This window comes from Uranotaenia lowii, chromosome 1 (genome assembly GCF_029784155.1).
Source record: "Uranotaenia lowii strain MFRU-FL chromosome 1, ASM2978415v1, whole genome shotgun sequence".
NCBI classification, from domain to species: domain Eukaryota; kingdom Metazoa; phylum Arthropoda; class Insecta; order Diptera; family Culicidae; genus Uranotaenia; species Uranotaenia lowii.
The window spans coordinates 113366359-113437888 of record NC_073691.1 but is presented as its reverse complement, the minus strand read 5'-3'; the positions used below and the strand labels follow the sequence as shown (position 1 = coordinate 113437888).

The window sequence follows — 71530 nt, the reverse complement described above, 5'->3', positions numbered from 1 at the left end:
ATATTTGTTGAAACCACAAGTGCTCGAATATTTTGATTCAAAAACACCTCTAATACTGGTGACCGATGCTTGCAGCTATGGACTTGGAGGAGTGCTAGCTCATGAAGTAGAAGGTCAAGAAAAACCAATTTATTTTACATCTTTCAGCCTAAGTGATTCCCAAAAGAAATACCCGATTTTACATCTTGAAGCGCTTGCAGTTGTAAGTTGCATAAAAAAATTTCATCGCTACCTGTATGGTAAGAAATTCGTCATTTACACTGATCACAAGCCTTTATTAGGAGTGTTTGGGAAAGAAGGAAAGAATCCAATAATAGTTACACGTTTGCAAAGATATTTGATGGAACTATCAATTTATGACTATGAAATTCGTTACAGGCCTTCAAGTAAAATGGGGAACGCCGATTTCTGCTCCCGATTTCCTCTTCCTCATGAAGTTCCAAGACAACTTGACAAAGTTTTCATAAATAGTTTAAATTTTACGAATGAGGTCCCTATTGATTTTAATGTGATGGCATCTGAAACAGCGAAAGATCCCTTCTTAACACAAATCATTACCCAAGCAACCAGAATTCCCTTAAAAAGGTTCCATAGAAGCTTAATCAGCTCTCGTTTGTGTCTGAAGAGAATGCTAATCAGCCCAAAATTTAAGTTCTTAAAGCTACTTTCAAGTTCGTTTAGGTGGCTGTAGAGAACGCTATTCAGCTTCTAAGAGAATGTCAAGAAATTTCTACGCGCCGAAAAAAAAAATCCGATTGACAGATCGCTCTGACAACCACATTTCAGATTGCTAGGTTGCCGGTCTATCATGGTCTATCTCATTGATTTCAATTATATTGTTTTGATTACAAAAGCTGCTTACACGCCTAGAGAATTGAACCGCTGCTCTCTAGGTTGCAATGAAACTCACCAGCCTCTCGACCAATCCAGCAATAGTTAATTGCTACTGTAATGATTAGTATTTAAACTTAATGTCATTTGAGATGATTGAGTGGGTTGGTCAATAGAAGGTACCTTATTTCGTTCAAAGGACTTTCAGTACACAATATGAATCATAACAAAAATTCGCATCATCAGAAATTTATTCGAATATCTTAACATTTATAAGAAAAATTCGAAAAAATCTTGAATTCCATTTGTAAATATCAGTATAGATATAAACAAAACAAATACCATGACGAGAAATTGACAGACATTTTTGACATGTCGCTTAGAATTCCCATATAGGTTCTTTAAAACACCTTCAAGTATCTTAATGGTGCGCTTTAAAATGTTACGCGAACGTTATCGACCTTCTTGAAAAACATTTTTGACATGTCGCTTAGAATTCCCTTATAGGTTCTTTAAAACACCTTCAAGTTTCTTAATGGTGCGCTTTAGGATGTTACGCGAACGTTATCGACCTTCTTGAAAAACATTTTTGTCATGTCGCTTAGATTTCCCGTATAGGTTCTTTAAAACACCTTCAAGTATCTTAATGGTGCGTTTTGGAATGTTACGGGAACTTTATCGACCTTCTTGAAAGAAGTTCCATTAAAAGCGCTTAGAAGTTCCGTTATCGATAGTATTAACCTTTCAAAGGGCGATGGAAGTTCCTGAGTAACTTTTACGCGACAAGAGTCACCTGAAGTTCCCGTAAAACATTTTTTCAGCCAAATGTGAACTTCGGAGCTCCATCTTTAAGTAAAGACGCGACTTTTGGTTGCTTGGGTAGTTATCTTCAGAATGGTTGGCCAGATCGTTTGGAGAAAAAGTTTCAAGATGTATAAGAGCCGAAGGTCTGGCTGCCTCATTTTCCGAAACAGAATAGTTGTTCCAAAATCGTTACAATTCAAGACCTTGCAGTTGCTTCATGTAAATCACTCAGGAATAGTGAAAATAAAGCAACTTGCCCGTAGAACAGTTTTCTGGTTCGGCATCAACGCTGACATAGAACAACACGTGAAGAGCTGCAATGTGTGTAGCCAAACATTAGTTGTTCCAAAGAAACATTTGACGACGTCATGGATTCCTACTACTCGTCCATTTAGTCGCATTCACGCAGACTTTTTTCACTTTAGCGAAAAAGTTTTCTTACTTATTCAGGGATGCCAGGTGTTGAGGATAAAAAATCTGGGCAATTTTGAAAAAAAAGTCTGGGAGGAAGATCACAAATTTGACACTAAACAAGAAATTTGGTTATGCGTGTGAGCGGAGAGGGGGAGGTGTTTTGCTGTGCGTTATTTTCAAGTTGAGAACTATACAACAAACACTGTTTCCTACCACGTACCATGCCGATCTTATTTTTAAAAAATGTGTTTAATGATAATTGGTCAAATACCAATGGATACAAGCGAGATTTCAATCTAATCTGGCACTTACGGATCAAATTCGATACACGAATTGATTTCATCACTCAATTTTGAAAGTCTGTAAAATCTGGGCACTCTCAGCAAAAATCTGGGCAAAATCTGTGTCTGACCAATATCTGGAAGAAGGGTCAAAAGTCTTGGTTTTACAGACAAATCTGGGCACCTGGCAACCCAGTACTTATTGTAGACAGCTATTCGAAATGGGTAGAGCTCGATTATATGAAATATGGCACTGATACAAAAAAAGTTATTAAAAAGTTCACAAATGTTTTTGCTCGATTTGGTTTACCAGACGTATTGGTGACGGATGGTGGGCCTCCATTCAATTCGACTGAATTCGTTTCGTTTATGTCAAAGCAGGGCATTCTTGTTCTAAAAAGCCCTCCATATCACCCTGAGAGCAACGGACAGGCGGAGAGAACGGTTCGTACGGTCAAAGAAGTTTTTAAAAAATTTCTGCTAGACTCTCATACGAAGAGTCTGGATTTGGATGACCGGATAAACTACTTTTTAATGAACTACCGCAACAGTTGTTTAACGAAGAGTGGAACTTTTCCCTCTGAGCATGTATTCAAATACAAACCGAAGATGCTATTGGACTTGATAAACCCTAGTAGTCATTATAAATGCAATTTGGCTTCCCCGAAGAGAAAAACAGATGTTGAAACAAGATCTGTTAAACGCACTGTTGATGGGTTTGATAGTTTAATATCAGGTGATCTTATGTGGTATCGTAATCATAAGAAAGAAGCTGAAAGATGGTTGGAGGCGGTTTTTGTGAGACGGTGTTCGCTGAACATTTTTCAAATTTCCGTGAAAGGCCATGTTTTGTCGGCACATCGCAACCAACTTAGAATACGCACTAACGTGAGATATCAACGCAATTCTTTGACAAAGGTCGTAAATTTGAAAAGACGTTATGAGGAAGAAGAAGAAGAACCTGATTTTCTGGGGTTTCCTGAAGAAACCAATTCCGACGCCCCATTTTCAGGAGTATATCAATCCCAACCTAATTCTTTCATTGTAGGCGTTAGAAGGTCCGAGCGCATAAAAAGGAGACGACAGCTCAACGATCTCGGAAGCAATGTTGAAGAGCGTCAAGGACATCGATAATCAACATCAAGTGTGAAAACAAAAACTTAAACAAACAAAAAGTATTACAAATGAAGTGTTAACCTTGAGAAAAAATATTTGAATTGTCAATGATTTTATTTTGAACTCGAAGGATGAAGAACTATAGTGTTTGATAAACTCGTTGAACGAGTGTCGACAGCATAACGTGTTCGGGCACCGCGACGTCGATTAAGATATGAATTTTGAAAATAAAGCCAGTCAACGTTAGACTGTGTACCACAGAGAACTGTGTACTAAGCAACATCGATTCTTTTATCTCCCTTTAAATCCAAATCCCCAAACATAAAACAAACTTGGTACGGGAATTTTTATTTTCTTCAGCCCCTTGGGTGCAACCACCAATCTAAATTTCGTTCCATCTACCACCACCAGATAACACTGTCGTATAGATATTTCTCAAATTTAATAACCGAGATATTTCTCGACGAGAAATATTTCAGTTATTACACGCCGAGAAATAACTCAGTGAGTGGGCACGGTAAAGCGTGAAAATACATGAAAAATAATAATTTTATATTTTTTTTCATTTCTGAATGCAGGTTAAGGATAATATATTTTTATTTTATTATTTTATATTACATCTTTTAGATCCTTTGCTCAAATTGCATTTTCAAGCTAATGGAAACTTATAAACTAAAAACGGCTTTTGTGATAAGTAGAGCTCATTTTCGGCTACTTGGGTTTTGTTTATTTTATCTTTAATACCCTTTTCACATGTTGGTGCTGAATTGATTGTGGGATGGAGACAAAAATTATCAGTAATAGGTAGGTACTTTGTTCTCTTAATCCGTTCAATTATCTATAGACTATTGATGTGTATATATAGGGCATTGTTCAGTATTGAGATTCGAGTATAACTGTTCGCGATGGTCCAAAAACACTACGTAGCTGGTTTCGAAGGATTCCTTAATTTCATCAAAGATTTCCTGCCCGATGGCCAGGTGATTAATGTTTTGTTCACCGGCGCTAAAATGAATAACGGTGTTAGCTGGTGTAGCGATTGTGTGGAAGGTTTGTAGAATCAAATATTGAACTTAACCTAACAATTTACATATATGGCTTCCTTCATAGCTGCGCCATTCATTGAGGAAGCTGTAGATCGTTCAGCCCCGGCTGGCTCACATTTGGTGTATGTGGACGTTGGCGACCGGCCGACCTGGAAAGATATGAATAATCCGTTTCGAAAACATACTGAAACACATTTAAGCGTTATTCCGACATTGATTCGTTGGAAAAATCCTCAGCGTCTGGAAGGAGAACAGTGCGCAAAACCGGACCTGCTAGATATGTTTTTCGGGGAAGATGAATAGTTCGGGGATTAAAAAAACATTCACTCAATTGTAAGCATTTAATAAATCTTGATTTAAAAATGGCAGTTAATAATGAATTTTTCGATGTTTCAGCAAAGTCAACTGCGTAATCTTGTGTCACGTGAACAGTTTCTAAAGCTAAGCTTGAATATGTATTTTTTTTCGTCCAAATTACTTTGGATTGATTTCAAATGTTGTTAAGGTCGGATCAATGAATTGGCACTAGATGATCGTCTAGGAGCTTGATTAACCATGTTGGCCAGTAATCGTGGCGATTCTCGTTTGTAGGTTCGAGGGCTTTTATCTGCGTTGTTGCTTCTGTTAGATAACTCAGCTGTCAATGCCAGTTTTGAAAGTGGGGTTGCTTTAAGCGGCGTTTGTTTGCGTGGTCTATTTTCTCGACCATGTGGACTAGCGCCTGAAATCAGTCTCCTCGGTGAATTTCGAATCATTTGCTTTTTGAACTGTGGTGTTTTGTTGTCCAGGTCAAACATATTAAGCGAGAAACCGGTGACCATTTCACGATCGGTCGCATTCATGTTCTTCAATATGTTGGGATCATTTTGCAAGGAACGTATGATTTTAGGCGTGCTTTGCAGGATCTTGGAAGCAGATGGGGATTTTGCAGCAAGTCGTAATATTTCCCTGCGATTAATTCCTCCATGAGGAGATTTCGTAATAGCTCGTTTCCGGGGAGTGTTCAATCGACGAGGGCTTTTGGCGTTATCGTTGGACGAAATGCTTCTAACTTTTTTAACTTGACGCAGTTGAATATTTTCTGGAACTTGCATCACTGGGTTAAGTATTTGGCTTCCATCAGCGCTAGTTTTCACTGTGAATTTATTACTTTGTCGCCTGTTTAACTGGGGGTTATGTTTAGAAGGTTGATTTACATTTGAAACCATTCCATCAAACAGTTTTGCTTTAGCCATTACCATTCCGGCGTTTTGACTTCGTAGACGTGCAATTGAAGCTCGACCAGATTGGGCATCTTGTAGTGGAGTTAAATGAGTTTTAAGCACTACCGAATCTATTCGGCCAGGCGTTCTTGGGGGAAACATTGGTGTTTTTGCTGACGTTTTCCGTGGTGGTATTACTGGTGGCAGCATTGGCGTTTTGATACCTCCTACTTCAATTTTAGTCACATAATGAGGAGTGTTTTTCTTGGAACTATTCAGCGACCGAAGAGAGGTTCTTCTAGGAGTAATTGTTACTTCGGGCGTTTTGAAAATTTCATCCGTTGGTTCTGATGGTTTTGACGGAGATCCCATTAATTCATCAAAAAAGCTTTGCGCACAAGTCCACTTTTCGTCTTGCTTTTTTTGTTCGTCGGTTATGTTCTGGTCAAATGTTGTGACACTTTCATCTTCCTTTGGCTTGCTAGGACTTAAATCAGGTTGTTTTAAACCACTTTGGACCGTATTTGGTCGTCCACGCTTTAAATTAGTCTTGGGATAGAATGAATGGTCTGAAACAATTGGCAGCCATGGTTTAGTACTTGTTGCACTAGTAGTCGCTACATGCCAAGATTGATTTCTAGACAGTCGAACATTTTCACGCGATCTCCTTCTAATTGTTCCAATTTTTCGTGCACTTGGTGAACGCATAACTTTATGCTCAGAACTTCGCCGTATTTTCAATTCTCGACTTAATCTTTTCGCTAGTTGATCTGTGGTGGAACAGCTGGCCTCAATAGGCTCCGTTTGTTCTAGGACTTGTTGATATTTGTTCTCAACTCGATCCAAACTGATTACCTCACAGTTGGAATTTGTTGCATTCCCACAAGCAACAATTGAACCGAACTCCTGAGAAATCCTTGTTTCAATGGCTGATACTCTTTCTTTGATGGCTTCGTATTCGCTTTTGGAAATTCGTACGTATTCCTCGTTATCATGCTCATCTTTCCGCTCGGAATCCTCATCTTGGAATAATGCTTTCCCCTTAAGCACTGGCTGATCATTTTGCTGATCGAATAAATTTACTTCTTTCTGTAATCCCGGAGTAGATAGATTTGGAAGCGAAACTACTGGCGACAGTTCGGACAATATTTTGGCCGCCTCCCCGTCATCTTCGTGTCCAGTTTTGTTTCCGAAACCAAACTCGCTACTTCCGGAACCGCATGCACTTTTATCATTTTTCTTAGCGGTCGTTTTGTTTCGATTGTGTGGCTTTTTCCTAGCCCATGGAGCTCCGACTACACTCCACCGCCGTTCCATAGGTTTATCATCAACTAAAGATGTTATGGGCAGAGCTGCGTTTTTTCCACTTACTGATTTGTGTTTGTTACCACCACCCAAGCTAAGCCGAGATTTCTTGGCTTCCCTAGAACATAAGAATAAGATAGTAAAAAGCCATATTTAGCTCTAAAAGTTAGAAACAGCTGAAGGGCTACTCACTTCATGATGGCAATCGGCGTATATGGCAGTATTTCTTGATTATCAGGAAGTGATGAAACTACCTCTTTCCTATGTTGAAAGATAACAAAAGTAAATTGGGCATAAGTCGATGAAAGATGGAAACTCAAATAAGGTAAACGACTTAGTCAGTCATATTTTTGAACATCAAAACGAATGATTTCTTCTACTGTACAAATCATTCTTTTTGATTTTCAAAAATATGATGAACTAAGCCGACCATTAAAAATTCAAAATAAGAATCATCCAGTCGCAAATCAATATCTTATATTAGGTAATTTAGCTTATAATCATTTGAAGTTCTTAATAATTTACCCACTTTTTCTTAGCACTAAATGGCATTCCATCGGTAACTTTCCGCTTTTTGGAGGATTTGTTCAGACATGGAGTAGTACCACTCGTTGTACTTTCTTTGTCAAGAAAGTCATCCGTTTTATCCAAACTTTCTGACGATCCAATAGCGCCGACAATTTTTCGAAGACCATGAAACATTCGCGTCAGAGATCCGCTGCGTCGTTTTTTCTTCTTTTTATCGGTGGTGTTAACTGTGGTACTGCCAGTATCAACCGATTGTATCCGCATCATAGTGTAGTTGGATTCGTTAAGCTTCTCTAGAATGGTATCTGGTACAACGCCAATTTCGTGGGAGTTTTCAATGAGCAGCTGCACGATTTTTACATGAGTTGTCAATCGTTGCTGAACCATTTCGGCAATCGGCATAAGATTTGGCGTTAGAATGATGGCGAGATTTTCGATAGTCATTTTATTAGCACTACAGTGCAATGAAACGGTGTGTAGAAACTGCATGAAAAACGCCATTGTATTAAGTGTGATTGGCGGAAGCAGCAGACACGTTATCATGAGATCGTACACCTTATGCTCACCCGACAAAAGACAGCGGATCAGAGCTTCCTGAATATTTCCTGTCGGTAGGAGAGGTTCGGGCAGATCTCTGAAGAAAGATTTAAGTAAGTTGGCCACATCTATGACGTGATGTGATTTTCCGAGTGGAATTCCAGTTTCTAGGCTTGCCTGCATTAACAAGAGTTCAAAGAGAGAAAATAATGTTTTAGTTAGAACAGATAACGATACTGAATTAAAAACAATGAAATGCATATGATCAGAAATGAGACATCTACCAAAAAAAATCGATGCATCACCAAACAAATCAATTTACGAACACGCCATTAAATCGATTATCAACTTTGTGAAGCAAGTCTATGATTTGAATTTTTTTTATCAGTAATAAGCGGTAATAACCATTATTAAGTTCTGAGCAATTCACATAGGGGAGATGAGGGCATAATGGCCACCTTAAGGAAAACGCTTATTTAAACATAGAAAATAGCTATAATATGGAGGTTACATTATTGTTTCGTGTTCAGACACTTAAAAAGCCTATTCCCTAACGGGCTGAAACGTGAAAAACTAGATGAAAACGTTAAAAATGCATTTTAAAAAATTTTGCCAAAAGCTGAAAACCAGCCACTGTAGGGGCATAATGAGAACCCCCCCTGAGGCAGTATGAGCACCATTAATCAGGGCAAGATGTGCGTTTTCTGCCGGGGAATCTAGCAGCGAATTCAACTCGATGAAGTCAGGTGAGTCGTAGATTCATCAAACAAAGCAATAACAAAATAATCTAGGTCTGTTTGTAGAATACAAACAATTCACGCACGCTCATACAGGAGGATGATGCAAACAGCCGTATAATGTAACAATAAAAAAAATCGATCATGAATTGTAAATGGAAAAAATTACCTCGAACAGAAATCGAACTCTAGTCTTTCGATTACCTTACCAATAGGCTACATAGTCGGATGAAAACTAGCCAAGGTGTGGCTCTATAAATCAATTTTAATTCGCTGCTTGATTCTACGGCAGAAAATGCTCATTATGCCTCAATAATAGGGACATCCCTAGTCAACAAATTTAAGTAAAAACGTGTTTTAAAATTGATAAAAATGAAAAATAAAATTTTATGATGGTAAAAATTGAGAAACAATGTGTACATCATGTTGCAGTGCGTACATTATAGATCAAGGTGATTTTAAGATGATAAGAGCTTATTTCGTGATGCTCAAAAATTATAATATTATCGTTACTTGAGAACATAGCCGTTTTTTTTAAATATCTTTGTAAAGATGATAAGGATATTCCTGTTTTTGTGAAAAATTAATGCTATAGGAAGTGCGAAACAAATCCTCATGAAAATTTATTAAAGAAAATACGTACTTTCGTAGAAAAGAGAAGTGCTTACTATGCCCTGGGTGCTCGTTATGCCCTCATCTTCCCTATGTTTATTTTTTGATCGAAACTAATTGATGTAACACTAGGTTTTCATATGGACATAAGATAACTGGAAATAATAACTCAACAGGATCACATCGTACCTTACGTTTAAGTTTGGGAGTTTGGGAGAGATTGAAAAACTCAGATGGAATCGTTTTTATGCAAAAAATGTCATGTCAATGTCGTTATATTTTTAAATGTTAGTTTAACACGTTCGTCGCCATGGTACCCAAGATAGCCGCTTAGTTTCGCGGTTCATCACGCGTTGTATATCTGGAGCTCTCTCGCTTTACTTTCACACTCCGAATTTTTTTTTTGGCGACGAACGTTGCTAATATTCATAACATAATTTAGGTAATTTAATTTTTGTTCCATATCTCTTGGAATACCAAATAAAATGAATGTTTTCTAGTGTTTTCGATTTATTCTGTTACCTAAGTTATTTGCTCTTTCTCTTCACATAGTCAAATGAACGGAGTTCTACTGTATTTTAGGCCATTAAACTTCTGAAACTGATTTTTTGGGTGATGCATCGATTTTTTTAGTAGATGCCAAAACACCTTCTAGTGCTTTCAATGCTCCGCCAGCATCGATAGACAAAATTACTTCGATAGAAAAAAAAATTACGCTGTAAATAATATTAAGTTTCCAAGGCAATTTGCATTATTTTTTTATCATTAAAAAAAAGATCGAACAAACCTTAATCTCTTGCTGTCGCTTTGATGATCCTGCTTTTCGGAACAAACCCTCCGTGTTTACTTGTTCCAGAATTCGTTGGCATGCGTCGGAAACGAACAGGGGAACCTGTGCAACCCTTCCGTTGGCAAGGATCACATCAGTCAGCTCCAGTGTGTGCAAAGGAGCGTTGAATATTCTTTTACAGCGTCCTTTGTCCTGAAATGCATTCATGTTGACGTTAAATCCATCTTTTATTTATATGATTAATTCAACTTTACAAACCTGACCAGATTTTGTTCGTTTATCTTTGCGATATTTGATACCATGGCCGCGCAATTCACTAACAATCAAATCGAACAGTTCGTCCTTATTTTTAACATCACTGATTAATGTGTGCGACTTTATTTTATCCATGTTGCTGTCTAAGCATCTTATGTGTAAAAAACTTTATTTTTTCCGCGTTTTACAATGAGAGAATGGCCCAAATTTTAAATTAAGTTAAGATTCTTCATAAAATTATAAACAAACTTTCGCCAACGGTCACTTAATTAATGCGGCGAAACAAAATTGATCGCGATATATTTCGCCGTACATTGAAATATTCTTTTGAAACATTTCCTTGCCAAATCTCGGCTACACCAAGGTGCTTAGAAACACAAGGTTGACATTTCATTTTGGGGATACCTTTACAGCTGTTTGCACGTTTAGAGTTGAAGCCCCAATTTATGGCTTTGAACGCAACCCTACGCGCGAAATAGTTCGCTCAAGGTTTAAAAAAAACCTGCGGGTTCCGTTTGAGCCCAAGGAATATTTAAATAAGGTAGTGTCCATGATGCCTCTAGTATGGTGATCTTATATGCCAAATCGCCATTCCGCCATATTGAAAAAAGTTTTGACAGCTGGCTGTAGTGTATCCCATCATTCAAAAGTGCCAAAAACTTCATCTGATTTTCCCAAATGCTACCCATCAGATCCGGATTACTCGATTGGATCTTCTGGAGCAGCGATGGCAACAGACGGGGGTCCTCCTGAAGCAGCTTTTTCATCTCGATGAAGATCGGATGTTCCTGCAGGAGGGCGCTTCTCGGACGATGGAATAACGCCTCGCCATGTTACCATCCGATTCGATGACTTTCTGCTACTTCTAGATAGCTCTTGAAAGAAAAAAGTGTTGAATAAGCATAAATTTGTCATAAGTAATGCAAAATTAATGTTACTCACCGCTACCGACAAAGCTGGCACCGTCGTTTATAGGTCCAACTTCTTCCAGCTTTGCTTACCAGCCCGGAGCTCAGCCGGAAGATTTTGTTTCGATTCTATGAATTATATTTGCAAAAATCAAGGCGAAATCTTTGTCTAAGCAATATCTTGGTGATTGGCAAAACTTCGTGTTTTACAAAAAATCAGAGCACCTGGCATCCCAGCCAGCCAGCAGCCAGCCGAACAGCCAGCTGTCAAATTTCGGCTCCTCCTCCGCATCCAACCCTCGTCTACTTTTTGCCAAAGTGAGGCCATATCTAGAGGCGTCATGGTGAAATCTACATTTGGAGAGAGCCAAGTTTCGCATAAGGCGAACACATCACAATTCAAATTGTGTATTGTGCGTTTAGATAAAAATTTTATAAACGTCGTTGGTGAACTGGCATCATGGCTGACTTCCGACGGGATACCTTTACAGCTGTTTGCACGTTTAGAGTTGAAGCCCCAATTTATGGCTTTGAACGCAACCCTACGCGCGAAATAGTTCGCTCAAGGTTTTAAAAAAACCTGCGGGTTCCGTTTGAGCCCAAGGAATATTTAAATAAGGTAGTGTCCATGATGCCTCTAGTATGGTGATCTTATATGCCAAATCGCCATTCCGCCATATTGAAAAAAGTTTTGACAGCTGGCTGTAGTGTATCCCATCATTCAAAAGTGCCAAAAACTTCATCTGATTTTCCCAAATGCTACCCATCAGATCCGGATTACTCGATTGGATCTTCTGGAGCAGCGATGGCAACAGACGGGGGTCCTCCTGAAGCAGCTTTTTCATCTCGATGAAGATCGGATGTTCCTGCAGGAGGGCGCTTCTCGGACGATGGAATAACGCTTCGCCATGTTACCATCCGATTCGATGACTTTCTGCTACTTCTAGATAGCTCTTGAAAGAAAAAAGTGTTGAATAAGCATAAATTTGTCATAAGTAATGCAAAATTAATGTTACTCACCGCTACCGACAAAGCTGGCACCGTCGTTTATAGGTCCAACTTCTTCCAGCTTTGCTTACCAGCCCGGAGCTCAGCCGGAAGATTTTGTTTCGATTCTATGAATTATATTTGCAAAAATCAAGGCGAAATCTTTGTCTAAGCAATATCTTGGTGATTGGCAAAACTTCGTGTTTTACAAAAAATCAGAGCACGGCATCCCAGCCAGCCAGCAGCCAGCCGAACAGCCAGCTGTCAAATTTCGGCTCCTCCTCCGCATCCAACCCTCGTCTACTTTTTGCCAAAGTGAGGCCATATCTAGAGGCATCATGGTGAAATCTACATTTGGAGAGAGCCAAGTTTCGCATAAGGCGAACACATCACAATTCAAATTGTGTATTGTGCGTTTAGATAAAAATTTTATAAACGTCGTTGGTGAACTGGCATCATGGCTGACTTCCGACGAAAACATATTGAGTCGTTTTATTTAAGCGTGCGCCAAGAAATTTTCTGTTTTCAAATTCACATAACCCAAGCAACCAGAATTCCCTTAAAAAGGTTCCATAGAAGCTTAATCAGCTCTCGTTTGTGTCTGAAGAGAATGCTCATCAGCCCAAAATTTAAGTTCTTAAAGCTACTTTCAAGTTCGTTTAGGTGGCTGTAGAGAACGCTATTCAGCTTCTAAGAGAATGTCAAGAAACTTCTACGCGCCGAAAAAAAAATCCAATTGACAGATTGCTCTGACAACCACATGTCAGATTGCTAGGTTGCCGGTCTATCATAATCTATCTCATTGATCTTAATTATATTGTTTTGATTACAAAAGCTGCTTACACGCCTAGAGAATTGAACCGCTGCTCTCTAGGTTGCAATGAAACTCACCAGCCTCTCGACCAATCCAGCAATAGCTAATTGCCACTGTAATGATTAGTATTTAAACTTAATGTCATTTGAGATGATTGAGTGGGTTGGTCAATAGAAGGTACCTTATTTCGTTCAAAGGACTTTCAGTACACAATATGAATCATAACAAAAATTCGCATCATCAAAAATTTTTTCGAATATCTTATTTAACATTTATAAGAAAAATTCGAAAAAATATTGAATCCCATTTGTAAATATTAGTACAGATATAAACAAAACAAATACCATGACAAGAAATTGACAGACATTTTTGACATGTCGCTTAGAATTCCCATATAGGTTCTTTAAAACACCTTCAAGTATCTAAATGGTGCGCTTTAGAATGTTACGCGAACGTTATCGACCTTCTTGAAAAATATTTTTGACATGTCGCTTAGATTTCCCATATAGGTTCTTTAAAACTCCAAAACTCAATTTTTCTGCAACCTACTGATAAAACCGAAGTCAATTCTGTCATTATTACCCTTAAAAACAAAAAAAGCTGTGGGCCCGACAGTTTTCCCGTAAGTGTGTTAAAAAATAATAGTACTATATTTTCTCACATTTTGAAAAAGTTTTTCAATTTAATAATTGAATCTGGAACGCACCCAGATTGCCTTAAAATTGCAAGAGTGACTCCTATATTCAAATCGGGTGATCCAGAGCATGTTAATAACTATAGACCAATTTCAAGTCTCAGCGTTTTTAGTAAAGTCTTTGAAAAACTACTGGTAAATAGAACAACAAATTTTCTTAATTGCAACCATGTTCTGTACAGTATGCAATATGGATTCAGAGCAGGATCAAACACTCTTATCGCAATCTCTGAACTCGTGGATTCCATAATTAAGGACATCGACTCCAAAAATATAGTTGGTGCTTTATTCCTGGACCTAAAGAAAGCATTTGATACGCTCAATCACGGCATTCTTCTGGAAAAACTAAACAAATATGGTATCAGGGGTATTGCAAATGATTTAATTCGGAGTTATCTTTCGGATAGGAAGCAATATGTAGTGATGCAAGGAACAGAGAGTGATATGAGAAACATTAGCGTAGGCGTTCCACAAGGCAGCAATATAGGGCCTCTGCTCTTTCTTTTGTATATAAATGATTTATGTAAACTCCCACTTATTGGTACAGCAAGGCTATTCGCTGATGACACAGCACTATTCTATACAGGGAAATCTCCGAATACTATAATTGATAACCTGGAACATGACTTACAATTACTATCTGTATATTTCAACAGCAACTTACTATCTTTAAACTACACAAAAACCAAATATATGATATTTCGCTCGTCCAGGAAAGTTTTACCACCACATAGAGATCCAAATATGAACCAGTTTGTTATAGAAGAAGTAAAAACCTTCAAATACTTAGGTATTCATCTGGATAATACTCTCTCGTGGAATTGTCACATACGAAATCTTGAAAAACGAATTTCCCCGCTTTGTGGTGTTCTTTGGAGGTTACGAAATTTTGTGCCTAAACATGTCTTATTGAAATTCTATTATGCTTTCATCCACTCAGTCTTACATTATCTTATCTCAGTCTGGGGTCGAGCGTCTCAATCACATCTACAAAAGCTTCAATCATTGCAAAACAGATGTTTAAAGAATATTTACAACCTCCCTATGCTATACTCAACAAAACTTATTTATTCATCCAATTCTCATAACATTTTACCAATAGCTGATCTTTGCGATTTCCAAACCATTATGTACGTCTTTGACAACATACACTCATCAAATACCATCCAGAACATTAATTTTACAACAGCTATAAGAACACATAATACCCGTTTTTTTAATTATCTACAACCCTGTCGGTCGTTTACAACTTTAGGGCAGAAACGAATTTCTTTCATCGGACCAACCAAATATAACATCTTACCCAATGATCTTAAAGAAATAAATAGTAGATCCATATTCAAAAACAAACTGCTTCAAATATTTAAGGAAAAAATTAGTCGTTAAATAAATCGAACAAAGCAAGCTTTTATGATATTTTTAATTATGTAGCTTAAATTTAGTGTAACCTTAATTTTAAAATGTAAAATATCTTGTAACTTCTAGTATAATCTATTTTGTTTAAATTTTGTTTGTCTCAAACATGAATCTCTTCAAAGGAAATCTTTTTCCATTGAGATTCATAGTGTAAATTAGTTTAATAGTATTCGTCACATTTCCTCGCAATTAATTAAAATTTTGAGTTCTCAGCATGAGTAAAATTTGCTCGCGTATTGTATTTTTATTCTCTTTTCGTTTGCTGCCAGACGTGCTGAGAACAGTAGCGTCCATTACCAGGGGGCTCATACGAGCTTTTTGGTGTGGGGGAGTGTGGTGGGCCGCTACAAAAAAATTAAAAAAAAAAAAAAAAAAAAAACACCTTCAAGTATCTTAATGGTGCGTTTTGGAATGTTACGCGAACGTTATCGACCTTCTTGAAAGAAGTTCCATTAAAAGCGCTTAGAAGTTCCGTTATCGATAGTTTAACCTTTCAAAGGGCGATGGAAGTTCCTGAGTAACTTTTACGCGACAAGAGTCACCTAAAGTTCCCGTAATACATTTTTTCAGCCAAATGTGAACTTCGGAGTTCGGAGTTAAGTAAAAACGCGACTTTTGGTTGCTTGGGAATGTTGTGTAGTCTGTGGCCCGCTTAATGTATGTAGAGATAATCTGGTGGATACAAATTTAAGTGTGGCAACGTTGCATATAATACACTGTTTTTTTTTTAAACACAACTGTCAAAAGTTCGGAAGTAAGTTCGGGATCGGAAGTCCGGACTTCCGAAGTAAAATTTAGTGCTGGCGCTATAATACCATTATTTTAAATGGGTCTAATTTTGGTAAAATACTTCTGCAGTTCCATTGCAATACAGAAATAATTTCTCTCCCCTCATTGGATGAATTATCCATCGAAAGAAATTGCTTCTGCGATGAGGGTCATAGTGAGAGCTTTCTTTTTCAAGAATTCTCTCAAAAGGGGTACACACATATTTATCATAGTCCTCCATCCTGCTGGTACACTGAAAAAGTCCAGGATGAACGCAACAATTTCCGAGAATTTCATCTTACAATCAGCCGAAAAGCTGGGAAAACCATTTGACGATGGATCAGATGCAGTTTCTCTGGGAATTGTTGCATTCCTGTTAGCTACTGATGGGCCTGAATTCTGAAGGAAAGCCTGGGGTTTTGACTTCCCAGAAAGTGGAGGAAAGTCCTTCGGGGACGGATTAAAACCCGGAGGACTTTGAATAGGAGGGTTAGAATTACTATTTCCACTCTGAGGATTTCTTTTAGTATTAAGTTTGCTGGCAGCTACTCTGGTTTGGGTTTTAGTGATGCGTTTCCTTTTTGGAGACTGTGAAACATTATTTTTTGAAAATGGCCCAGTTGATGTTCCTTCACATGGATCCTCCCCTTCGGACTCATGGTCACTTAGAAGGTTAAACTGATTCTCTGAGACGATTGGCAAAGACTTCAGAACCAATTATCTCTATAGGACATTTTTACACGATTTTTCAAAGAAGTCTTGATTTTTTCCCGGCGCGATATGTACTTCGGACACGCCGAGAGAGCATGAGAGGCTTCACCAGTGCAATACAAGCACCTGCTTGATGCTTGTATTGTACATGAAGCCTCCGCATGCTTCTCCCCGCACTTAGAGCAGCGTGCCTGATTGCAGCAGAAGGCGGCCGTATGATCCAACTGCTTGCAATTCTGGCAGAACATGACCGAAGGCACATAAAGTCTCACAGGTAGACGAACCTTCCCGATCGCAACGTAATCAGGAAGTGCAGTGCCGGAGAAGGTAACCCGAAAAGAGTTCGACAGGGAAAACGTCCGTTCTTTCCCCTCGCCAGATGCTGATTTTAATTGTCGTGCGTCCAACACCTTGACCGTTGGATGAGCAGGATCCTTGAATCGGCCAACCCCTGATTCCATTAGGTCATCGACGGTCAAACCCTCTTCGGTTACCACTCCGTCGATTTCCACGTCACGAGCGGGAACGTAAACGCGATACTCGATCGTAAATCTCTCGTCACAAGCAATGGCGTTTGCTTCCTTCAAGCTACCAACAACAACGCGCATTTTGTTCCGACTCATCGGCTGGTAGCTGACTACGGAAGAGTACGATCGGTCGAGGTCTCGGGAAATCGAAATGGTATTTAGAGGCTTTGATTTGGACCGGAAATAGACTACCCAGGATCCCGTCGATTCATTTTGGTAAACCCGACGGCGAGGGGCAGATTTCGGCAACATTGAATCATTTTCTAAGGGGGCCTGGTTTGATTTTTGGGGAAGAGTTTCAGACGTTGAGAGGGAATTGCCGAATCTAAAGGGTTGTTGAATTGGATTGGGAGCGGGGGAGGGGGAATCTTCCGTGACGATAGGTACATCCGTTGAATGGGGGTATTTTTTCAGACGCTTCGGAAGGGATTTCTTTCCGATATGGAGGGTGCTCATCGTCCTCGCCGTCGTCATCCGATAGTCGGTTGCTTTCCGACATACCGGGCTAACGTGGAGAACGATACCTTGGTAATGTTGAATAAAATAGTTAAAAAAAAAACTCAAACAAAAGAAGATGTATATAGATTTATATGTATATAGATACAGTCCCCCCACAATCATTAGTCACTTAACGTATCATTTCACCACAAAATGTTCGTTCATTCGGGTGTTAGTGGACCAAACATCAAGCGTTGCATGAATTTCGGTCATTAAATATTCCCTCTTTGATTTCAAACATCATTTTGTTTCCAATTTTGTTGATAAATAAAATAATTTACCGAAACAATCAACGTTTTTCAAAACCACAATTATGGGTCAAAATTGAAGCTTGTAACAATTATTAGTCATATTGCCCACAATTATTAGTCACATAGAAGTCCATGGCAACACCCGAATATCAACATGAAAATCAACAAGTTTCTGGCAAACATTCAGGGGCATTCTTCGCTAGTATACGTTCAAGGGGCAATTGGGTTGAGCTAGCAACCCCGAAATGTTTTGTTTTGCTTGCGAAAAAGTGACCCATGATTGTGTGGAACTTGGTGGATTCTGTAACAATTATGGGTCACTTTTATTTTGCTAAATATTATTGAATTTTCGCATTTCATTTGCTCAGTTTTATTTGGAAAATGTTGTAACAAGTGCTCGGTTAGTAGTGTCAGTGGTAGTTGATCTCTTGTTCGCGATAAAGTTAAATGTGCCAAGAAGACGTTTTATTTGTGGAGAAGCCGCCCTGCGTCGAAGTTCGCCCCAGTACCCCTACGCACCAACCTGCACGTCAACGCTGAATAACAGGAGTTGGGAACTTCACTACCAGATGGCAGTGGAGTAATGCGGCGAAACGGGCGAAGCGAATAAAGTATCGGGATGGGGCGAAAGAACGGTGATGTCAAACTTTACGCGGCTACGGGGTCAACGAACTGCCGAAAATCGGCCATTTCACTAGTAATAGCCAAACGGAGCACAACATAGAAAACGTGTCCAAAAGTAAAGTGCCATTAGTGAAAGTATTGGAATCCGCAAGTACCGAATTCCCCGGATATCCAGGTAATCCTAAAACCCATACCCCGTAGCAGCAGTGACCACCGTTCTCAGCGCGATTCTAAACCCTATCCCGATTTCCTAACAGGACCCCGAGGTTTTACCTTAGCTGAAGGTTTGTCTTCGTGCAGAACCGTGGACTAGAATCCGCCATTGAAGCAGATCCCGCTGTTGAACGAAGCAGCTGCACTTACCGAGGCCTGAGCCCGCTTCAGACGAGCCATCATAGTGTCGTTCCGTCAACCCACCGAGCTTCGTTGGTTTAATCCGTCGTGAAGCCCAGCAGATCGTGTGAGCTTTCCAGACCTACACACTATAAGCTGCCGATTCACCACCACCACACCAAGGTTGCATTGGCGAGCCCACATTCCACAGCCCTGATAGTGCTGTGCCTTGGAACTCACCCGAGACCTGCAGCAGTTGCCAAGCGGAGTCGTTTACGCAGGACTATTCCGGAGTAGAAGGTACGGCCTGACGAAGGAGTTACCCGCTGGGACACTAGGTGGTGCGATACAACAAAACCGAGGTAGGAGGTAGCATAAGGGGTGGGGCGAAGTCCCTAGTGTACACATAACCCAAGACCAATCAAGCTAACTTAATAAACGTGGGAGGTTTTCAAAGCAGATAAGGTGTTTTCTTGGCTAGCCGAATCGTCTATTAGCTTAAGCCGACCCTGAGGCATATAGGGGAGTTTCAGCACCGCTGAACCCGCTAGCCGACCATTTGTTATACTTGGCGCCCATAACGTAAAAGTTGCTTTTGCGATTTGGATACGCTCGGCAGACACTTTTTTCTGAAGCCACTTCTGCTTGGGTCTCTGGGAAAACGCCCAGAACCTCTTGGAAATTTGCCTTAACACACTACACCTAATGGGAAACAACCAGTTTGAATTCGATTTGTTTCCGATTCGAGGGGTCTTGGACATCCAAAGAAATTTCGAACAGTAACCAACTAGTTGAAAACGTTTTGAAAAACATTTTAGGTCGAAGATAAAATTTTCTCGGAAATCCGGAAAATTTTCTTTCTCGGTGGGGGGTGGAAAAGAGAATTCAAACAAGAACCCAATCCCAATCAATTTTATTCCCCTCATCTTATTACTAGTCAACTTTTGCTATTCGATTTTGATTGTCGTTTTTTTTAAACTGTTTTGTCTGTGCTTACGTTTCTTAAACTTAATAGTCAAATTTGAAAATTTTAATTTATTATAGTTTTGTAACCCACTACCCAAACGTTTTATTCTAGTCGCATTGTACTGTATCGTTTGTGATTGGATAAATTTTTGTTAAAGCTTATTTTTGTACTTTTTAGTTTAGATTTTAAAAATTGTGGAGCGTAATTAGGAAAATTAGTAAATTCAAAGTAAATTTTATTCACCTGTGATATTAAAACTATGGAGATGTCACACCTTCTCTCGCAGTACCACGCGTTGAACCCAGCTCATCTCACCATCGATGAACTCGAGCATGAGCTTAACATCCGGAAAATTCCGTTCGATCCGAGCATGACGCGTAGCCAGTGCGAGCGGTTGTTGCGTATCGACCTGAAAAGCGAAAAAAATAAATTTAATGTGGTTCATGAATTCGTTAGTGATTCGGTTGAGGAAGAACTAGCGGTGTGCCAGGATAAGCTCTATTCTATTTCCGGCTTTCTGGAGGGCAGGAGAGCGAAAAAAACACCTGAGCAGAGCTTCAAGACTAGGATTCTTCATATCCTTTTTCGAATGGAGCGGTTGAAAAACCAAACTACTTCGGAAAAGGATTTGGAATCTCTGGCCTCGATTGCTGGCGAATGTCTTAGACTGTTCAGAGTGTTCTTTTCGTTCACCTCTCACCTTCCAGAAGTCCGGGAGGCAGAGTTAGCTTATATAAATGGTAGCATAAATCAAGCTCGTGAACAGATCGCGCAAAATAGTGATCGCGAAACACAAAATGAGGTCGTTAACGTGGACGAACCGGATAAAAGGGTTGAGCATGAGAACGACGGAGATGATGAAGCGACTGGTAATGATGGCTCGGACGACTCCGATGACGAGTCAGATCTGGCTGCCGAATGCAAACAGATGTTGACGGTTATGTCCCAGATGATGAAGCGTGTTCAGGCTTTAGAAACAAAAATTAACAATAAAAAGAAGAACTCAAAGAAGCCTTCGAACAGCACTCTCAGGGACGATAACCAGAACCGGAAGAAGAATTCGGAAGGAGACCAACCGAAGGACTTCTTAGAATGGCTAAAGGATCGAAACAGCTCAATGGGAAGTTCGAGGCCAAGAGAGCAGGAAAGGAAGGCGGATCCGGTGCTCAACGGTCATCGTTTGCAGGACAAACGATTCCCAGTCCATAAGTGGTCCGTCAAGTATGACGGAATGGATAACGGAAGGAGGCTGAACGAATTCGTGAAGGAGGTTGAATTCAACGCCCGATCGGAAGGATTCACGCAGGTCGAACTTCTGAAGTTCGCTCATCACCTGTTCACTGACAAAGCCAGAGCCTGGTACATGGAGGTGAGCAGCTACGGAAGAATCCACAGCTGGGACGAGTTAGTCGCGGAACTAAAGAACGAGTTCTTACCTGTCGATATGGACTACGTCTACGAACGGCAGGCTTGTAACCGTCGACAGGGAGCCAGGGAGAAATTCCAAGACTACTACCTGGACATGGTGCGGATCTTCCGTAGTCTTTCCATTCCGTGGGACGAAAAACGTCGGTTCGATTTGCTGTTCCGGAACACCCGCGAGGACTGTCGAATCGCCATGTTAGCCGCAAACGTCAACTCGATTCCTAAAATGAAAGATTTTGGTAAACGTTTTGACTCAATAAACTGGCAGTTGTACTCCAGGAAGGACAGTCGTTTTGTGGGTAGGTCAGCTCAGGTCGAAGAAGTGAGCCAAAATCATTCTGTCAGGCCCAAAGAAAGTAGATGGCAAAACTCTGGCCAAAATCGGGACAGAGGTCAATCGTCCAAGCCGGAAGGAATCCGGATCTTCCGCAAGAACTCCGATAAGACTCTCTTTATTCCAAGAGACGGGAAAAATGACTACAGGGAGCGAGAAAAAGCGAAAACCGAAATCGCACCGACACAGAGGAGTTCAATTCCGGGTCCCTGTGGAACCAATGTCCTGCAACGGATTGTTAACGCTTACATTCCGCCCCGGCGGGATGTCTGCTTTAACTGTCACGTAGAAGGTCATGGGTTCATGGACTGTGACAAGGAAAGGAACTGTTTCTGTGCACGGTGTGGATTTCCGGGATTTTTCGCTAAAGAATGCCCTTACTGCCAATCAAAAAACGTGGCAAAGACTGCCCAGTAAGGCCGGGCAGTCTTTTAGAAAACCAAACTGGACCTCACCATCTAGAGGCAAGTTGTCCGAAAGAAATTCTTCACCAGCTAGGCTATTCGCAAGTGGGAGAAGACGTTAAAGAGAATTTCGAGATTGCAACATTGCTCGTCAACCTCGATAACGATTCTCGACCATTTGCGAAAGTCGAACTGATGGGGATTTCTGTCGTGGGCCTTCTAGATAGTGGGGCCTCCAGAACAATTTTAGGAATAGGAAGTAGGAAGCTGATCAAATTATTAAAACTGAAAATAATACCCACCAATATCAAACTCTCAACAGCTGGAGGCCAACATCTGGAGGTCATAGGGGCCGTAGATATCCCGGTCACCTTCAATGGGGTCACCAGATTGTTGTCCATCCTTGTCGCCCCAGATTTAAACCGGCGATGCATCCTGGGCTACGATTTCTGGCGGAAGTTCGGGATACGTCCAACTCTGCAGGAATCCGTAGAGTCACTGGATGGCGAAGCTGGTACAAATCTGGAGGAAGATGAGGAAAGATTAAGTGACGATCAAAAGAGGCAGTTGGATGATGTCAAGAAGATGTTTCTTGTGGCAGGTCCAGGCAAGTTTGGAGAAACAAAGCTGTTGGAGCACAGGATCGAACTCAAGGATGAGTTCATCCATTCAGAACCGGTTAGAAAGAACCCATACCCCTGGAGCCCGGAAATCCAACGCAAGATTCATCTTGCCGTCGACAAAATGTTGGCGGAGGACATCATCGAACCGTCGGAGTCCGACTGGTCTCTTCCGATCGTCCCTGTATCAAAACGAGACAGCGATGAGGTTCGACTCTGTTTGGATGCGAGGAAATTAAACGAACGCACCAAAAGAGACGCGTACCCCCTCCCACATCAGAATAGAATTCTGAGCCATCTGGGAAAGTTTAAATATTTATCGACGATAGATCTTTCCTAGGCTTTCCTTCAGATACCGCTCCATCCAGATTCACGGAAATTTACGGCTTTTTCTGTACCAGGACGGGGTTTGTTCCATTTCCGGCGACTCGCATACGGTCTAGCAAACAGTCCGGCAAGCTTGAGCAAGGTCATGGATCGAACTCTCGGTCATGGAGCACTGGAGCCGTACATTTTTGTGTATCTGGATGACATTGTAGTGGTCAGCGCGTCATTTGAAGACCATATTTCAAAATTGCGTGAGCTTGCGAGTCGGTTGCGTAAAGCGAATTTATATATAAACCTAAAGAAATCAAACTTCTGCTGCCACGAACTACCGTATTTGGGATATATCTTGTCCAGAGAAGGACTTCGCCCAAACCCAGATCGTATTCAAGCGATCTTGGGATTTGAGGTGCCCAACTCGGTAAGATCCCTTCGTAGATTCCTCGGTATGGCAAACTACTACCGTAGGTTCATCTCAAACTTCAGCGAACTCACTGCACCTCTCACGGACTTGTTGAAAAACAAGCCCAAGAAGGTGCAGTGGAACGACGCAGCAGAAGGAGCCTTCCAAGCCATCAAGGAGCGGCTAATTACAGCTCCGGTGATGGCCAACCCCGACTTCAGCAAACCATTTTGCGTACAAACTGACGCAAGCGACACCGCACTCGCAGGAGTACTCACGCAAGTACAGGGGGGTCTCGAACGTGTCATCGCATTCCACTCGGAGAAGCTAAAAGGAGCCGAGTTAAATTATCATGCAGCGGAGAAAGAAGGGCTTGCCGCTCTCCGCTGCATTGAGAAATTCCGGTGCTACATCGAGGGCACACATTTCACGCTTATCACGGATTCATCAGTGTTATCCTTCATCATGCGAGCGAAATGGAAGTCCTCATCGCGTCTCAGCAGATGGAGTATAACGCTGCAACAGTACGACATGGACGTGAAACATCGTAGAGGGAAGGAAAACGTCGTGCCCGATGCCCTGTCACGCTCGATTGAATCGCTGGAGCCGGTTCTGGAGGACGAGTGGTACCGGAACTTGTATCAGGCTGTTCAACAGGATCCGGAAAAGTACATCGACTTCCGAATCGAAAGCCGGAAGTTATACAAGCTCGTGGCGTCAAAATCTGATGTTCTCGACTATACGTTTGCTTGGAAGGAATGCATCCCGAAATCTCAACGGAATCGAGTGATGCAACAGGAGCACGACGAGAAGCTGCACATCGGGTACGAAAAATGCATCGAGTATCTCAAACGACGCTTCTATTGGCCACGAATGTCCGCTGATCTCAAGAAGCACCTGGCTCAGTGTGACGCGTGCAAGGAAAATAAGCACCCCACACACTCCACTGTTCCCGAAATGGGGAAACAGCGGATTGCGACCAGACCCTTCCAGATTGTGTGCATGGATTACATACAATCTCTTCCCAGAAGCAAGCAAGGCAATGCACATCTACTCGTAGTTCTTGACTTGTTCTCGAAGTACTGCCTGCTTGTTCCTGTGAAGAAGATTGCTTCGGGTAGTCTGTGTACCATTCTGGAAGAGCAATGGTTCCGTAAGCTGTCTGTTCCCCAGATTATTATTTCGGACAATGCATCAACATTTCTGTCCAAAGAATTTCAGGGCTTACTTCAGAAATACGAAGTCCAACATTGGGCCAATGCGCGCCATCGAAGCCAGGCGAATCCCGCCGAACGTCTCAACCGAACAATAAATTCGATGATCCGCTCGTACGTGCGTATCGACCAACGAATGTGGGACTGTCGTATTTCTGAAGTCGAACACGTCTTAAATAATACGATTCACGCAACCACAAAATTCACACCACATCGTATTGTGTTCGGTAATGAAATCATCACCCGAGGAACTGATTATCTGCTCGAAACTGAACCCACCCTAACGGAAGATGAACGAGCGTTAAAGTTCAAAAACATAAACAGAAAAGTTTGGGAAATCATGTGCGAAAATCTTCGAACAGCACACGAGAGTACCAAAAAGAGGTACGACTTACGTCAAAAGACCTATACACCCACTTTCAATGTTGGGCAAAGGGTGTTTAAAAAGTCGTTCAAGCAGTCCTCAGCCGCGAACGATTTTAATGCCAAACTTGGGCCGGTCTATGTGCCCTGTAAAATCTTGGCCAAAAAAGGAACTAGCTCCTATGAGGTGGCTGATATGGATGGCCGATCGCTAGGTATATTCTCGGCCAGCGATCTTCGCGTGTAAAGCAAAAACAAATCTGCTGATTAATAGCATTTTTTTTTTCAGGTAATGTCCCAATAATTGGACTTTAAATTGATAAAATCATCAAAGAAAAAAAAAGCAAGCAAGTCATTGAACCGAAAATATATGGGTTCATGATAGGGTATTTCACCATAGTTCTTATGCACCAGATTGAATAGGAGATGAGGAAAGGATACAATAAACAAAAACTCACCATGAATCCTGTCGTGCTATCCTTTTCTGCAAATTACAGGTGAGAAAAAACAGCTGAGTGCGACAACGCCTATGCACTTATAGCACCGTCATGAATTTTCAGCCGGCGAAACCAGTAAACCCCTGCAGGTAAAATAAAAAGAACGTTTTCGTCATTTGTTTTCGAAATCTTCTTCTTCTTCTTTCTGATTCGGAGCGTCAACCCACCGAGCTTCGTTGGTTTAATCCGTCGTGAAGCCCAGCAGATCGTGTGAGCTTTCCAGACCTACACACTATAAGCTGCCGATTCACCACCACCACACCAAGGTTGCATTGGCGAGCCCACATTCCACAGCCCTGATAGTGCTGTGCCTTGGAACTCACCCGAGACCTGCAGCAGTTGCCAAGCGGAGTCGTTTACGCAGGACTATTCCGGAGTAGAAGGTACGGCCTGACGAAGGAGTTACCCGCTGGGACACTAGGTGGTGCGATACAACAAAACCGAGGTAGGAGGTAGCATAAGGGGTGGGGCGAAGTCCCTAGTGTACACATAACCCAAGACCAATCAAGCTAACTTAATAAACGTGGGAGGTTTTCAAAGCAGATAAGGTGTTTTCTTGGCTAGCCGAATCGTCTATTAGCTTAAGCCGACCCTGAGGCATATAGGGGAGTTTCAGCACCGCTGAACCCGCTAGCCGACCATTTGTTATACTTGGCGCCCATAACGTAAAAGTTGCTTTTGCGATTTGGATACGCTCGGCAGACACTTTTTTCTGAAGCCACTTCTGCTTGGGTCTCTGGGAAAACGCCCAGAACCTCTTGGAAATTTGCCTTAACACACTACACCTAATGGGAAACAACCAGTTTGAATTCGATTTGTTTCCGATTCGAGGGGTCTTGGACATCCAAAGAAATTTCGAACAGTAACCAACTAGTTGAAAACGTTTTGAAAAACATTTTAGGTCGAAGATAAAATTTTCTCGGAAATCCGGAAAATTTTCTTTCTCGGTGGGGGGTGGAAAAGAGAATTCAAACAAGAACCCAATCCCAATCAATTTTATTCCCCTCATCTTATTACTAGTCAACTTTTGCTATTCGATTTTGATTGTCGTTTTTTTTAAACTGTTTTGTCTGTGCTTACGTTTCTTAAACTTAATAGTCAAATTTGAAAATTTTAATTTATTATAGTTTTGTAACCCACTACCCAAACGTTTTATTCTAGTCGCATTGTACTGTATCGTTTGTGATTGGATAAATTTTTGTTAAAGCTTATTTTTGTACTTTTTAGTTTAGATTTTAAAAATTGTGGAGCGTAATTAGGAAAATTAGTAAATTCAAAGTAAATTTTATTCACCTGTGATATTAAAACTATGGAGATGTCACACCTTCTCTCGCAGTACCACGCGTTGAACCCAGCTCATCTCACCATCGATGAACTCGAGCATGAGCTTAACATCCGGAAAATTCCGTTCGATCCGAGCATGACGCGTAGCCAGTGCGAGCGGTTGTTGCGTATCGACCTGAAAAGCGAAAAAAATAAATTTAATGTGGTTCATGAATTCGTTAGTGATTCGGTTGAGGAAGAACTAGCGGTGTGCCAGGATAAGCTCTATTCTATTTCCGGCTTTCTGGAGGGCAGGAGAGCGAAAAAAACACCTGAGCAGAGCTTCAAGACTAGGATTCTTCATATCCTTTTTCGAATGGAGCGGTTGAAAAACCAAACTACTTCGGAAAAGGATTTGGAATCTCTGGCCTCGATTGCTGGCGAATGTCTTAGACTGTTCAGAGTGTTCTTTTCGTTCACCTCTCACCTTCCAGAAGTCCGGGAGGCAGAGTTAGCTTATATAAATGGTAGCATAAATCAAGCTCGTGAACAGATCGCGCAAAATAGTGATCGCGAAACACAAAATGAGGTCGTTAACGTGGACGAACCGGATAAAAGGGTTGAGCATGAGAACGACGGAGATGATGAAGCGACTGGTAATGATGGCTCGGACGACTCCGATGACGAGTCAGATCTGGCTGCCGAATGCAAACAGATGTTGACGGTTATGTCCCAGATGATGAAGCGTGTTCAGGCTTTAGAAACAAAAATTAACAATAAAAAGAAGAACTCAAAGAAGCCTTCGAACAGCACTCTCAGGGACGATAACCAGAACCGGAAGAAGAATTCGGAAGGAGACCAACCGAAGGACTTCTTAGAATGGCTAAAGGATCGAAACAGCTCAATGGGAAGTTCGAGGCCAAGAGAGCAGGAAAGGAAGGCGGATCCGGTGCTCAACGGTCATCGTTTGCAGGACAAACGATTCCCAGTCCATAAGTGGTCCGTCAAGTATGACGGAATGGATAACGGAAGGAGGCTGAACGAATTCGTGAAGGAGGTTGAATTCAACGCCCGATCGGAAGGATTCACGCAGGTCGAACTTCTGAAGTTCGCTCATCACCTGTTCACTGACAAAGCCAGAGCCTGGTACATGGAGGTGAGCAGCTACGGAAGAATCCACAGCTGGGACGAGTTAGTCGCGGAACTAAAGAACGAGTTCTTACCTGTCGATATGGACTACGTCTACGAACGGCAGGCTTGTAACCGTCGACAGGGAGCCAGGGAGAAATTCCAAGACTACTACCTGGACATGGTGCGGATCTTCCGTAGTCTTTCCATTCCGTGGGACGAAAAACGTCGGTTCGATTTGCTGTTCCGGAACACCCGCGAGGACTGTCGAATCGCCATGTTAGCCGCAAACGTCAACTCGATTCCTAAAATGAAAGATTTTGGTAAACGTTTTGACTCAATAAACTGGCAGTTGTACTCCAGGAAGGACAGTCGTTTTGTGGGTAGGTCAGCTCAGGTCGAAGAAGTGAGCCAAAATCATTCTGTCAGGCCCAAAGAAAGTAGATGGCAAAACTCTGGCCAAAATCGGGACAGAGGTCAATCGTCCAAGCCGGAAGGAATCCGGATCTTCCGCAAGAACTCCGATAAGACTCTCTTTATTCCAAGAGACGGGAAAAATGACTACAGGGAGCGAGAAAAAGCGAAAACCGAAATCGCACCGACACAGAGGAGTTCAATTCCGGGTCCCTGTGGAACCAATGTCCTGCAACGGATTGTTAACGCTTACATTCCGCCCCGGCGGGATGTCTGCTTTAACTGTCACGTAGAAGGTCATGGGTTCATGGACTGTGACAAGGAAAGGAACTGTTTCTGTGCACGGTGTGGATTTCCGGGATTTTTCGCTAAAGAATGCCCTTACTGCCAATCAAAAAACGTGGCAAAGACTGCCCAGTAAGGCCGGGCAGTCTTTTAGAAAACCAAACTGGACCTCACCATCTAGAGGCAAGTTGTCCGAAAGAAATTCTTCACCAGCTAGGCTATTCGCAAGTGGGAGAAGACGTTAAAGAGAATTTCGAGATTGCAACATTGCTCGTCAACCTCGATAACGATTCTCGACCATTTGCGAAAGTCGAACTGATGGGGATTTCTGTCGTGGGCCTTCTAGATAGTGGGGCCTCCAGAACAATTTTAGGAATAGGAAGTAGGAAGCTGATCAAATTATTAAAACTGAAAATAATACCCACCAATATCAAACTCTCAACAGCTGGAGGCCAACATCTGGAGGTCATAGGGGCCGTAGATATCCCGGTCACCTTCAATGGGGTCACCAGATTGTTGTCCATCCTTGTCGCCCCAGATTTAAACCGGCGATGCATCCTGGGCTACGATTTCTGGCGGAAGTTCGGGATACGTCCAACTCTGCAGGAATCCGTAGAGTCACTGGATGGCGAAGCTGGTACAAATCTGGAGGAAGATGAGGAAAGATTAAGTGACGATCAAAAGAGGCAGTTGGATGATGTCAAGAAGATGTTTCTTGTGGCAGGTCCAGGCAAGTTTGGAGAAACAAAGCTGTTGGAGCACAGGATCGAACTCAAGGATGAGTTCATCCATTCAGAACCGGTTAGAAAGAACCCATACCCCTGGAGCCCGGAAATCCAACGCAAGATTCATCTTGCCGTCGACAAAATGTTGGCGGAGGACATCATCGAACCGTCGGAGTCCGACTGGTCTCTTCCGATCGTCCCTGTATCAAAACGAGACAGCGATGAGGTTCGACTCTGTTTGGATGCGAGGAAATTAAACGAACGCACCAAAAGAGACGCGTACCCCCTCCCACATCAGAATAGAATTCTGAGCCATCTGGGAAAGTTTAAATATTTATCGACGATAGATCTTTCCTAGGCTTTCCTTCAGATACCGCTCCATCCAGATTCACGGAAATTTACGGCTTTTTCTGTACCAGGACGGGGTTTGTTCCATTTCCGGCGACTCGCATACGGTCTAGCAAACAGTCCGGCAAGCTTGAGCAAGGTCATGGATCGAACTCTCGGTCATGGAGCACTGGAGCCGTACATTTTTGTGTATCTGGATGACATTGTAGTGGTCAGCGCGTCATTTGAAGACCATATTTCAAAATTGCGTGAGCTTGCGAGTCGGTTGCGTAAAGCGAATTTATATATAAACCTAAAGAAATCAAACTTCTGCTGCCACGAACTACCGTATTTGGGATATATCTTGTCCAGAGAAGGACTTCGCCCAAACCCAGATCGTATTCAAGCGATCTTGGGATTTGAGGTGCCCAACTCGGTAAGATCCCTTCGTAGATTCCTCGGTATGGCAAACTACTACCGTAGGTTCATCTCAAACTTCAGCGAACTCACTGCACCTCTCACGGACTTGTTGAAAAACAAGCCCAAGAAGGTGCAGTGGAACGACGCAGCAGAAGGAGCCTTCCAAGCCATCAAGGAGCGGCTAATTACAGCTCCGGTGATGGCCAACCCCGACTTCAGCAAACCATTTTGCGTACAAACTGACGCAAGCGACACCGCACTCGCAGGAGTACTCACGCAAGTACAGGGGGGTCTCGAACGTGTCATCGCATTCCACTCGGAGAAGCTAAAAGGAGCCGAGTTAAATTATCATGCAGCGGAGAAAGAAGGGCTTGCCGCTCTCCGCTGCATTGAGAAATTCCGGTGCTACATCGAGGGCACACATTTCACGCTTATCACGGATTCATCAGTGTTATCCTTCATCATGCGAGCGAAATGGAAGTCCTCATCGCGTCTCAGCAGATGGAGTATAACGCTGCAACAGTACGACATGGACGTGAAACATCGTAGAGGGAAGGAAAACGTCGTGCCCGATGCCCTGTCACGCTCGATTGAATCGCTGGAGCCGGTTCTGGAGGACGAGTGGTACCGGAACTTGTATCAGGCTGTTCAACAGGATCCGGAAAAGTACATCGACTTCCGAATCGAAAGCCGGAAGTTATACAAGCTCGTGGCGTCAAAATCTGATGTTCTCGACTATACGTTTGCTTGGAAGGAATGCATCCCGAAATCTCAACGGAATCGAGTGATGCAACAGGAGCACGACGAGAAGCTGCACATCGGGTACGAAAAATGCATCGAGTATCTCAAACGACGCTTCTATTGGCCACGAATGTCCGCTGATCTCAAGAAGCACCTGGCTCAGTGTGACGCGTGCAAGGAAAATAAGCACCCCACACACTCCACTGTTCCCGAAATGGGGAAACAGCGGATTGCGACCAGACCCTTCCAGATTGTGTGCATGGATTACATACAATCTCTTCCCAGAAGCAAGCAAGGCAATGCACATCTACTCGTAGTTCTTGACTTGTTCTCGAAGTACTGCCTGCTTGTTCCTGTGAAGAAGATTGCTTCGGGTAGTCTGTGTACCATTCTGGAAGAGCAATGGTTCCGTAAGCTGTCTGTTCCCCAGATTATTATTTCGGACAATGCATCAACATTTCTGTCCAAAGAATTTCAGGGCTTACTTCAGAAATACGAAGTCCAACATTGGGCCAATGCGCGCCATCGAAGCCAGGCGAATCCCGCCGAACGTCTCAACCGAACAATAAATTCGATGATCCGCTCGTACGTGCGTATCGACCAACGAATGTGGGACTGTCGTATTTCTGAAGTCGAACACGTCTTAAATAATACGATTCACGCAACCACAAAATTCACACCACATCGTATTGTGTTCGGTAATGAAATCATCACCCGAGGAACTGATTATCTGCTCGAAACTGAACCCACCCTAACGGAAGATGAACGAGCGTTAAAGTTCAAAAACATAAACAGAAAAGTTTGGGAAATCATGTGCGAAAATCTTCGAACAGCACACGAGAGTACCAAAAAGAGGTACGACTTACGTCAAAAGACCTATACACCCACTTTCAATGTTGGGCAAAGGGTGTTTAAAAAGTCGTTCAAGCAGTCCTCAGCCGCGAACGATTTTAATGCCAAACTTGGGCCGGTCTATGTGCCCTGTAAAATCTTGGCCAAAAAAGGAACTAGCTCCTATGAGGTGGCTGATATGGATGGCCGATCGCTAGGTATATTCTCGGCCAGCGATCTTCGCGTGTAAAGCAAAAACAAATCTGCTGATTAATAGCATTTTTTTTTTCAGGTAATGTCCCAATAATTGGACTTTAAATTGATAAAATCATCAAAGAAAAAAAAAGCAAGCAAGTCATTGAACCGAAAATATATGGGTTCATGATAGGGTATTTCACCATAGTTCTTATGCACCAGATTGAATAGGAGATGAGGAAAGGATACAATAAACAAAAACTCACCATGAATCCTGTCGTGCTATCCTTTTCTGCAAATTACAGGTGAGAAAAAACAGCTGAGTGCGACAACGCCTATGCACTTATAGCACCGTCATGAATTTTCAGCCGGCGAAACCAGTAAACCCCTGCAGGTAAAATAAAAAGAACGTTTTCGTCATTTGTTTTCGAAATCTTCTTCTTCTTCTTTCTGATTCGGAGCTGGTGCTCCTTGGGGAGGGCTAGTAACTGGACTATATGCCCTGCGGTCGATTAAGCGATTGTACGCGTTTTCAGAGGTTGAGTTTCGCTTCCTTTTCGAATTTGCAAATTTCTTTGTAAAACTTGATGTTTTTGGTTTTAAACAGTTCGGTTAAGTTTGCAAATTTCTGGTTGTACTCGAATGAGGATCTTAGTGTTTCGTACTTTGAGCAATGTAGTATTAAGTGGTCGCTTGTTTCGGGAGTGTGACAAAGTTCACATTCAGCGTCATCAATTATTTTTATTTTGTGTTTCCAGTATGGTGAATAGTCGTGGCCAGACTGCAATCGATTTAATAATCTAACTTCAGTATTAGATAACTTGATGTTGTGATACCAGGGCTTTTCTTCCAAGGAGTTTTGTATCAGGTAAAAGGTTTTGCCTTTGCCTTCTGCATTGGCATAGTTTTGGTACCAATCGTTTGCTGCTTTAGTTTGGTTTCTTTTAACTTTTAGGATGGCATCGTTAATGCAAAGAAGATTATCAATTGATTGAGAGCCAGGATCTGTACTAGCTTGTTTGGCTAGGCTGTCGGCTAAATCATTCCCGAATATGCCGATATGGCTAGGAATCCACTGAATGGTGACTTTCTTTCTATGGGCAAGTTGCAGTATCTTGTGTAATTGTAGTGGCAGCAATGTCTCATTTTCTGCATTCTTTAGGATGGTGCATGCTGATAGTGAATCAGTGTACAGGACGAATTCGGTGTTCGGTGTGACTAAACGTTCAAGGGCTATTTCGATTGCTGTTATTTCAGCTTCGGTGATACTGGTCTCATGGGCCAGTCTAAAGGAGTATCTTTGTTTGTAGTATTCGTTAAATATACCAATGCCACAAGTTTCGTTAATTTTGGAAGCATCTGTGAAAATTTTTTGTTTTCCAGAGTGGGTACCGTTCATTGTAAATAACGTCAGTTGTTTGAGTTGTTGCGTATTGGTGTTCTTTTTGGCGTTTGCTAGACCGTCGAGTCTGTCGTTTATCTTAAGGTTTATAGGTTCATGTTTGGTGAAAGGCATAATTAGATCGAAAACTGGTTTGAATTTCAGGTATACTTTTTCCATGTAGGATAGATCTTCGTCATCATCGTTGGCGTTAATGGATGAAAGCTGTGAACCTACGACTGTCCTATAGGCTAAATTCTTTATTATGACCTTGGCACAGATATACTCGTGCCGTATATCAAGTGGAACCTGTCCTGCGATTGCCATGAGGGTGTTAAGTGGTGTGGTTCGGGTGCAACCAGTGACTCGCCTGAGACATTGATTGTTGACCACCTCTAGAAACTTTTTGTTCGTTTTTGGTGCATTGCAAAAAACTGTAGCATTATAGTCGATGAGGCTTCTAATCAACGCCGTATAGATGCGGGTAAGTGTTTGAGGATGTGTCCCTACTCTGATGTTGCAAATCATCTTTAACATGTTCATCCTGTCGTTAATCTTGCTTTTCAACGTTCTAGCTTCGGCGCCGAATCCTAATGCCGAGTCAATTGTGATTCCCAAATATTTGTGGGTTCTCACAGTTTCAACTGTTTCTCCGTTTATACTTAGTTGTAGTTGAGTTTGCCCTTTGCGGAATATCATCACCTTGGTTTTGGCAGAGTTGACCTTGAATCCCAGGTTTTCTGCTTTAATCACAAAGGTTTCAGTCACCTCTTGACATTTTGCTTTTAATGTTTCGAGGTTTCTAGCACGTACTATCAAATTGAAGTCGTCAACATATTGGGTCATCCAAACATCTTCGGGCAGAGAAGCATGTAAGTCTGCGGTGTATAAGTTGAACAATGTAGGTGACATTACATCGCCTTGCGGGAGGCCGTTGCTGATGAACCTTGTTACATTGTTTCCGTCTGCTAGTAATGTTATTTTGCGGTTGGTTAAAAATTGCGTGACCCAGTTGATTAGTTCTGGAGGAAATTTGTGTTTTATCAAAATTTCTTCTAGTTTATTTGTTCTAATGCAGTTAAACGCATTGGAGAGATCTATAAGGACCACTGCCGTGATGAATTTCTCTCTTTTGTTGCGTTTGATAGCATTTACTACGTAAGAAACCGCGGTTGTGGTAGACAAAATTTTCCTGCATCCAAACGATGTGTTGGGAATTATGTTGTTGGTGTTCGCAAAATTTGTTATTTTTTCTAACACTGCAGTGTTGATTAATTTTGTTGCGCATGGTACAAGAGATATCGGTCGCTTGCCTTCGATTGTTGATTGGTCTTTCCCAATTTTTGGAATTGCGACGACTTTAATTTCTTTTAAGTGATCTGCAAGAGAACCGTTCTTCCATTGTTTGTTGAGATCTTCAATAATATTCAGCGTTGCAGCTGTCCCTAACGATTTTAGCATTTCGTAAGTAATGCCATCAATACTTGGGGCAGTTTTTTTGCGCTTGTTACTCAGAAATCGGTTCCAGTTTTGTAGGTTTAAGATGTTGTAATTTGCGTTGTATGTACTGTGGTGGTCCAAACAAAGGTCTGTAGGGCCGAAATGTAAATCAAGGAATTTGGATGCTATTGTCATGTCATCATGGACAATGTTGTTCTGACAACGATTTCTATTTTTCCCATAAATACGATTAACAATGTTCCAAAGTTCTTTTGAACTTAAGGAAGGGTCAATTATAGCTGGCAGTTCTTCTAATTTGCGTTTAATTCCTAATCTTTTTTGTCTGAGAAACGCTGCGGCTTTTCGCTTGTAATTTATTAAGTTTTCTAGTGAAGAAACTGCGTTGAATAATGTCCTGGCCTCTCTCTTAGATTTCCATGCTTCTTCAACATCAGTAGACCACCAGAATTTGGGTTCGTGTTTGTTTTTCTTTCGATGTTTCTTCGAAACTTGTTTGACTCTGTTATTGAGTGTTTGTAAACTGTCTATTTCTTCGCCAGAAAACTTTTCTATTGCGGAGAGAATAGCTTTGGGATTGTAGATGTATTTATGAGTGCTGTTTGTCCTGTATTCTATAGTAATATCAATGGTCATGTGGTGGCTACCTATGCTGAAGTTGTTTGTATTCCATCTAGTGTCAGCATGGAGATTGGGATTGCAAAATGTCAGGTCTATTGCGGATTGTCTTTTGTTTAGTTCAACCGGTATGAAAGTAGGTGATCCATCGTTGAGTAATATCAAATTAAAATCGTTTATGCAGTCAAGGAGTAGGTGCCCTTTAGTGTCGGTTTTATGGCTGCCCCAATGATGATGATGCGAATTGAAGTCGCCCCCAATGATGATTTTATTGAAGCTACGACATACAGTAAGTATTTTTATAAGATCATCCTCAAAATCTTTAGCATCCGTTGATGGGCTTGCATAGATTGATACGAGAGCTATGTTTAGTTTGAGAATTCTCAAGGCCACTGCTTGAAAAAAATGAGACGTTGTTGGGAGTGTTATTTGTTCATATCCTAGGTCGTTGCTTAGGTAGATCCCTGCGCCACCGTACCCGTCGGATCTGGATGCAAATATTGCATTGTACTTGCTTATTCTGTATTTGTTAGATGTTTCTTGGTTGGATTCTGACCATGTCTCACTGATAAGTGCGGCAAGGTAGTTGTCACCAACGAGAACTCTTTGAAGTTCGTCTTTATTTTTCCAGATACTCTGTATATTACATTGTAATACTTTGGTTGTGTTATGCATTATGAAGTTGATTAAAAATATAACTAGCAGGATAATTAAAGAGAATCGTTGTGATGGTGATGGTTACAATTTGAGTTTGATCATTGCATGAATGTTGTATCGAGCTTAAGGTGTTTTTTAGAAAGTTCTTTGAAACGTTGTATTGACTCAGAATTGTGATTTTCTTGACTTACAAAGTCTGTGTAGAAATTCATAAGCATAGCTTGGAATTCCTTTTTGGTTTCGGCTGTTTTCTGCATGATTAGTGTATTTGTGTTTGTATCGGTTGTCCTATAAGGGTTGTTAAGCCCGGTACCTCTGGTTAATGATAGGTTCAATCGACTACCGTTGAACTCAACTGGGTCATCGCTTCTGATACGTTTCGGTGCACTTTTGACTGGTTCATTGGGAATTTTTGATAATTTAGAAGAAATAGAAGAAGTAATTTTAGGCCGTAATTCGTTGGTTTTGGCCCACTGTTGTTGTAATTGATTGGTTTTTGATACTACTTTGGCAAATGTGTCATCAATCGCAGGGAATGAGGATATTTGACTTAAGGGTTCAAATTTATTCGTGGTTATGATCGGAATCATTTTACGAGCTTCTGCAAACGTTAGATTTTGTAAAGCCATGGCACTTTGAATGCTTTTCTGACGAATAGTTTCTTTGCAATTTACCGCCCCCGATGTATGTTCTGAAGTTTTGCAGAACACGCACTTTGTTTGTGATTTGCAATCTTCGAATTCTTCAGCTGAATTGTGAATGTTTCCGCATTTAGGACATCTCTTACGACCTCTACAGTTTTCGATCTTATGCCCGAACCTCAAACATTTCTGACAGAAAGTTGTTCTCTGTAGGAAAGGTTGTACTCGCGTGACGCAACAAAATAGCCTAACGAATTGTGGAAGCACGGTGGCTCTGAATGTGACGCTTACTCTAGGACTGAGTATCGTTTTCTCATTTTCTTTTCGAGACAGTCGTTTAACACCCATTATCGGTACTTCGCACTCTAAGTCTTCCAATATTTCTTCATCAGTTATGTCGATTGGTATACCTGAGATTACTCCCGAAATACTTATGGCATGTTTTGGAACATACGCCCGATAGATTGAATTGCTCTCGTTTAAGGTGTTCACCAATATGTTAGCCTTTTCATAGTTATTAATTTTAATGATAATCTTGTCTTTACCTGAATATTGGAGTTCCTGTACGTGCCCTTTGATTTCCTCGAAATTCTTGAGATATGCTCCCAGCGAAAATTTGTTGAGACTTGCATTCGTTGCTCCGTTGTTTTTTAGCTCGACAAAAACCCGATACGGCCCATTGTCGGTGTTGTTGTATTGGTAGTTCTTCTTTTCCGTTTTGTTTGGTGCTTTGTGTGTGTCTTCACTGGTATTCACGGGCTTCATCGTTATGGATTCACTTGCCGCCATTTTGTACACTTCCACTAGTATGGCGGTCGTAATTCGACCCGCCTAAGGCGTCCTTTCGCCGATTAAATCGGTTTATTCCCTTCTTCTATCACTAAATCCACTCCTCTCCACTGACACTTTTCTCAATAGTACTATTTATTTCACTTCCCGTTACTATTTTAGAAGTTTTCCGACACAGCTTTCCGAATAAAAAAAAAATTAACGCTCCGATATGTTTTCGAAATGGTCAATGAAAACAGATTAACAAACCATTCTGCACACGCATCACACTACACAGCGGGTGATGATACATGCGACGTGATAAAAGTGCATTACATGTCGCATTGCACTTCATGCTACAACCGAATAACTGTAGTAGTGTAGCAGGATGAAAGTAATGTGGTACAGTTGGGTCGCATCATGTTTGGCAAATCACAACTGGAAGCTTATGTCCTCTGCTAGGTATTTCAGGGCAATGAGGCAGTTTTTGCAGAGCCAGCGGGAATGCAGCGAACCGGCACACATCTCGGGGAGGAAAATCCAAACCGTAACCATACAATGGAGGCGGAGGGGGGTTCCGTTGTAAGTGCAGACGTCATCTCGGCATTGGATTCCATTGTCGGGAAAGTCCAGTACCTGCTTCAGAGCCTTCCACCAGCCGGGAATAAGACAGAAACCTGAAAAAAGAGAATAAAGAAGATGAGTAACAAATTGAAATTATGCGTTTTCCCCTTTAGTGTGAACTTTTTGGATGAAACAACAAATTCCAAAGATCATTGGCCAACTCTTCGTCGACGAAATGTCTTCAAAATGATAACTATCCCCATAAATTCACAATATCGGGGAAATTCGCTTAATTTCAATGAAGTACTTACCACCAAGGTGGGTATATATTCAGGAGGTGTTCCCGAATAACGAATTCCCGATTCAGCCATTTTGGCTATGTAGGCTATGCAACTATACGGAACTCATGAAGTTTGTTTACCAACAAACCACAGAAAAGCTGAGCAAAAAATAAACAAACTCATTGAGAGCCCCGCTCACTTCTCGCCTACTTACTGTGAAAGTCGGAGAACCTTGTGTATCTAAGAACCTTGCTTACCACGTTGCTCCATCACTGTGAAATTTTTTTCTTGTTTGGATCATTCCTTTTTCCACCTATCCGCCGCTCGAGAAATGTCATTCAGTTTTTGTACATTGTTTTAGTACACCCACGTTCACAGACAAAACAACGTATCGCGCAACATAAAATGTGTACTTTGAATTAATATTGGTTGCACACCGTAAAATGGTGTAAATTTGTTATGTTTCCGGATTTTAAATTATTTTAGCATGTTAGTATGTAATTTTTCGTTATTTTATGCATGTTATGGGTGTTATTTATTGAAAATTTTAGTTTTAAGTAGATTTTTATCTTTAATTTAAATAATTTTAATTCGTTTTCAACAAAGTTGGTCAGTAGCTCAGTATGTGGGATCGCTGGAGACCGGAGTCGAAGACGTTGATGGTCAGTAAAGGTTTACCTCTAAACAGCGCGGAGTTGATTTATCAACGTTGATGCCTTATGACCCCGACCCACAAATAATACGGGTGAATACATATCACTTTTCAGCAGAAGTCCGAACTTAGTAGAAAAAGATCTTTTTGAATAGAATTGTTCGTTGTCACTACGCGTTTAACAGTGTTAAGTCAATGCTCTTCGAGGACCTCTGGTTCAGCAGTCGGTGTCGTGGTGGAGGTTAAAAGTGTCGCAAAGTTTAAAAAAATATTAGCTTGCTAACATTTTTTTAACCCGAGCGGGAGGAGAGTGTAACAAGTGCTCGGTTAGTAGTGTCAGTGGTAGTTGATCTCTTGTTCGCGATAAAGTTAAATGTGCCAAGAAGACGTTTTATTTGTGGAGAAGCCGCCCTGCGTCGAAGTTCGCCCCAGTACCCCTACGCACCAACCTGCACGTCAACGCTGAATAACAGGAGTTGGGAACTTCACTACCAGATGGCAGTGGAGTAATGCGGCGAAACGGGCGAAGCGAATAAAGTATCGGAATGGGGCGAAAGAACGGTGATGTCAAACTTTACGCGGCTACGGGGTCAACGAACTGCCGAAAATCGGCCATTTCACTAGTAATAGCCAAACGGAGCACAACATAGAAAACGTGTCCAAAAGTAAAGTGCCATTAGTGAAAGTATTGGAATCCGCAAGTACCGAATTCCCCGGATATCCAGGTAATCCTAAAACCCATACCCCGTAGCAGCAGTGACCACCGTTCTCAGCGCGATTCTAAACCCTATCCCGATTTCCTAACAGGACCCCGAGGTTTTACCTTAGCTGAAGGTTTGTCTTCGTGCAGAACCGTGGACTAGAATCCGCCATTGAAGCAGATCCCGCTGTTGAACGAAGCAGCTGCACTTACCGAGGCCTGAGCCCGCTTCAGACGAGCCATCATAGTGTCGTTCCGTCAACCCACCGAGCTTCGTTGGTTTAATCCGTCGTGAAGCCCAGCAGATCGTGTGAGCTTTCCAGACCTACACACTATAAGCTGCCGATTCACCACCACCACACCAAGGTTGCATTGGCGAGCCCACATTCCACAGCCCTGATAGTGCTGTGCCTTGGAACTCACCCGAGACCTGCAGCAGTTGCCAAGCGGAGTCGTTTACGCAGGACTATTCCGGAGTAGAAGGTACGGCCTGACGAAGGAGTTACCCGCTGGGACACTAGGTGGTGCGATACAACAAAACCGAGGTAGGAGGTAGCATAAGGGGTGGGGCGAAGTCCCTAGTGTACACATAACCCAAGACCAATCAAGCTAACTTAATAAACGTGGGAGGTTTTCAAAGCAGATAAGGTGTTTTCTTGGCTAGCCGAATCGTCTATTAGCTTAAGCCGACCCTGAGGCATATAGGGGAGTTTCAGCACCGCTGAACCCGCTAGCCGACCATTTGTTATAATGTAAACTCTTCTTTTGTGCTTATATGGGACCAATTCATTTGGTTGGAATCTATTAAATACCCGCCGACCGAACCCGCTTGTCCAGTAATAACAAGGTCACGATCGACGGCGACGAGCTGGAGATAGTCGAAGACTTTGTCTATCTCGGCTCACTGGTGACCGCAGACAATGACACCAGCCGTGAGATCCGGAGGCGAATTATCAGCGGAAGTCGTGCCTACTATGGACTCCACAAGCAACTGCGGTCGAGAAGACTTAGCCCTCGCACGAAGTGTAACCTGTATATGACGCTCATTAGACCGGTTGTTCTCTACGGGCACGAGACATGGATATTGCTCGAGGAGGACCTGCGTACACTCGGAGTATTCGAGCGACGAGTGTTAAGAACCATCTTTGGCGGCGTACAGGAGAACGGAGTGTGGAGGCGAAGGATGAACCACGAGCTCGCGCGACTCTACGGCGAACCCAGTATCCAGAAGGTGGTGAAGGCTGGCCGGATACGCTGGGCGGGACATGTTGCGAGAATGCCGGACGACTGTCCTGCAAAACAGGTGTTCGCTACGAATCCGGTAGGAACAAGACGAGCGGGGGCGCAACGAGCGAGGTGGTTAGACCAAGTGGAGCGTGATCTGGCGAACGTGGGGTGCCCGAGAAATTGGAGAACGGTTGCTATGAACCGAGTGAATTTTAGGAATTATGTTCGTCAAGTTATGTCGTGAGACGGAATACTATGTAAATAAAAAAAAAAATAAATACCCGCATAAGGGGCTTAACGGTTTAAGATGTCAACCTTATAACATTGGAATTTTATGCGATTATTCCACAGCTTATAGCACTGACCACACTGACATGACACTTAGAACAAAAATTCAACCATTTTCTGTCTAATTTTTTGTTGTCAGATTTTGCAGGTTCGCAATACCGATGGCAGGTGGCGAACCTGAAAAGTTTGAGAAAAAATGCCCTGTAGGAAAAATGGTCCTGTTTAGCCCGATTTTATCGTAGAAATTGCGTATTTTATTTTGAAAGTTGGGTGGCATTTCCTAACTGGGATAGCATTTCTTCAAATCGATCGATGCGCACTCTGGGATCGACATTGCGTACTGTTGGAAAAATTATCCAGAAAACGAAATCGAGTGTCCAGTCAGTATGGTCAGTGCTTATAGTTCACCTTTGATAAAAAGTATTGCTGATCCACTCTTTTTTTCTATTTCTGCGATAGCTGATTTGGGCTCCCGTAGGGTACCACTGTAAAAAAAATTACAGTATTCAAGAGAAAAATGAGCATTGTTCTACATAAGGATTATTTATCGACTGAAATTAAATCGGATGTGTAGGATAGATATGAGATAATGGAAAATATAAAATCAAATAATTTATGTTAGAAGAAAATAACGTAAATTAATCACTAAGAATTTCTCAACACGCACTAATAATTGACGGACAAATGAACAACATGCGGAATCGAGAAAATCTGGCTACTTTGATTGAAAAAAAAAAGTTCATTGCGTTCATTGTTGCGCGGTATCTTTTACCTATAAATAGAACGGCACTTGTGCTAATTGTAGGGTTCTACATTAAACATTATAATAAATGCGCATCCCAAAAATGACACTACCTTGATAGTTGTATGTACCATGACAGATGATGCTACCTTGAGAGTTTGAAGTGGGAGAATGACAACCAGCTCGGTACCGGGGAGATGAGTGGTGAGCACGGAAGCGTACGGACGTACTGTAGACGCGTCGATCGGGAATCGTCTTGGAAACGGAAGCAACCTATCTGAGCCATATCCGACAACGTGGCGACGAGGATTAATCGGAAAGGTAAGGTGAATAAGCGTAATTTCGAATGTTTGTTAGTGGATTTTGCTCAATGCAAGTGAATTTGTTTTTTCCGGTCATTAAATTTTCGCTCGACGGCAAAATGGATGCCGAATATACGCGGAGCCCGGGCCCCAAATGACACGAAAAAAGATGGCTACCAAGCTGTCGATTGAACAAAGATAAAAAGAGGAGTGTAAAAAGTTTAGTGATTTGTTTAGATTGATATGTGTGATTGTGCGAACCATTATGGCCGGGAGCCTAGTAAAACATAGTTGGATGCTGTGTTGGTGACTCTAGTGCTAGAGATTTGTCAGGAAAAGTTGGCTGGGTGCTTGGTGCTTCTATGAGTGACACTTGTGCTGGGAGCCAAGTGTGAGTGAAAATCATAGCTGGGTGCTATGTGTGCGCGACGAAAAAGAAACATAGCTGGGTGCTATGCTTGTTGACACTTGTGCCGGGAGCCGAGTGGGTGAAAATATCATAGCTGGGTGCTATGTGACGAATCAGTAGCATAGCGGGGTGCTTTGCTAAGTAACACTTGTGCCGGGAGCCAAGTGGGAGTGAAAATCATAGCTGGGTGCTATGTGAGCGCGACGAAAAAGAAACATAGCTGGGTGCTATGCTTGTTGACACTTGTGCCGGGAGCCGAGTGGGTGAAAATATCATAGCTGGGTGCTATGTGTATATGACGAATCAGTAGCATAGCTGGGTGCTTTGCTAAGTAACACTTGTGCCGGGAGCCAAGTAGGAGCGAAAATCATAGCTGGTGCTATGTGTGCGTGACGAAAGAGAAGCATAGCTGAGTGCTTCCCTGGATGACATTTTAGTCGGAAGCCGAGTGTGTGTGTACAAAACATAGCAGGGTGCGATGTTCAGTGACACAGTGAAGGGAAACATGGCAGAAGGCTGTGTGGAAGTAAATTGAGTGTTAAGATGAAAAAAAAAGAGTACAGGGTAGGATTCCAGGCAGATTTGATTATAGCCGTATGCTATGATTAAAATTTTGCCGGAAGTCAAGAGAATTAGTTTTATGCAATGAATGCCGTTATTATGACAATGTTTTAGAATATCGTTGTCCGATGTCATATTGAGAAAAAAAAACTATTGCCACAAAGCAAAGGATACTTAGGTTTTTTTCCAATCTCTGTTACTTTCAGATGGAAGAAACCAGACCCCTGCCCATGTTCCGCTGCGAACAAATTGAGAGCAAAAAGTTGGCTAAAGCTTGGCAAGAATGGAAAGGCTCATTGGAGTACTATTTCGATTCTTACCAGATAAGCGACCAGAAGATCATGCGGTCTAAAATGCTGCATTTAGGAGGACCGCAACTTCAAAAGGTGTTCAGGAGCCTGGACGGTACAGAGGATTTCCCTGTCGTTCTTCTTGAGAAGAGATATTACGATTTGGCTATCGAAAGGTTGGATGCCTACTTTAAGCCTCGTAGTCAGGACGTCCTGGAACGACACATACTACGTAACATGAAACAGGGAGCCGACGAACGTTTCTCCCATTACGTGTTACGCTTGCGTCAGCAAGTGAGCGATTGTGGTTTGGAAAAGTTTCCCGACGAAGTTCGAAACATCATTGAAGAGCTTATGATGGTGGATGTCATTGTAGAGGGCTGCAATTCGCAAGAACTGAAACGTAAGATTCTAGAAAAGGATCGTTCTCTAACCGAAATTGAAGCGTTAGGTGAGTTCATTCTGTTTTATCTTAATTTATTTCAAGAGGATTTTTTTTTCCTTCGTGGTCCTTGTAGGTGAGTCACTGGAGAGTGTGATAATCCAAGAAAAGGAGATGAAGGTTGGTACCCGGAACGAAATGGTTGGGCAATCTGAGGTCTGCAGAATAAGATCAAATAGAGCACCATCTGATCGTCGGCAAGACAGATTTTTAAAACGTTTCGTCACAGGACGTAGCAAGGGAGGAGAGAAAAAACCTGGAACTGTATGCTACGCATGTGGTCGATATGGTCACATTTCAACGTCCTCAGAGTGTCCAGCCATCGGACAAGAATGTCGCAAGTGCAAGAAAACAGGACATTTCGAAAGCGTTTGTCGTAAACGCTCGCTGTATGCAAAAGCAAAGTCACCGCCGAAAAAAGTACAAGCCATTGACGATATCAGTGTGCCAATTGTGAATGAAGCGAAAGTAGAGCCTGAGAATAGCAACAAAGTCTACTACACTTTCTACACAGGCAGTCAGGCCAACGTATTCAATTGCAACATTGGTGGCACAATGGTGGAAGTCTTCATCGACTCGGGGTCTGAGCTGAATTTGATAACTACTGAAACATGGGAGCAGATGAAAGCTCAACGGGTCGTTGTGTCAAATTGCAAAAAGGGTTCCGACAAGATTCTTAAGGCCTACGGAAGTACGAAACCGCTTCATATTCTTGGTACTTTTGAAGCCAAAGTTGAAATAGGAAAACAATCAGCTGATGCGATTTTCTTCGTTGTCGACGGCGGGCAAAGGAACTTACTCGGTGATGTTACATCTAAGAAACTGGGCATCCTCAAGATCGGTTTGGGAGTGAATGCAATCACGGATACCGAAGAATTGAAACGTTCACCATTTTCTAAAATTTCTGGAGTCAAAGTTCGTATTGAAATGGATCCCAATGTGAAACCGGTGTTTCAACCTCTTCGACGTATACCCATCCATTTGGAGAGCGCCATTAACGAAAAATTGGAAGAGTTACTACGACGTGATATCATTGAGGTTAAACGTGGCCCTGCGACGTGGGTATCCCCACTGGTGGTAGCGACCAAAGCAAATGGTACAATAAGGTTGTGTATCGACTTGAGACGCGTTAATCAGGCAGTGGTTCGAGACCGTCATCCAATGCCGGTAATTGAGGAGGTTATTGCGAAAGTCGGTAAGGGCAGAGTATGGAGCGTCCTGGATGTAATGGATGCTTTCTTCTTATTGGAACTTGAAGAAGATTCGAGAGATATCATGACCTTCATTACCCACCGGGGATTATACAGGTTCAAACGCTTGCCTTTTGGACTTGTATCCGCACCAGAAATTTATCAGCGTACCATGGATGAGATATTGGTAGACTGCGAGGGTGCATACTGGTATCTCGATGATATCGGCGTTGAGGGTAGTACTTTGGAAGAACATGACATCCGATTGGAAAAGGTATGAGTCATTTATTTGATGTTATAAGAGAAAAACGAAAATAAACAACATGTCAATGATTGATTCTACTTTGTTTTTTTTCTCGTTCACACAACGATTTTAGGTCCTTAAAAGGCTCAAGGATAGAGGAGTTGTCCTCAACTGGGCAAAATGCAAATTCCGCGTCACTGAATTTGAGTTCTTGGGATACAAAATATGTCCGCAAGGTATAACCCCTTCCGCTGTTAAACGCGATGCTCTAGCTTCTTTTCGTCGTCCGGTGAATGAAAGCGAGGTCAGGAGTTTTCTGGGCTTGGCCAATTATATGGGGAAATTCATCCCAAATTTAGCAGAGCTCGATGAACCACTAAGAAGATTGATTCAAAAAGGGATTAAATATCATTGGGGAGCAGTAGAAGAAAAGGCTTTCAATGATATTAAATTTTCTCTGACGCGAGCCAGCTGTCTTGGATTTTTCAACTCGAGGGATGATACCTCAGTGTTCGCAGACGCAAGCCCTGTTGCTTTGGGGGCAGTCCTTGTCCAAACAAACGACAAGAAAGAAGCTAGAGTTATCTGCTACGCTTCAAAATCGCTTACGGAGACAGAAAAGCGGTACTGCCAAACCGAGAAGGAGGCCCTCTCGCTAGTTTGGAGCGTTGAAAAATTCCAGAACTATTTGATAGGAAGGAGGTTTAATCTTCTGACGGACTGCAAAGCCTTAACATTCTTGTTTGCTCCTACCTCCAAACCATGTGCTCGCATTGAAAGATGGGTATTACGCCTACAGAGTTTCCAGTATAAAATAATTCACATTCCTGGACAGAGTAATATTGCCGATGTCTTGTCACGATTGACTACGCTCACCCCACAAGCATTCGATGAATCAGAGGAAATCATAATCAAAGAGATAGTTTCAGCTGGAACCAATACTTTTGCACTGACTTGGGCAGAAGTTGTATCTGCTAGTCGTGAAGACTCAACTATAAGGTTGGTTCAAGAAGCTCTAACCGCAAATAAATTTGACGAGTTGCCTTTGTGTTTTAAACTGATAGTTACTGAGCTATGTTTTGTTGATGATGTTCTGCTAAGAGGTGATCGCATTGTCATACCTAGTGAGCTGCAGCAGCGTATTTTGCAGCTGGCACATGAGGGGCACCCCGGCATCAGAATGATGAAAGCACATCTGCGGGCTAATGTGTGGTGGCCCAAGATGGATCAACATGTGGAGACATTCGTTAAGGCCTGTCGAGGATGTGCGCTCGTGTCCGCTCCTAATCCACCAGAGCCTATGATTAGGAAGAAGTTCCCAACTGGTCCATGGGAGCATATCGCCATAGACTTTCTAGGACCACTCCCCGAGGGAGAAAGTCTATTAGTTTGTATCGACTACTATAGTCGATATTTAGAAATAATCGAGATGCGGGATATCACAACGACAAGCGTTATTGAACAACTGTTGATATTATTCTCTCGATATGGCATCCCTCATTTTCTGAGAGCGGATAATGGGCCGCAATTTTCTTCAGAAGAGTTCCGATCTTTTTGTATTGAACAGGGTATAAATCTGGAATCAACAATACCATACTGGCCACAAATGAACGGTGAAGTGGAGCGCCAAAATCGTTCAATTTTGAAACGCCTCAGAATTTCGCAAGAGTTAGGAAAAGATTGGCGGAAGGAATTATATCAGTATCTATTAACATACCACTCAGCAATTCATCCTACAACAGGGCGAGCGCCTGCTGAGCTGATGTTCGGGAGGCGTTTACGTTCAAAGCTGCCAGGTGTACCTACATCTATAAGCAATGATGAGGAAGCACGAGACCACGATATGATTCAAAAGGAAAAGGGGGGAGAGTATACGCTGATCTTCGCCGGAGAGCACGACCGAGTGGAATTGAAGTAGGAGATCATGTTCTAGCCAAGCGGATGAAAAAAGATAACAAGCTAAATTCCGAATTCGCTCCCGAAGAATTTGTTGTTACCAGTAAACAAGGGACGGACGTCATGATTCGCTCTTCATCATCTGGAAAGGAATTCAGGAGAAGTGCAGCACACCTTAAAGTCATTCCTGTAAAACCAACGGAAGGAGATACATCAGTGTCTACCCCTGTTCCAGACGACATAGATGTTGAAGGACCTTCGGGATGTTTGGAAGAGCAGGCATCCGAGAAGCAAACAGCTAGTAAGCCAACAGGAAGATCAACCAGGGTTCGATCAGAACCAAGTAAACTTAAAGATTTCATTACATATTGAACGATAAATTTCTTAACATTTCTGTTAAAGAAAGGGTGGGATGTAGGGTTCTACATTAAACATTATAATAAATGCGCATCCCAAAAATGACACTACCTTGATAGTTGTATGTACCATGACAGATGATGCTACCTTGAGAGTTTGAAGTGGGAGAATGACAACCAGCTCGGTACCGGGGAGATGAGTGGTGAGCACGGAAGCGTACGGACGTACTGTAGACGCGTCGATCGGGAATCGTCTTGGAAACGGAAGCAACCTATCTGAGCCATATCCGACACTAATCGGGTCATTCTTAAATCAAATTTTGTGAAGTAAACATCAAGTGGAGTAAGCGACCTCGAGAAGACGGCCTTCGGGACAAGGAAAACCCCCAGATTACGACAGGATGAACAAGCGGAAAGCATTTAAAGATGATTTAATAAAAAGTTGTCAAACAAACATGTATACCATATATTATTATCGGATTATCTATTGTTTATAAAACAAAAAATTGTGTTTGCCTTGAGCTTGGTCAATCAGCGGTCAAAATCACGGAAAAATGAATAATAAAAAAAACTGTTTGCGATGGGGTCAATCAGCGGACAAATTCACGAAAAAAAAGAAAACGCTGTAGTTGTTTAAATAAGTTTAGAGTTCGACGACCCGGTAGCGATCATCATTGAATGTTGGATTTCGTGCTATGTTTTGCAGTCGGAGTTATCCGTATAAAGTTTAACTTAAAAGCGGTTAGCGTGTAGAAAACCGACAGATTTTATACTGATTTGACAGATCGCACAAGTTTCGCAGTTATGAGTGCGCAGTCCAATTTTTTGCGATGCGAATGGTATTATTTCCTATAATAGATCATTATCCGTACACAACTCCTTTTTATAACTTCTCATATACGATTTGTTACATTTTAACGACAACATAATTGAATTCGACCAGCATATAAAGTATCAAAGACGCATTTATCGCATCAAAAATCTTCGTCATGCCAAATTCGTTAATTCTCAGGCTATGGAAAAATGTGTTTTCAATAGTGTTCAATATTTTTTGTTTTGTCTGGGATTTTAACGCTCGTAATTGGCCGGCCTTCGACCAGACCGAACTGAGCGCCATTAGGAAATTTAAAAACAACAGAAGCTAAATCTCGAGTTATTCATACTCTAGATCCAAAAACCGAATACTAATGATTAAAATGAATTTCTTGAATTAAAAACTATTGATTCAAGCTCACAAACATTAAAGATTTTGTTTCTAGATGAAAATATTTGCCCATGAAGTTCAAGTGTCTCGAAAAAATGCTGATGGCGTTCAGTTCGGTCTGGTCGAATCCCGACCAATTAATTCAATCTCAAAGAATACTAAGAATAATAATATTTCATTCCGATGACTTCATGTTTTGTCCTCTCTTGCAAAATAATGATTTGAAGATTGATTCAAGAATTTACTTCTTAACTTTTCAATGAAATTAGTGAGTAAGAGTGATTTTTTTAACTGTGTTTACTGCTCCGGCTAGCCTACCGCACGGAAGGCTACCGTCGCTCGATTAGAAATTTTCCCAGTAACCGCAATATTCAAACAGCAATTTCACTGTTATCAAACGCACAAATAATATTTTTAATGCATTTTGATGATATTGTCGATTATCTAAAAATAATAATATGATATAATTTCTTTTGGTTTAGTAGATATCAGCAGTTCTAATGATCGCTGACTAATAATTGTGTGTGACCCATGATTGTGGGGGGACTGTATATATGTACAATAAAAAAAAAACTTATGCTTAGATGATAGTCAGGATTTAAAAGTAGCGAAACAGACGGAGGAAGAGAAAAAACCAATAGAGGAGAAAAAAAAAATTGTTTTGGAAAAAATAAAACCAAAAAATAATTAAATGGGTTACACCCTATACCAAACTGCCGATCCAGCAATGCGGTCTTTTGTGTTGATTTTGCTATTGTCCTTCTGCAGATGGCGGGCAACTGAAAGCCACGCACTTAATCAATCACTTTACGATTCACGATCACTGAACACTATGTTACCCTGTAGCAGATAACAAACTGTCCTCCACGGTGTGCAAACCCGAATATGTTGGACAAACAAAGTTAAATTTCCTCACACACTGTTTGTTCCGATTCACTTGCGAGAAAATAAAAACACGTCCGTCTGTGGCGAGTAAATATTACGATACCAGCCGCATAAATTGCTGCTAGCAATATATAGCAAGGAAGAATGATTGGACATGAGGCGGGAAAGTATACGAATAAAATCCCGACTCAGGTTCAACCTATTAAACCAGGGTTTAAGGCTTACCTTTGGGATAATCGAGTGGAACCACCGACCCTTCTCATCCTCGTCCCATTTGCGCTGCCAGTTGATAAGAGAGTTTCTCCGAGCCAAGAAGTAAAATTCGTTGAATACGATTTCACGCTGGTAAATGTTGCCTTCCATCGCACCCACCTTTGCAAGGGAATCTGCCCTCTCATTGCCTACTATCGAGCAATGTGAGGGGACCCAGACAAAGGTGATGGAAAAGCAACGTCTTGATAAAGTAGTCAATATAAAGCGTATCTTTTCGATGAAGTACGGCGTAATTGCATAAAATTGAAACGATTTTAAAATTGTTATAGTTTGTTGAAGCTTTTAAAAAGATTTAAGGGGAAAATATGAAGTTAGAAATCTGATGCAGAGTATTTCGAAATAATTCCTAAAATAAGTCAGTACGGCGTATTAAACGGTCAAATATAATTGCAATTAGTTTGTACCTTAAAAATAATTTATTTGTACATTTTACAAATAGGGATTTGGTGCATAATATGACTTTAAGCAAAGATAATAGATATTAATTATTTTTGCTTTAAGGTAGCCGATAAAGATAATCAAAAATTTAGTTTGCTTCCCGGTTTGCCTGTTGCAAATTTCAGACAGCTGCCATTTTAGAAGTCCAGTGCGATAAGAAGCGTTTGATTCATCCAGCATCATGTGCAGTTAATTCGCAGGGCGGCATAATGGAAACCCTCTATCACTCTCCGGTTGTGGAAGATTCCCGCAGGCCCTTTTAAAACCTTGAGCAAACGATTCCGCGCGTAGGGTTGGGTTTGAGCGAAAAATTTTGCGCGTAGGGCTGCGTTATATACCAAAAATTGAGGTCTCAAAAGTTAACGTGCATCTGCAAGCCAGCTGATTGCACCGATAGCACACATACGCGAGCACAAAATAATAAACAAATAATTCCTCCGTCTATACAACACACGGTTGAGGCAGGCCTGGAATAATTTCTAAGTTTCCAACGGCCATTTTGCTACCAGCCTTTTCGACAGCAGCATCGTGCAAAAGCTGTTGAAGGTAATTTTTTAGTTATTGCTGATAAATATTATTTATTAAACCTCATTTTCTATTTCAGTTTCCGAAAAATCATGCAGAGCAAATGCTGATGCACGCCCCGAAACGAAAATTGGTGGCAAAGGAGGCTTTGGCGAAGAATTTTTCCATGTGTCGATCTGGTGCGGAAGAGTACGAGGAGCTGGAATTTAGCGGCAACAATTTCCGCTACGATACGTTCAACCGAATACCTCTACTATGGAAAAGAACCGAAGATTCGGACGGAAGCGGCATGCAGTTCAAGCATCAACCGTTCCTCGCTAGCGGTGTGCTTAAATGTGCTGGGATATTCAATTTTTTTCATTGTGACAAAATATATGGAAACTGTGCACAGGGAAATGATTATATTGTATAAAGTTGATGAAAAAGTTTTGAAATAAATAAAAGATGTTCAGAAATTCTAATTTTTTTTTTTGAAAATCATATTTTAATTAAACCGTGTCAAAATAGCACGCACACACATACACGAATGCACTAACACATACACAAGTAGAAATCACACCAATACAATCGAACCATGACAGATGTCAACGAGAGCTGTCATTTTGAACCGGGACAACCATTTCAAGTAGAATCGGTTGGGCCATTTAATGCTTGAATTCAATGGGAGGAATGCTTGAAGAATGCTTCGAATCCAAGCATTCTTCCTAGCATTCCAAGCATTCATTTTGTTAAGCGGGTTTCCGCTGCTGCTCGGTGCAGTTTCCAGCTGAAAGTTCGAACACTTTTAAAATTGTTGTTAATGTTGCTCTTAAGTTCCTTCACTGTACTTACGGGTTTCCGTGGCGATTGTACATTTCCGGATGTTGGTGTGAAATGTTCCGGCTTGCGTGGGGTGCCGAAGGTAACGACATGACAAAAGAAATCGTTTTACGAAGTGTTTTTAATTTCAATATTTCTGTTAGCACAAAAATTTGTTCTCAGTTGGCGAAAAAATGTGTTTAAATTTCGTGCCGATGTTAAAATCCATACTACGATGCATTAGTTGATCTGGGCGGCAGCTTTTATTTTTATTCGTGTTTGGTCCTTTCTTGAGAAACTCCTTAGCTTTGCGGACATGTTTTTCAATCCGTCTTCAGGAAATCTGCCGGGATATTTTACCATACGAACTACCATGTTACTGGTATTCCTCTCCAGCGTAATAATCGTTCCGGAAGACTGATTTCGGGCTTACATCTCCGGCACCTTTGGCCGGATCGCTAAATTACACCACCTGAAAAGCAAAACAAAAAGATAGATTTGCCAAATAAGAACAGAATTATTCTTAACTTACCTGAATTACGGTTGGCGTAATCGAATATACTTATCGCACAAACTGGTTGGGACAGCAGCTGTTGATTATTTTTTTCTGGATGTTCCTTGCAGAGTTTAGACGATCGATATTTCCAATTCGGTAGCACAGATTATTAATGTTTTTGTCTTGACAAGTTTGCTTCCTACTTTAAACCGGATTGTAGTTTCCAACGAACCGAAACTATAACTGTTTATTTAGAAATTTGCTCCTGAAAATTCGAACCGTAAGCAAAAACACAACAAGAGCGAACAAATTTCACCATTTTGACAGATGTGTTCATTCGGCCACTCACCTAGAATGAACCTCTGTCACTTTACCCATACCGACTACGGGAATAAGGTGACAAATCTCACGGTGACTCCGAGGTGAGGTGACAATCATCACGTCACGCGCGGCGCAGAATAAGGGCCTATGTCATCGGCCTAAGGAGCTTTTATACATTTGCAAGCTTTCACAGTAAATTTTTGCCTCGATTTCCAGCAAAAAAAATTGCTGGAAACGTTCAGCAATCCAAATTTTTGCTGGAAACCAGCAATCGGTTTTCTAATTGCTGGATTTTTCAGCATTCGGTTGTGTTTTTGTCATTTTTGCTGAAAATTCAGCAATCGGTTTTCAAATTGCTGGACTTTCCAGCAGTTGATCTAGTTTGCTGGAAAATCAGCAATCGAGTTGTCAAATTGGAGTCTGTTTGTTTTCGTACGCTGAAGCAAGGTGAGACTTCATTTCACGAGCTTTGATAAATTAATACATTTTCTTCTATATTCTTATTCTAGCAACCAGACGTCAAGCCAAGGATGAGTGTTTAAAAGATGGGTAGATATTTCATGAAAAATACTAATCAAAACTCTATTTCAGGTGGCGGATGATTAACACCTCGGTGTTTGTACATTCAAATATATGTGGTTTTGGAAATAAATGCATAAATGAAAAATGGAAGAAAATAATTGTTATTTATTTCTTGTCATCCCACAGCAAGTATCCAAAATTTAATTTCGAATTGAAATATAAATTTAATACCAAATACAGCCGAATGAAATAGCAGGTTTCCAGCAATCTGGATTGCTGATATTCCAGCAATTTGAATTGCTGGAAACCAGCATTAACGTTTGCTGTTTTTTTCAGCAATTTAAATTGCTGGAAATTTTGCTGGAAAGTCAGCGGGACAAAAACCAGCAAAATTTTGCTGGTTTCCAGCAAAAAAAAATTTGCTGTGTTCGGTTCGTTAGTCAATTCTGTGTATTTCGACATGGGGATGCCCATGCATTTTCAAGATTTCTAAAAAAATGAAAATTCGTGAAATTTCTCAAAAAAAAAAACTACAAAAATGACTTTTTTGCGTAGAATATTTATTGTCTACTTAATGTTAAACCGGTCATCTTTGTGCTGGAATATTGTTTTTTTTTTCATTCAGCAAACTCAAAACCTAACACGGCTCAACTTCCAACAAGCGGTACTGATTCACGTCTTCACGTCAATGTTTCCCAATCCAAATGCCAAAAGGGAAAGAAGAATCTGTAAAAAGAATTCAATTTCAATATTTTGTTATAACACAATTATCAGTTTGTACTATGAAAAATTCATTATAAAAAAAAATGATTTTTGAGATTACAGTTGAGGCGCTTAGGATCAGAGGGGTGCAAGTGCCGAAATGATGATTTCGAGAAAACTGCCCTCAAAGTTTTTTTTCTAAATCAAAATTATCGAATCAATTTTTCTACTAAATTTTCGATGGAGTGTGTCTCATGAAGTCTAAAATGAACGATTCTGAAAGAAAAACCAAAGTTTTTGCGATATTTATGTTAAAACGGCGAACTACTTTTATTGATATTTTTCACTTGCACCCTTCTGATCCCAAGAATGACACTTGCACCCCTCTGACTCCAAACAATATGATAGCATCCTTTTGGAACCTGTATGTAACGAGTATTTTCAGTACGATACTAGATGTTTTGCTTTTGTTCACACATTTAATTTTCTGCGTTTTCGGGCTTCAAATTTCTATGCAACTTATAATGAACGAGGTTTGCAAGTTCCACTATCCTAATTCCCAGAATTTGTTGAAAACTTTCAATCTCTCTTTTTCCTTAATGGATACACAAGAATACCTGCATATGTGTTCATTCATTGAAATTAACTGTTTAGCTGGTCGCTTTTTCCGGTAGAACAACGTACGCTTCCCCTTGGTTTCGTAGCTTTTTTCGCAAGATGAGTTTCCAGACTGCCTGTTTTCGTTGGCGTTTTTGGGGTCTTGATGAATGGCCAGTTGACTCTCCAGGAATGGACTCATTCTCGCTAGCAACTGCAGCAGCAGAAACTTCTGATTCTCCAGAAGAACCGTGGATGTTTAATTTTTCTCTTTTTGGTCTAATTATACCAGGCCTCTTTCCTAAACAGTTATGTAAATATTCCTTAAAAGACTTAATGTAATTTTTTATAAACTACCTGTCGCAACGACCCATCTGAACTTTTCGAAGTTTCATTTTGTTCCGTGGGATAGTATGTGACATCATGATCAGAGCCTGTCGAAAACTCTGAATCCTCTGAGCTTTCATCCGAGAGATTTTTCTTAGATATATTTGCCAAAAAATTATTGTTAAGTGCGTTTTGTGTTTGCCTTTTATCCCTATTAGCATTGGCTAAATTTGCCATAAAAAAATATTTTAGAATTTTTTGTATACATAACAATGAGATTTTCATGCCGACGAAGTTACACCTGAATCTATTTTCATCACTTCTCTATCTGAGGACTTTGGATTATCCTGGTCAGAACCAGTAGAAAATCCTAGTAGGAGCTAGATGATGTTGTTTTCAACTGACAAAAATGTACACGTTCTAATGAAATTAGCCTAAAAGTATAATCCTTTGGTGTCAGAAGGGTGCAAGTGCACTTGCACCCTTCTGACACCAAACGAAACAGGATTTTCATTGACAGGTTTTTTTATAAATAGCTTAAAAATATCGAAACATTTTTTCTTTTGACCTGTGTCTTCTACAGAATGTTAATCTATACTTTAACTATCCAAAAAACAGTTTATCTCAGTTTTGATAAAAAATCACTTGCACCCCTCTGATCCTAAGTGCCTCAGTTAGTATTCTGAATCCAAACTATTTCAGCGCTAAGTCTCAATTGAAATTTCAACAAAAATTTAAAATCTTTTTTAAACCTTGTCATATTGGAATCTTGAGCTTTGTCTCACTAAAAATGAAAATTGTTCACTAAAGTTTTGAGATACATTTTTAAACAATGCCGATAAGTTAACCCGAATGACATGGGAAGTTGTAGGATGTTTTACCGTAAGTTTTACCGCAAGCGTAATTCAAAAAATTAAGGAAAAACTGGGATGAATAAATCAGATAGCATTTCAGTTTCATTTTAAGGTCCAACTCACATCTTATAACTTTACATGAGACTCTCTCTCGACTTCTCGTTTCGCTTTGGACCATTATCTAGAATCCAACACCGTTGAAGTTGCTTGTAGCCCAGATTCAGGCTTTCGCTGTAACCGAATTCGGAAGCTGTTTTCTGCTGCCGTTCTTGTGCACGATTTTTCTAATCTTACTCGTCGTCCCAGTAGAAATAGTAAATACCGGAAGAATCTTTGTCATCCTTCTTTTCGTCAACCCCGAAGGATTTTCTTTTTGCCTTCTTCATGATTGGGTATTCTTTTCTGTAGCGACACTATAAAAATGTAACAGAATCATCATTTAATTATTGTTGAATTGATGTAATAATTCTTACCAGCGTACGTAAGCAGACGGCATATTGCGGCAACCCAAGTAGAACCAGGTAACCAAAACTTATATCCCTTCGATAGTTTGCTGATGCACATTCAATAGCTCCATCCAGGGATATTTTTCATCCGCCAAATCAATCTGAAATCAAATGAAAACAACAATTTGAAGTTTGAAGTTAATCTTTTTTTTACATCTACGAAGTTCAAACGATAAGAAGCGATACATTCCTCTTGAAGAAGAGTAAAAATGAGGATTTTTCATCGATTTACATTCTTTTTTATTCTAAAAAAACAACTTGAATATTCCTCACCACCATCAAAATGTTGATTTTTTTTTCTTTTTTTCGATTCGACATCCCCATCCAAAGCTTTCCAACAAAAGCAAACTTTTTATACAGAGTTGAATAATCGAGTTTTATACCGTATTTGTTTTCACCACCCGAAAGTGTTGCACCTTCCACGCTGAAAACGAGCATGAATCGAGTTTTGCACCAATCTTTGTTGGTGTACGTGAAATCGGCAGTGTCAACAGAAAACATCAAGCTGTCAAAAATCCATTACAGCTGGTATTTGTTTTCGTTTGACTTCGAAAATTGAAATGAAATTTACTTTAGTTGATCATTATCTTTTATACCGTATTTTTTTCACCTGGAGGCAAACTAGAGGCAACCTAGGTTCGCTCTAACTGCTGTCATCGTGCTTATTTATTGCTCGAGAGGCAACCTAGGTTCGCTCGAAAAAGGGACGGAGTCGCCCTGAGAAAAAAGTCAGTTTTGCGAGAAGTTCACCAATACTCTCAACGTTGTTGTCAAAACATTAAACAGCTGTTTTTGGCTGAAAACAAAACAGTTGAAATAATGAACGGGCAAATGATTATTGCCAAGATTTTGAACCTCTCAGCCAAGGAAAATCGTATTATCTGCAGTCCAGTGCAATCCGGACACGAAAAACGGCAATCCGGATGTGAAGAACCGAATGAAGAAATCCAGAAGGGAGAACAAAATGACAGCTGCATGTAAACATTGCACTCGTTCTCACGCACACCTACGTATGGAATAACTCGAAACCCGAAACTCGTTTTTTTATTCTGATGGTTTCAGAGCCAAATCCGGAATCAAAAAAAATACGCCATTAAATAATATGAAAATTTTAGCATGAATTTATATACTATGTTGAATTGTGAAGATTTCAGATTAATTTTGCTTGGTAGATTCGCCTCTGGCTCTGATGATAACTGCAATACCGCCTGATTCTGGGTGGTCTATGTTTGCTGCTGCTAGACTGTACACGCAGAAAAAGAATGGGGGTTGGTTTCAACAAAACGTTTTGTAATTTTATTTTGTATTTCAAAAGCAGATTTTTGGATGACTTTCATAAAAATTTTGATTATGGATAAACGAAAAATTTTGTTATTTTTGCACGCTCATTTTTTATTGAATGCAATTAAAATTTGGTTTCTTTTGAAACCAATGTTGCGTTTATTCGATAAGCGTGTAATGGAAAAACGATAAGTCAAAAAAAGAAAAAAAATTATAAAAAATTCCTTCCAAACTCCGAACAACCAGTCACGGAATGTGTGCAATCAGAACAGGTGGAAACCAGGGAAACCATATATGATTATAATCATGTCGCTTGTGGCCAGCTTGAAAGAGCTTTTCCAGGCGCGAACCGGTGTTAGGCGCGAATTCGAAATGATTTTCAAAATTTTCAGGAAATAACCCTGCTTATACACCTCTTACACGGATGGTCTGGTCGCCGATGGATTGCAAGATCGTCGATCTCTTGGGGGAACTGGACATCACAAACAATCGAGCACTTCGGCCAACGAAACATCATCGCAAGTGTTGGACTTGTTCAAGGAAATTCGGCCGCTAAAAGTGGACTGCCGCGGGGGACAATTGTGAAGAAAACTCCCACCCGGTTTCCGCATCCTGCTACAAAGTCAACACCAAATTCGACTTCCTGCTTCTGCTCATCATCGACGAAGCCTGTCGGAGATGGTGGTTTATTCCAGTATCCGGAAGCTGAGGGTAATTGATGAAGTGAGTTGGGCCCTTCCTGCATACAGGAAGCAACCCAAACTTCCCGTCCTCAATGCCAATGGATTTAATTTAATTACCATTGGGGTTGTTAAAAGAAAAATTTTCGCAATGGTTTCGTGAATAAAGAAAAATAAAGAATAAAGAAAATAATTGAAAATAGTTTCTTGATAATTTCAATAAATCCGAAAAAAAAATCAAATCTATACCTATATCTAATATGAAATTAAAAAAATTTATTTCAGCACTAATTTTTTTTTTATTCTGAACCCCTCAATGATTTATTTTTCCAATAAAAACAAATTTTGTAATCCTCAACCAAATCTCGTTTTATTGTTTTGACAGAAATTTCGATTCATTTTTAAAAAAGGTGTATTTTAGTTTTCATCAAACGATAAGTTTAAATCGAATAGATGATTTTTGTCAGTGTTATCAAAAATATATTTGTGCTTTTTCCCAACCAAAATTTTTATTATTTTCGGCCGAAATCTTATTGTTTTCACAATATATTTTTCTGCGTGTAGTTACCCCAGCTTGAAGGCTCTGGTATTTTGAACGTTTATTCTTCGCAAATACCTCGAGTACCTATTTCCGTTTTCAGATGACAAAAGAAAAATTCTTGGAAGTCAAATTGGCGAACTCAGATCGCGGCAATCGGGGGAGAAAATTTTGCTAACAGACCGAAATGAACGAAATTCAAGCTCCCAATGCGGGTGTAGTCTTGAAATACCGTTTTTGAAGGGCAACGGGTGGGAATCCGGGACTTGGCGCAACCGAGCATCGTCACCCTAAGGCACAGCTCGAAGCAGAATAGCTTCGACACGCAGAAAAATATATTGTGAAAATAATCAAATTTCGACCAAAAATAATAAAATTTTTGGTTGGGAAAAAGCACAAATATATTTTTGGCAACTCTGACAAAAAATATCGATTTGGTTTAAACTTATCGTTTAATGGAAATTAAAATACACCCTTTTTAAAAGTGATCCATAATTGATTTCAAAATAATAAAATTCTGCATAAAGATTACAACACAAATCAGGTTAAAAAATAACAAGATTGTGATGTTTGAAATTATTTTTTTTTATTTGGAATGAAATTAATGTATGTCTATTTATATCTACTCGCATTTCGGATTCGGAATTCTATTATTAAAAAAAAAAAAGCATGTTTAAAAGGTTTGTATTGAATTTCTCAAAATTATTAAATTATTCTCGATCGGTAGACGGTAGAGTTGTTTAGGGACGGCCTGGATCTGAGCCAAACCAGCATATTACGCCGACGGACGGGCACGACTGCGACTGAACCACGAGCTTCTTTGGGCAGACGAACATCCTAACGGCTGTCATCGGGATGGCCGTGGTCGGTCTGCTCTTCGCCTTGGTGGTGGTGATGTTCATCGTGAACCAGATGCGCGGAATAGAGACGAAGGTATCGTCCTGGACGAGCCGAAGCGTTCCCCGACGGCCAACACCTACGCCAACCGGGAGCCTAACTTGATCGAACCCAGTAGCTCGATCGCCACCAGTTGAGCAGCAGTGGGTGGAAAAGGAAGGCGGAACGTCTTGGGTCGAAGTATCTGGAACAGAAATAAAAAAGTTGATGAAATGATGAAATGAAATGAAATGATGTTCCCCCAGCCGTTTTAGAGCAGTTTTCGGGCTAGTTTGAAACTTTGCAACCTACCTTTAAAGCTGCTTTCCGTGTCCGTAAATTTTCCGCTGTTGTGTTTCGGATGCGCTGAAAACTTTTTTCTTTCTTTTTTTTAAGTTATCGTTTTTGAGTTACACGCTTATCGAATAAACCTAATATTGGATTTCAAATAAACCAAATTTTAATTTTATGCAATAAAAAATGAGCGTGTAAAAATAACAAAATTTTTCGTTTATCTATATTCCAAATCTTTGTGAAAGTTATCGAAAAATCTGCTTTTAAAAAACAAAATAAAATAACAAAACGTTTTGTTGGAACCACTCCCCATTTTTTTCTGCGTGGATGCAGCTGAACGCTTCTTGCTGTGGAGACCAACTTATAGGACCCTCCCGAACAAGAAAACTTTTCGGTTTGGGCGATTCCACCAGATCTTTTGGTTGGCCTTTTTGCACTCGGATTTGCTGCTCTTTTTCGGCATTGCCTGGAACCGATTGCAGCAAACCTTCTGGGCACATTTCTTCTTGGGAGCGTTGCTTTGGAACGTGCCATCCAGGTGAAATTCTCCGCCTCTGTTGGAAACGGCACTGGTATTGAATCCGGAACAAGTTTCCGTTCTTCGGGATAATAAAGAAAAAAAAACAGCTCCAACGCAATTTTTGCGGTATAGAAATAAACCAACCAGCTGATATTTGTTTACAACGGGAAGCATGTGCTGTCAAAATTCATGATAGTATTGGTGAGAGCGCAAGCAACACCGAATATTTTCAGAGTGTTCCACCGTCCACTTTATGGTGCACTACCAGTGGACTACTCATCGTGAAAACGAGCATGAAAACAGCAAAAAGTGCACTACCGGTAGTGCCCCGGTGCACCACCACACGAAAACGAATTCTATATTAGTTCACTTCTGTATATTGTCAACCCAAAATTACTCAGAAATGAATGAGGCAAATACAAATTTTGAACAACAACAGCTTATACCGTATTTTTTTTTCACCTGGAGGCAAACTAGAGGCAACCTAGGTTCGCTCTAACTGCTGTCATCGTGCTCATTTATTGCTCGAGAGGCAACCTAGGTTCGCTCGAAAATCGGACGGAGTCGCCCTGAGAAGAAAGTCATACCGTATTTTTTTTCACCTGGAGGTAAACTAGAGGCAACCTAGGTTCGCTCTAACTGCTGTCATCGTGCTCATTTATTGTTCGAGAGGCAACCTAGGTTCGCTCGAAAATCGGACGGAGTCGCCCTGAGAAGAAAGTCAGTTTTGCGAGAAGTTCACCAATACTCTCAAAGTTGTTGTCAAAACATTAAACAGCTGTTTTGGGCTGAAAGCAAAACAGTTAAAATAATGAACGGGAAAATGATTATTGCAGTGATTTTGAACCTCTCAGCCAAGCAAAATCGTACTATCTGCTGTCCAGTGCAATCCGGACACGAAAACACGCAATCCGGATGTGAAGAACCGAATGAAGAAATCCAGAAGGGAGAACAAAATGACAGCTGCATGTAAACATTGCGCTCGTTCTCACGCACACCTACGTATGGAATAACTCGAAACCCGAAAGACGCTTTTTTATTCTGACGGTTCCAGAGCCAAATCCGGAATTAAAAAAAAATACGCCATTAGTTATTTTGTACGTGTAATTGAAACACATTTTATAATTAACTCGATTTTTCCGTGTACGTATAGATTTTAAAGAACAGAGTAACTTTGTTTACCGGTGCATGATTTGCGGTTGCGGTTGCACTTTACCTATCAAACGCGGTTTCATCTTAAAATTACTTAAAACTTTCAAAAAATTGATAAAATTCAATTGGGCGAAACTTCCTGTTAATGCATTTTCGTTGGAACGTTAAGTTACGCCAGGTTACGCCTATATTCAAAATGGAGTGAATTTTTCTATTCGTGTAGGGCCAATAAGGCATTTCCCGACTTGTCAACCGAACAGCTGATTTCTCATGTTTACAATTTTCGGCATCTGGTGTTAGGGTAAAAATAACAACAACACTACGCATGTTCAATGGTCCGATAGTAACGAAACCAAATTGGCAGTGCTGTAGTAATGATTATGCAAAATTCTTAATTTTTTAAACTAGCCTAAATTAAAAAATTGTAGGCATGACATACTTTGAAGATAATGTTGATGTTATGTGATGTTAATTTGAATAAATTACAACTTTTGAAGAAATAATTTAACAGTGCTAATCTCCCAAGTTCAAAATGGCGACCAGTAAGTGTTTACATTTTTCAAAACAAAAACAAAATGCTACCCTACCATCACTGACCACACTGACTTGACTCTTAGAACAAAAATTCAACCATTTTCTGTCTAATTTTTTGTTGTCAGCTTTTGCAGGTTCGCAATACCGACGGCAGGTGGCGAACCTGAAAAATTTGACAAAAAATGCCCTGTAGGAAAAATGGTCCTGTTTAGCCCGATTTTGTCGTAGAAATTGCGTGTTTTATTTTTAAAGTTGGGTGGCATTTCCTAACTGGGATAGCATTTCTTCAAATCGATCGATGCGCACTCTGGAATCGACATTGCGTACTGTTGGAAAAATGATTTTTTTTGTTTTTTTTTTCTGGAAAAATTATCCAGAAAACGAAATCGAGTGTCCAGTCAGTATGGTCAGTGCTACCACCATCTGTCTCAGGAAATACTCTCTTGTCAAACGAACAGCTGATTTTTCATGTTTACATTTTCTCGGCATATCGTGGTAGGGTAAGCACAACAACAACATTAAGCATGTTCAATGACCGTATAGACCGAAATAAAATTTGCAATGCAATTGTAGTGGTTTTGCAAGTGCACCTTGCTGAGGAGAATATAAACTTTTTATTTAATTAATTGCAAATTCATAACAAGTTGAGACATGAAGGTATGTTAATGATTCTAATTAAAACAGTTTTTAATAGAAAGCAATGAACAGTGCTTATCGTCAAAGATCAAAATGGCGACCAGTTGGTGTTTACATTTTTCAAAACAAAAACAAAAAGCTACCCTACCACAATCTGTCTCAGGAAATACTCTATAGGCGTAACTGAGTTGACCGTGTGTGCACGCTCGGCCATATTGAACTGCTTGAAAAATAACCATAATCGAAGTTTTGTGGATCAAGCAGGGATGCCAGGTGTTGAGTGTGAAATCCTCGACTGGTTCGGGCAATGTTCAATCGAATACTGCTAGTGATGCGCGAGCGCTCAAGAGCCGCTCATTTGAACCGGTTCTTCAAAAAGAACGAACGACCCGTGGCTCTTAAAAAAAGAGCCGCGGTTCAAAAATGAACCGTGACCCGCCGCTCAACACCGATTGAAATATTTAACCGCTACAATATGCAAGAGCGGAAAGTGGAGAGCCGTCCGTTCTTCGAATCAAACGAGTCACGCACGATTCGTTCGTTCTTTCCAAAAGAGCCGGTTCAAATAAACAGCTCTTGGTTGCTCTCCCATCACCAAACAAGCAACACAAACTGAAGAGCGGAGAACAGCAGAAATCCGTTCGTTCGCTCTCCCGAACCAAAAGAACCGAGGTGGGTGGTGGGTGGTTAAAAAAGAGCTACAGGACAGCTCGAAAAAAAAAAACCGAACAGAGCATCCGAGCCGAGCCGTTTATGTGATCAAATTGAACGGCTCTCCATACTCCGCTCTTGCCGTTCAGATTGTGAACCAGAGTTGAGCGAGTCGCGGTTCTTTTTTGAGCCGTTCTTTTTCGACTCTTTTTTGAACCACCACCCAGCACGGTTCCTTTGGTTCGAGAGAACGATCGAACGGCTTTCTGCTGTTCTTCGCTCCTCAGTCTATGTTACCTGTGATTTGACGGGCGAAGAACCAAAAGCTGCTAATTTGAAGCAAAAGCAGATAAACACACAAAAGAGGGATGCGCTGGATTCTTTGATTTTTCAGCCATATCTCGTGTTCCGTATACGTATTCGTATACAAAATTAACAAAATTCAGACACTCGAAAAATGTGAGCCTATAATGTAATTTTAACTTTAATTTGGGTAATGTGAGAAAGCTGCTAAAGTGTGCTAGAGATAAATGAACGAAAACTGAGGACTCCAGCGGACATGTTTCTGTGTAATTGAACATGTTTTTTTTAATAACATTAAACATTAATCCCGAGTATATATTCGTAGTAGAAGTTTAATACGTAATGTTGCTTTGAATTTAGCACTTTTAAAAAAAGTAATTTATAATTTTCATTAAAATGCTAGATATTTTAAAATATTAATTACAATTTCATAATATTTATTCAATGTTCAAAAATATTTATGGAGTGAGTATGTCCACGTGGACATGACTCAAACTCCTACCCCCCTCTACATGGAAATTTCCAAACCAACCCCCCACGCCCTTCCCTTAGGTTGACCACGTGGTATGTGAACGGCTCCACACGCTCGATTTTATATAACCATTTATATTTACAAAATAACCATTTTCTGGGTTTCCCTGTAAAACTGCCAATATGGTTATTTTTTAAGAAAGATTATGGTTGAATTTTTAACCATATTCGAAGTTTAAAAGCATTAACCATAAAATGGTAGAAAATTTAACCTCAACTCTCGAACCAAAATTTTATTGAATTCTGAAAGTCGACATTTTGTTTTTTTGTGGTGCAGGTAGCTCGTTTATTATTTTGTTATTACTCCGGAATTCAAGAATAAAATTTCGAAAAAGTGTTTGTTCTAACAGCCTAACGAAAATCATGGCCAATCACGCGAAGAACACGGAAAGTAGCTCGGAGTTAATCAATCATCCGGTGAAACCACCCAGCCAGCAACAGATATTTGACGACCCGGGGAATCAACCTTTATGGAACTGCACCCGAGTGGATCCCAGTGGACAAGATTAGAGCCGAGCGGCATTTTCCAGATCCGGAGATATTTACACAATCTACCAGTAAGTCTTTCTAGTATTTTAGAATAGAATTATGAATTATGACCTTTGGCATCCTTTTCAGCTCCACTGATTGGGCGGATCCAAAACTACGTTCAGTTTCACCTCAAAGGCTTTTCCTGCAATCAATGAATGCATCGTGTGGTAATCTCCGGCGGAAGATCTGATGCTGAATCAAAATTGACTTGTAGCATCAAGTATTACAATAATTGTAATAATCATAATTATAATATCATGTTCACAGCAAGAAATAGTTTAGCGAACAGATATTAAAAACCTTATAAAAATTATATTGTCATGTTCTCCGAATATGTATCGGATAAATTGAGCACCACAAAATAGAAAATAAACTATTGATACTCATAAACATTTATTAACATTGCCTGCCATTTCCATTAAATTCATCCATCAAAACAAACTGCTCTTCCAAATAAGGTAGGTTGAAAAATAACCATTTTCCATATTCTCCGCAGAAATTCCATTCGGTTGAAAAATAACCATATTCGAACTTCTCCCCTAGAAGTCATTTTATGACTTCTCATGGAGAACTCATAAAATGACATTTCCCGGGAAAAGGTCAAAAATGGTTATTTTTGCATCATAAATGGTTTAATAGTTTCTAGCGTGCAGTGTTAGCCGCGTGACACGGTTCATTTTTGAGCCGTTCAAATGAACCGGCTCATTGAATTGAGCGAGCGGATCTGAGCCGCTCATTGAAATGAGCCGTTTTGCCCACCTCAGTATTACTGACCCGTTGAACGGGTTGCACGCTAATCTTCCCAAAGGTCTCATGATGGTTCAATTCAACCCATAGCTTCACTCATATTTTACTTTACTTACTTTAATCTTGATTATTAGTCAATGTTCAGGATGCCACATCCTCCCCTTGCATAATCAAGATTCCAAAACAATCAAAACAGATAATATATTAGTTATATACTACAAAACTATCGAATTTACATTTTTTAAAATGCTTGCTTTATATTTGCAAAACTGTAAGTATAAGTTTAGATTTTCAATTCAATTAATTCATTTTGATCTCGCTATTATTACTACCGGCCGATTAAGCTTTTCTCTAAGTATAGGCATCGATTTCATTATTCTCGTATTTATGAAATTGATTTCAAACTCCAACGAAAGTTTTACGGATGACGTTCTTCCTTTATTTACTTTCACATAATTTTCTTGCTTCTTTGGCAGACAATCAATCCACAATGAACAGTACAATCCCATTTTCTCCCCTTTCGTAAAAGAATAAAAAATAAATTTTATTTCTGGTAAGACGTTATGATAGGTTGCTTGATTTTGATTTTTTTTTCATGTAGGCAAAATTTTCCGCTATTTTTTTTTTCAGTGTGAAGAGTTAAATGCAAATAAATCAGAGATATTGTCATTGAAGTTGAAATCCGAAGTTTTCGCGCTGGTGATCGGCAACCTTGCCAACTAGCGACGTTGTGAAATATCATTACTGGCAACGCTTTCTTAAAGTAATAACCAGCGTGCCTAAACAGCTACGGGTGGTTGCATATTGAGCAACAGTAGGCAAGGAGTACCAAAAGTTTCTCATTGGTGGGGGGTAGAGACGGAGCGCTTTTTGACAGCGAATTGTTCGCCTACCATGCCTATGATTACGATTTCCTGTCACAAGTTGGACGATTCCGTGTCGACGGATAGATTTCCAAGTCTCTCGAACATGGAGAAAGCTGCGCAAAGTAACACCTCCCCAAATCCCGCGGTCGTATTTTTTCGACCCAATCTTCAACGGCAATCACCAGTCGGACCAGCCAGCAGCTGGAGTGGCTTTCGGAAGTTTATTGACCGGCCCACGGAGAATGCGAAACTTTGTCAACGATATCAAGGACCCTACTCGGTTATAGTGAACCAGTGTTTTATGTGTTTGTGAATAAAAAAGAATTTAAGTACTAAAATTGTATATTTTTATTATTCAAACTCCTAATAGGAACTTCGAAACAACAGGGTAAAAATCTTCCAATTGGAATAAATGGAAAATGGTTCAATGAATAAATGCTTTTAAATCTATATCTAAATTACCTTTGAGCAAAGATAATAACTTTAAATCAAATGAAACTGGTTTTTGTATCAAAGCATTAATATTTTGAATCTAAGATTTTTCAAAAGAAAAAATCTTTGAAACAGAGGAAAATGCATTTGAACCAACGGATTTTTTATTTATACCAAAACCAAGGGAAAAAATCCTTTGTTTTTGCGGCACTTTCCTTTGAAATAAAAAATCTTTGGTATAAGAACACACCCGAAGTTTTACACGTCCTGATAATAACTTGTCGCCAGTGAGTGTCGCCAGTAAATGTCGCCAGCGCTCATTGACGATAACTCCGGTTTGGGGATTCAGCGACAATAGATTCTGACAGAGAGATGTTTCCATGGTAGAATTATCAATTAACTATTCAATTACTTATGATTCAATTTTCTATTGAATATCAACCTTCTTTTTATAAAAATCATAAGTATAAACACATGAAATACAATTAGTTTTTTTCCATTTTTCTTCAGTTTATTACGAGCTTGAAAATGAATTTAAAGTTTATTCCATTCCTTTTGTCATGTACTTCATTTAACTGGTTTGAACTTTTCCAAAAAACACCGCCATGAGCTGATATTCGGCTTAAGTACGCATATCATGGGCTATACTCGATTGAAATTTCCTTTCCGGCACTGCCATGAGCTGAAACTCGGCTAATGTGCGTATATCATGGGCTAAACCCGACTAATATTTTCATTCCGGCACTGCCATGAGCTGATACTCGGCTAATGTGCGTATGTCATGGGCTAAACCCGACTAATATTTCTTTTCCGGCACTGCCATGAGCTGATACTCGGCTAATGTGCATATGTCATGGGCTAAACCCGACTAATATTTCCATTCCGGCACTGCCATGAGCTGATACTCGGCTTATGTGCGTATGTCATGGACTAAACCTAACTAATATTTCCTTTCCGGCACTGCCATGAGCTTAAACTCGGCTAATGTGCGTATGTCATGGGCTAAACCCGACTAATATTTCCATTTCGGCACTGCCATGAGCTTATACTCGGCTAAAGTGCTTTGCCATAGGCTTAACTCGGCTATCATTTTTCTTCTTTTTCATCTTCGGGACTGCGGGAGGGATAATAAGACTTAATAACTTTTGGTACTGTATAGTTCACTTTCATGTCATTCTTAATTTTAACTTTATTTTGTTTCAATATACTTTTACTTGAACTCCATTTTATATTCACTCTTTACCTACCTTATTTCCATTTAAATAAAATTTCCCTTTTTATTTGTATCGTATTTTTTTTTTCTATTTTCACAATAGTTATATTCTGTTATTTTTCTTTTTGTTTATTTTTCTTCATCTCGATTTATAGTTTATTTTAATTTCATTTTTATTCAATTTAAATTATTTTTTTGAATATTTTATTTGAATTTCATTTTAATTATATTTAAATTTTATTTTTAATGTTATTTAAATTTTACTTGATTCATATTTTATGTAAATTTATTTTTTTTATTATTATTTTTTTTATTTATTTTTTTTTAAATTTATTTTATTTTATTTTTTTTTCATTTTATTTTCATTTTATGTTTTTTTTTTAATTTTTGTTTTTTTTTTAATTTTATTTTTGTTTTATTTTAAATTTTATTTTTATTTTATTTTATTTTGTTTTTATTTTATATTTATTTTATTATCAATTTATTTTTATTTTCTTTTATTTTATTTATATTTTATTTATTTTTTATTTTTATCAAATTTTTATTTTACTTTTATTTTATTTTAATTATCATTTTATTTTTATTTAATTTTTATTTAATTTTTATCTAATTTTTATTTAACTTTTATTTTATTTTTATTTAATTTTTATTTAATTTTTATTTAATTTTTATTTAATTTTTATTTTATTTTTATTTTATTTTTATTTTATTTTATTTTTATTTTATTTTTATTTTATTTTTATTTTATTTTTATTTTATTTTTATTTTATTTTTATTTTATTTTTATTTTATTTTTATTTTATTTTTATTTTATTTTTATTTTTATTTTATTTTTATTTTATTTTTATTTTATTTTTATTTTATTTTTATTTTATTTTTATTTTATTTTTATTTTATTTTTATTTTATTTTTATTTTATTTTTATTTTATTTTTATTTTATTTTTATTTTATTTTTACAGACCCCGTTCGTTTTTGGCAACATTCGATTTTGGCAACATTCGATTTTGGCAACATCCGATTTTGGCACATGTGCCAAAATCGAACGGTTTTTAGAATCAACATTACCTTTTAGTTTTCGTTATAACAGGACCAATTTAATTAAGACAAACACCATAAATGCGTTTTTATGTTCAGAAAAAGTGATAAAATGCAACAATAAAAACAAAAGTGTTTTGAAAAAATTATAAAGTACTCAAAAATGACTAAAAGATAAAAAATTCAAAAAGTTAAAAAACAAATTCAAACAAAAGACTGAAAATGACAAAAAACAACTAAAAAATGATGAAGAACGACAAAACAGCAAATATGACAAATGAATACAAACATTATAAACAAAACAAGAAAAGTGGAAAATGCTTCAAAATATGATGAAAAAATAAAAAAAATTACTACAAATGGTCGAAAATTATCCAAAAATAACGTGTTTGATAATAGTAACAGTTATTTTGTAAAAATAACTGAAAAAATTTGAGGAAAAAAAACCGTTCGATTTTGGCAACATTCGATTTTGGCAACACAAAATGTACGGGCGTGTTGCCAAAATCGAACGGGGTCTGTATTTTATTTTTATTTTATTTTTATTTTATTTTTATTTTATTTTTATTTTATTTTTATTTTATTTTTATTTTATTTTTATTTTATTTTTATTTTATTTTTATTTTATTTTTATTTTATTTTTATTTTATTTTTATTTTATTTTTATGATTTTTATTTTATTTTTATTTTTATTTTTACTTTTACTTTTACTTTTACTTTTACTTTTATTTTTATTTTTATTTTTATTTTTATTTTTATTTTTATTTTTATTTTATTTTTATTTGATTTAATTTTTATTTTTTTTTAATTTTTTTTTTATTTTTATTTAATTTTTTTTTTAATTTAATTTTTATTTTCATTTTTTTTTAATATCATTTTTTTTTATTTCTTTTTAAATTTTATTCTTATTTTTTTAAATTTTATTACTTTTTTTTTGCTCTTGTAGAAATGTTTCCAATTGCAGTGAAATATACATGGGTAATGCGTTACCCAGTTGGATGTTAATATGCATTATAAGAAACGAATTATAAGTTTTATTATTTTCCAGTGAATTCAATGTCATTGATTTATGCGCGGATGGTCAATGGATAATTGACCATCGTTGATGGGGTAACTAATCAGCCATGTTTAAAATTTAATTTTCATCTCTCACCTGTTATAAATGATACCTCGATGCAGTGCTATTTCAAATGGAGGCAGCCCCCACTTAGAGCAAGTCCAATGGTGTTGGGAAAAAGTGGTAGGAACTTTGACGTCTGTAGCACAGATGGGAATTTTTCTATCGTGAAATATAGACCAAAAATGTTGGCCGTCCACCGGTGTGATAGAATACGAAGGTATAAAATCGAAAGCAACCAGCGATGCCAAGTGAATTTGCTTTTCAGTATTTTTACTGACTTTTTTTTATTTTGAATTCACCGTTTGAAAATTGAAATCAAATTCATTTTACTTGATCATTAACTTGAAATAGTACCTAGTGTCAATATGAAAATTTTATTATTTATATGTATGAACAAGTATTGTTTAAGCTATAATGCATTCCAATATTAAACTGTATTCTGCAGAATTAGGAGTTTTGTATTGGAGTGCATTTGATTACACTAGTGAACCTGTATATAAGAGAAGTGACATCTGAAACACAAAATTCCAATCGAACAAAAGAACTGTCAAAATTGATTCCAATCGATCCGAGCATTTTGTCGAAGAGCTTTTACCTTTCTTATTGAAAACTCAACCATGGAAGGTATTGTGATTGTTGTTATAGTTCAAACAGATATTTTTTTAGCTGGTCATATGAATTTATGATTAGGTACAATTTTTGTCAATGCTTTGGTGAATCGTGTTTCTAGTTAGAAAACTAACTGATTATTAACGAAATTCAAGTCATTCATACCGTTTATCGCGATCCTTCGGGCATCGAGTTCAATGTTGTTTTGTTGGATTGAAGGAGCGTTCACTTTAGAGCTTGAACATTGAGCCAGAAAACAGTGCTGGGTATTTTTTTGTCCAAGATTTCGGCGATGTTGCCACATATTTTATTTTAAGAGGGATCAGATGTCGCTTCTCTTATATGAAGGTTCACTAGATTACACGAGTTGATAAAGTTTTTGAACTCTTCCTAAATCATTTTCAAAGTGATAATTAAGCAAGTGACGTATAAAAAGTATAGGTAGTTCAGACACAAGCTGAATTTTACTCCCGATTCGACGCCTACGTTTGATCTGATTGACACTTGTCGAATTAACAGCGAGGGTTCCGTTTTCTAAAGATGATGGATCCATTAAAGGCTGCGTTCCGAACTTGTTATCGGACATTCCGACGGAATATCTTTTTCAAATAAAAAAACGAAACAATTTCCTACTCCCGAAAACCGCTCAAACAAAATAAACAAACAGAATTGATTTATTCACCCAGCTATCTGGCATCTCTGCGCCTCAAAATGTATTCGATTGCAAGGGCATGAAAAAAATTGGCTGTAAGTTTGAAAGAGTTGATTAACTTCATAGCAATTCGTATCAATTTAAGTGATAAAAGATAAAAAAAAAAGAAAATATCACTTTATGTTTAAATCCTAGAATTGCTCAATTTCCTTTATTTTCCCCTAAACTGAAGTTTTGAGCATAAGTTAGATGGCAGCACCGAAGCGTTTCATGCACGAATACTGTATTGCAACGCCGACTCTATCACTCGGTTCGGTGTTGCAAAACATCGTGTTTTTCTATCA

At 39.8% G+C, this 71530-nt stretch overlaps 4 protein-coding genes and 2 long non-coding RNA genes across 7 annotated transcripts; 3 read left to right on the top strand and 3 right to left on the bottom strand.

Moving 5' to 3' along the window:
* The first annotated feature begins 3983 nt into the window (after positions 1 to 3983).
* LOC129738932 (thioredoxin domain-containing protein 17-like) lies at positions 3984 to 4860 on the top strand. Its single transcript, XM_055730257.1, has 3 exons — positions 3984 to 4250; positions 4312 to 4496; positions 4557 to 4860. The coding sequence occupies exons 2-3, from the start codon at positions 4352 to 4354 to the stop codon at positions 4793 to 4795; spliced, it is 384 nt and encodes a 127-aa protein (XP_055586232.1). The 5' UTR covers positions 3984 to 4250; positions 4312 to 4351; the 3' UTR covers positions 4796 to 4860.
* On the bottom strand, positions 4820 to 10722 carry LOC129738931 (uncharacterized). Its single transcript, XM_055730256.1, has 5 exons — positions 10462 to 10722; positions 10201 to 10395; positions 7529 to 8241; positions 7192 to 7260; positions 4820 to 7117 (listed from the first exon to the last, which is right to left on the bottom strand). The coding sequence occupies exons 1-5, from the start codon at positions 10591 to 10593 to the stop codon at positions 4993 to 4995; spliced, it is 3234 nt and encodes a 1077-aa protein (XP_055586231.1). The 5' UTR covers positions 10594 to 10722; the 3' UTR covers positions 4820 to 4992.
* Positions 10723 to 32401: 21679 nt separating this feature from the next.
* On the bottom strand, positions 32402 to 34162 carry LOC129737829 (uncharacterized). The gene has a single exon (XM_055728987.1). The coding sequence runs from the start codon at positions 34160 to 34162 to the stop codon at positions 32402 to 32404; it is 1761 nt and encodes a 586-aa protein (XP_055584962.1).
* A 5953-nt stretch (positions 34163 to 40115) lies between these two features.
* Positions 40116 to 47202, top strand: LOC129737828 (uncharacterized protein K02A2.6-like). Its single transcript, XM_055728986.1, has 5 exons — positions 40116 to 40134; positions 41986 to 42167; positions 43325 to 43859; positions 43927 to 45314; positions 45418 to 47202. The coding sequence occupies exons 3-5, from the start codon at positions 43325 to 43327 to the stop codon at positions 47200 to 47202; spliced, it is 3708 nt and encodes a 1235-aa protein (XP_055584961.1). The 5' UTR covers positions 40116 to 40134; positions 41986 to 42167.
* Positions 47203 to 50580: 3378 nt separating this feature from the next.
* On the top strand, positions 50581 to 51316 carry LOC129739928 (uncharacterized). Its single transcript, XR_008736019.1, has 2 exons — positions 50581 to 50882; positions 50941 to 51316. It is a non-coding gene; the product is annotated as an uncharacterized LOC129739928 (long non-coding RNA).
* A 2323-nt stretch (positions 51317 to 53639) lies between these two features.
* On the bottom strand, positions 53640 to 70365 carry LOC129738916 (uncharacterized). Of its 2 annotated transcripts, XR_008735682.1 has the most exons (4): positions 69959 to 70365; positions 55952 to 56085; positions 55602 to 55891; positions 53640 to 53724 (listed from the first exon to the last, which is right to left on the bottom strand). It is a non-coding gene; the product is annotated as an uncharacterized LOC129738916 (long non-coding RNA). The 2 variants fall into 2 exon arrangements; XR_008735681.1 differs by lacking the exon at positions 53640 to 53724 and having other exon boundaries at positions 55428 to 55891.
* Between the last annotated feature and the right edge of the window lie 1165 nt (positions 70366 to 71530).

What these genes read in the sequence shown, in the direction of transcription:
- LOC129738932 (XM_055730257.1), top strand. Translation starts at nt 4,352, where the DNA reads ATGGTCCAAAAACACTACGTAGCTGGTTTCGAAGGATTCCTTAATTTC. An exon ending in GTGTAGCGATTGTGTGGAAG is followed by an intron (nt 4,497 to 4,556) that starts GTTTGTAGAATC and finishes CTTCCTTCATAG; the next exon opens with CTGCGCCATTCATTGAGGAA.
- LOC129738931 (XM_055730256.1), bottom strand. Translation starts at nt 10,593, where the DNA reads ATGGATAAAATAAAGTCGCACACATTAATCAGTGATGTTAAAAATAAG. An exon ending in CCATTTAGTGCTAAGAAAAA is followed by an intron (nt 7,261 to 7,528) that starts GTGGGTAAATTA and finishes CTTTCAACATAG; the next exon opens with GAAAGAGGTAGTTTCATCAC. An exon ending in ACGCCGATTGCCATCATGAA is followed by an intron (nt 7,118 to 7,191) that starts GTGAGTAGCCCT and finishes CTTATGTTCTAG; the next exon opens with GGAAGCCAAGAAATCTCGGC.
- LOC129737829 (XM_055728987.1), bottom strand. Translation starts at nt 34,162, where the DNA reads ATGTCACCTACATTGTTCAACTTATACACCGCAGACTTACATGCTTCT.
- LOC129737828 (XM_055728986.1), top strand. Translation starts at nt 43,325, where the DNA reads ATGGAAGAAACCAGACCCCTGCCCATGTTCCGCTGCGAACAAATTGAG. An exon ending in AACCGAAATTGAAGCGTTAG is followed by an intron (nt 43,860 to 43,926) that starts GTGAGTTCATTC and finishes TGGTCCTTGTAG; the next exon opens with GTGAGTCACTGGAGAGTGTG. An exon ending in ATGACATCCGATTGGAAAAG is followed by an intron (nt 45,315 to 45,417) that starts GTATGAGTCATT and finishes CAACGATTTTAG; the next exon opens with GTCCTTAAAAGGCTCAAGGA.